The sequence below is a fragment of the Toxorhynchites rutilus genome, chromosome 1 (genome assembly GCF_029784135.1).
Source record: "Toxorhynchites rutilus septentrionalis strain SRP chromosome 1, ASM2978413v1, whole genome shotgun sequence".
In the NCBI taxonomy this organism is placed as follows: domain Eukaryota; kingdom Metazoa; phylum Arthropoda; class Insecta; order Diptera; family Culicidae; genus Toxorhynchites; species Toxorhynchites rutilus.
In genome coordinates, this window is record NC_073744.1 from 163,708,882 (window position 1) to 163,776,332 (window position 67,451).

The window sequence follows — 67,451 nt, forward strand, 5'->3', positions numbered from 1 at the left end:
GGCGAATCCCGGTGAGCTGTCGGAATCCAAGATATTTATAGGATTCGCCACGAACCATGTCTCTTATGAACTCGCCGTCATAGACCTCGTAACCTCCGGATTCGGTAAGCTGCCCTTTCAGCATATGGACACAGCGGCACTTGTCAATGCCGAACTCCATGCAGATGTCCCTGCTTATGTCTTCGGCAACCCGGATAGCTACACCTAGACGCTGACGTGAATCAGCGTAGACCTTGAGATCATCCATGTAGAAGGTATGGGTTACTTCTTCGTGGGCGCCGTCGCCATACCTTATTTTATAGCCATGACCGTTTCTATTGAGCGTCCTACTGAGGGGGTTCAGTGCCAGACAAAACCAAAGCGGGCTGAAAGAGTCGCCTTGGAATATCCCCCTCTTTATCTGCAGCGTTCTAGACTGCAACACATTTTCCCCATCACTGAGGTGCAGAGACGTACTCCACTGCCTCATCGCATGCTGCAGGAACCTAACGACGACGGGATCAATTTTGTAGAGCTCCAATACCCGGACGAGAAACGAGTGAGGTATGGAGTCATAAGCATTCCTGTAATCGATGTAGGCCATACTTAGGTTCCGCTGGTTATATACCGCCTGGCCGACTATGGCTGCGTCGATGATGGCCTGGTCTTTGCAGCCATGCGTATTTTTCCTGCATCCTTTCTGCTCTTCTGCGATGATGTGATGCTGTTCGCAGTGAGCAGAAACTTTGGCGGTAATTATGCTGCTCAGTATTTTGTACAGACTCGATAGGCACGTTATCGGTCTGTACTTTGATGGGTTCAATGTGTTGCTGTCTTTCGGGAGGAGGAAGGTGACGCCACGGGTGGCGAATTCAGGAAGGTTGTGTGGGTCACGTAGCACCTTGTTGAAGCACTCAGCTATCTTTGGATGTGCGACGGTCAGCTTCTTGTGCCAAAAGTTCTGGACACCATCGGGGCCCGGTGCTGCCCAGTTCCTCAGGTACCGCGAGGCTTCGCGGACATCGTTCTCTCCGACGATGATAGCTGGCATCTCTCCAATTTCACCACAACTCTCCTCCTCCCGTCTTAACCACATTTGCCCGTCGCGATGTTCTACTGGGGTCTCCCAAATACCAGCCCAGAAGTTCGTCACATCGCTAATATCTGGCAAACCTTCGCGGTAGTCGGGCTTCTCGTCGCTAATGTGGTCGTAGAACGCTTTCTCGTTATCTCTGAACATCCGATTTTGTTCCTGGCGCTTTGCAGAGTCAGAGTAACGTTTCAGCCGTTTTGTAAGGACGCTCAATTGCTGTACCAGTGTGTCGAGTTTTTCCGTCAGCTGGTGAGCTCCCAGCTGGCGAAGTTCAGTAGGCCGCACGATCACAGCAACTTGGCGACATAATTTCACCGATCTGCTGCCTCTTTTGTACGCCATCAGTCTTCCAATTGCGGCGCGCTTGTTTAGGATCCGTTGCTCCAATCTCCTTCGCCATGGAGGCTCACGCCTTTCACGGAGATGTTGGAGCAGTCCGCCTCTTGGCCTAATACGGTATCCTAAACTTTTGGCGGTCGCCACAGCAGCACAGTAAACTTTCAGTTGCAGCTCCTCCATGTTCTCAGCATCAACCAAGTGCAGCGGAAGAACGTGCTCGTTCATGAGCTTTACTGCACTTGTCAGCCTGCGGGAATGCTGCAACTTCGGGATCCTGGGGCGCGACAAAGGGTCCGTGTCGCGGAACTGTGAGATCGCCTCGTCGTAATGGAAGACCAGATCGCGTAGTAGTTGTTGATCTGGTTGTGGATCTTCCGGCTCAGAGGGTTGTTGTACTGTGGCCTCCACTGGTGCTGATTCGCGTGCCCCACTCGCGAATGAATTGCTCAGCCGTACTGAACTTCGTCTCGACACATCGCTTGCTCTGTTGTTCCTGGAGCTTAGTTCTCTCTGCACCTGCTGCTTGATCTCGTCGACTTGCGTTTGGGAGAGCATATTGTTGCGTACAATCGCTCTACGCCTCGCGTTCATCGCGTTTTGGTCAAGCCTCCCGACGAACTCTGGATACGCTTCCTCGAACATTGCGAGTATTCGAGGGCGACCGCTCATGTCCGTCTCCAAAGCAGTGCAGATGTAATAGGCGCGGATCACGAATTCGTTCATTTCGTGTGTCCACATGATCCGTCGCCTAGTAGTACCCACAAGTGTGGACGACTGTCGTCTGACAGTCGCAACACGCCTCGTAGGCGCAGCGTTTCGTTGGTGATGTCGATGGCTGCTGTTTCCGTGTGGCGGTAGCTCTTCGGGTTGAACCCGGTTGGTGGCCCGCTCTTGCACCTCGCCCTCCAGCCGCTGGCCGCTCGCTCTTACGCCCGTTCCAGGACCAGCTCCAGTTCGGGGACCCTCCTCGGGTGATCGCATTCGTAGTATTCGTCTTGACCTTAGCTCCATTGTCTGGGTGTATCTCCTTTGCCCGGGAGACAGCGGGTTGGCAAGGCCTCCATGACCCGGGAGGCCTTCCCCGGGAGAGATATAGCGCTCTGACTCGCTCGCACCCCCTCACTTAGCCACTTTCGACACCCGTTCTCGGAGCCAAGACCAGGTGTGTGTTTCCAGTTCACGCCCGATCTAAAAATGTCGTCATATGATCTTCGTGGAGGCGTGAGATAGGAACATTTGAGACCAACAGGTAGGCTCCTACCCTAGTGTTGATCCCCATTTGGATTGTTTGTTTTTTTTTTTAATTTTTTGTTTTGTTGTTTTTTTTAATTTTTTGTTTTATTTTAGATGTTTGTTCTAATTTCTTTACCCTTTGCTTGTTTACAATTTCCTTTTTATTATTTTCGACTCCCTTTTTTTCGATTTCCTATTTTGCGATGTTTTTCCTTCTCTCTTCCGATTTTGTTTTTTGATTTTCTTGTTTTAGTTTTCTCGTCGATTTTCTTTTTTTCGATTTTTATTCTATCATTTTATTTAGGGTTTTTTTGGTTTCCTTTCCTTATGTCTTTGTTCTGGCTTTTTTTGGATTTCAGTTCCTTTTGATTTACGTTATTTCGATTTAATTTTGTCTTTCTTGGATTTTTGAATTTTTTTTATTTTTTCAAATTTCCAAAATTTTGATTTTGTTTCTTTTTAATTCTCTTGTTTTGGTTTTTTTCCTCGATTTTTTTTTCCGATTTTCTTCTATTTTTTTTTAATTTTCGATTTTCATATTATTTTATTTTGGTTTCGATTTTTCAATTTTTTTATTTTTTTTTCTCTTAATTTTCGATTTTCTTTATTTAGATTCATTTATTGATTTATTTTTTTCTCGGTTTACGCTATTTTTGTTCATCAGTTTTTTGGTATTTCGATACTTTGACCTCTAAATTTTTTGATTTTTTTTATTTCTCTTGTTTAGTTATCATACATCCAATTTTTTCTTTGGGTTTTTTTCCCATTAGTTTTTTTTTCAATTTTACTATTTCCGATTTTCTATTTATCAATCTTTTTTTCGGTTTTCTACTAATCGATTTTTTTTGGTTTTTTCTTCCGATTTTTTTTCAGCTTTTTTCCAATTTTTGTAGTTTTATCTCTTTTTTATTTTCTGGAATTTCTTTCTTTTATTTATTCTGTTTTTCCGATTTCCTGTCTTATTTTTCGATATTTTTTGTTTTATTCAGTGTTCTTATTTTTAATTTTTTGTTTTATTTTTGATGTTTGTTCTAATTTTTTTACCCTTTGCTTGTTTACAATTTTCTTTTTATTATTTTCGATTCCCTTTTTTCGATTTTATATTTTCCGATGTTTTTTCTTCTCTTTTCCGATTTTGTTTTTGTATTTTCTTGTTTTAGTTTTCTCGTCGTCTTTTCTCCGATTTTTATTCTATTACTTTATTTGGGTTTTTTTTCGGTTTCGGTTTAGTTCCTTTTGATTTACGTTAGTTGGATTTAATTTTTTGGATTTTTTAATTTTGTCTTTCTTGGATTTTTGAATTTTTTTACTTTTCGATTTGTTTTTTGTAATAGATTTTAGATTTTTCAATTTTAAGGTTGTTTTGATTTTTTTTTATATACGATTTTTCGATTTTTTTTTGTTTTAATTTCTCAATATTCTTTGGTTATCTTTTTTCCGATTTCCTTCTTTTTTTTCGATATACATATTAATAGTTCCTGATTTTTTGCATAGTTTTCACTAGCTACATGATGAGTTTCTCTGTTTTTCTCGTCGTGAGTTCCCCATCGCTAATGGTTACATACGGTCTCTTATCCATCGTGTGTTTTAGTTTCTTCAAAACTTCAAAATAATAATCTATGTAGAAATGAGAGGTAAAATTACCCGAAATGGTTCTGGCATGAAGACTCGAATCCTTTGTCAGAATATGTTAATCATATTTCATTGCTACCCATAATTAGCCTATACCTGAAACCCTTCTACAAGAACCTGATGTAATGGGGATATGAAATTTAGGTAGAGAAAATCACCACCCAAATAACATACCCTTACTTTGCATCATCTTTTCCTACCCAAACATAAGTTTAAATGGAATCAACAACTGCATCTCCGCCGTTATTGATGAATATGCAGTCAACTAAAAGTTTCTGCACTGATCAGAAAAAAAATAAACTATGTCTGTATTGATATATAATTACCATGGTCAGCATCCGGAACTGGAGGTTCTCCGCCGTATGGTGGCCAATGGGGAATCGTACGAGGCAATGATAGGTCATCGTGATAGTTTTCGAAGCGGTCCCTGGGAACGTTTTCTCAGTCTACTCCGGTACATCAACCACCGATGTCCCATTGTACAACTAAGGATTAACGGAGACTACTTCAAAGACGCGTATCATGCCCGATATCAGGAGATCGCTTTCTCCCTGCATGCTACAAACATGTTCAGTGACTTGCGTCACGTGAATTTCGACTCGGGTTCGATCAATGTCCCTCGGTGGATACTAGTTTTTGCCCATCTACCTAATCTGGAGACGCTGGAAATGCAAAACGGAACCGATAGTGCACTGCGAAGCGCTCAGCGCTGCTGTAAACGACTGAAGCGACTGATCGTAACGGATTTGGAGCTGTACTCGTACCCGCTGGATGTGTTGATACGTTTTCCCTACCTGGAAGAACTTGTTCTGAACAACATTCACATCAACTATGTTTCGCCACTGCCGGCACGATTGGAGTTCGAGCGATTGCGGGCGTTAACCATACGCGATGGGAACAGCCCTCGTGATCCGCGTGTTCGGAATATGCAACTTACCATCATCGCATTCGAGCTGCTCCAGGAAAATATCCAGCTGTCCGAGGGGCTGCGTGCGGTCGTTCAAATCGATAACGGGGTCTTCGAGTACGCGATGGATGACCCGACGAGACCGGAGGAGTAATGGTTGGATACATCTAAGAGAAAGGAAACAAAAAACTGTATAAAATGTATAATCAATAAATCGAATAACTTGAGCACAAACTTTTAATCAACTTCATCAACTGATTTTATGAAGTCGCATATGCACATTGCAAAATTTGGTGGATCTCAGAGTACTTTTGGTAATTTTTTTAACCAATGAGGTGAACTTGAAGACATGTATCATCAGGTCTTTGAGTTGTTCATGGTTAATCTATCAGTATTATCAACGTAGTTTCAACGCCCATCCGCGAACCAATGAAAACGGCCTAAGACTCATTGACCTTGCTGCCCCCCAACAAACTTCGATCCCGTACCAAGTGTACCATGTACGAATCCTCAATTCGACCGGTTGTTCTCTATGGGCACGAAGCGTGGAAGATGCTTGTAGAGGAATCACAAGCACTTGGTGTTTGCGAGCGCCGAGTGCTCAGAACAATATACGGTGGTATACAGGATAACAGAGTATGGAGAAGAAGAATGAACCACGAACTGGTGCAACTCTACGGCGAACCCTGCATCCAGAACGTCGCCAAAGGTGGACGAGTGCGATGGGCAGGGTATGTTGCAAGATTGCCGGACAGCAGCCCTGCAAAGATAGTGTTCGCATCGAATCCGGTAGGAACAAGAAGGAGAGGAGCCCAGCGAGCGAGGTAGTTGGGTCATATGGAGCAGGACTTGGGAAGAATAGGTGCGATCGGGAGCCATGGATCGGATTTATTGGCGAAACATTGTGAAGAAGAACTAATCTCTCAACGGGATGTAGTATCATTGTAAATGAATAACCAAGCTTAGACTGACCAAATATTTCAGGAATAAAAATGAAACACGTAAGCGAAAAAAATTTACAAAGCGCATATTTAAAAAAAAAAGAATGAGTGAATAAAACCGGGAATAAAGCCAAACAATTAAAAAGGTTATTCGATCTCTGTTCATTCAGGAATGGGCTCCAATACAACCCATTTATACTGTAGTGTTTCTCCTAGGCTAGCTTTCCACTTTTCAATGTAGTCCAACCCAATATCTTATAAATTTTTCAAAGGTTTTAAGAAATTTAGCCTCCTGTATTTAGTTTGAATTAACAGAAAATTCAGTGAAAAATGTATGAAAGACCACTGGTAAAGAGCAACCATAATTTGAAGCATGGGGTTTCAAATTAATCGCGCAGGAAATTTCTCCTTTGAATGAAAATAGGAGCTGAATCCGTCAAAAATACTCCTCTCGATGAAAGATCCAAGGAAAAGAAATCACTTGTTACCATGCCCAAGCAATTTAGCATACTACATTACATTGCATTACATGAAATTGTTAAGTTATGTATTATATCTTTATGTAGCATTTTCGAATATTAATATTTAATTTAAGAATCTTCTAAATACACATTTATCACTGCTGCTCAAGTCATGAGTATAGCTATGACACTTGATAGCAATACTTTACACATTTTTTCATATTACTCGTTAAATTTAGAAAAAAAACAAGAAATACATATTTTATCTTTATACTCAAAAAAGGGTCGAAAAAAACGGTACGTTTGGTCAGCCTAATCAAGCTTTTATTTGACAGATCCACGAAATACATTCGTGTGTCGATGTGTTTGGATCGTCTGGAAAAACGATCGACCGAAACAAAATCTTAACAGCAGGCATTGTCCTCAAACACGGTAGTAGGGCCGTTTGCTCCTCCTCAAAGTCTTCCAGCAACGGGGGTCTCCGTAGCCACATTGGTTGCACGTTCGCTTAGTAAGCGATCGATCGTGAGTTCAAAACTCAGGGCCCTCATTGACCATCTTTGTGTTGTTACAGAATAACTACGTCCACGCAACAATCATTAGCGATGGAGATCGATCGACGGTCGAAATAAGATCGATTCATCCATACAACTGCTCTGCTCTGTAAGACACATCTGGCTGCTGTTCTATAAATAACTCAACAATGATCAACCAACTGTCTCCGCTGTCCGGTCTAACTGGATAATGGAAGAACAGAAAGAAAACACTTACGCCTAAATGGCTACTGTGTAAATGTGTACCATATCATATGCAATGATATAGAAGATAATACTCTAAACGCCGAAAAATGACAACTGTGTAATGTGCCAATCATAGATATGATAAACATGTGACATGTACACAATTAAAATTCGGCTCTGTTACAGCTAAAATGCTAATGAGCCTAATATAAACAAAAGGGATATAAAAAAAGATTATCTATAATACAAATACACACATACACACACACACACACCTAACACACAAATCTGTTGTCGGACGAAAAAGCCATAAAAGTCGTAGATTGAGCAATAGGCGGTTTAATAAGCGACATCCGAAAAAGGCCAAGGCCAAGTGTTAAGGTGAAGGTGGAAGCTAGCCACAAATGGCTGCCACAATGGCGCTCATTTCTTCCATCTCCCTCCCTCAACCCTCGCCCGATAATCAATAATTTTGCGAAACAGTGTGAAAAATTGATCGTTTTCTCACACTTCCCATCAAGTAATATCAACCAAACTCTAATCGATTACTCACAAGATATTAAATTTTCATCTGCTGTCGCACTGTATAGTGAAAAACGTCGGAAAACTCGAGCTAGTGCTCTGAAAGTTAAATTTTCATTTTTCAATCTTCGGCAAAGGTTTTGTTTGTAGCATCGTTATTTTTTCGACACTGATGCCAGACAACATCATCGAAACAGCTATAAAAACCACTCAATAAAATGTTATTCCTGAGTCATGTCATGAAAATCAATAGAATAAAATTGTGTTGATATCAATACAATTATTATTTTTACGTTTAATGGGTCTATAATGTAAGTTTTAGCAACTTTAAAATTGGGTAAGAAAATTGTATTGCAGAGCTCGGAGCACTGCCACGGCTGCCTATGCTTTCAAAAACAGTAAACGGAAAAGTATTAAATTCAATCTAAATGCCTCGGCCAACGAAGAGAAGGGTTAAGGCTTTCCAACGTGAATATGTGAAAACAATACGATCAACGAAGGAAAATATTAAGGAATTATCAACATCGAGTTACTATGCGGAAGAACTTGTGAATACCAAAAGAGCCCCAATTCGCATGTGTTATAAATTTGCTCATGTTACGCTCGCGTATAATCAGAATTTTACTTCATATGCAAATACACCTTCTATATATATTTATATTCGCAATTTTTCATCGGAACATATCGTTCATACATTTTACTTTAGTATTGAATTGTTATGTTTTTTTCCAAAGACTCGTGTCAATGAAGCGCCACACAGTCTGATAAGTGAATTGATACGATATGTTCCGATGAACAATTGCAAACATAAATATATATAGAGGGTCTCCGTAGCCACATTGGTTGCGCGTTCGCTTAGTAAGCGATCGATCGTGAGTTCAAAACTCAGGGCCCTCATTGACCATCTTTGTGTTGTTACAGAATAGCTACGTCCACGCAACAATCATCAGCGATGGAGATCGATCCACGGTCGAATAAAGATCGATTCGTCCATACAACTGCTCTGCTCTGCAAGAAACATCGGGATGCTGTTCTATAAATAACTCAACAATGATCAATCCAACTGTCTCCGCTGTCCGGTCTAACTGGATAATGGAAGAACAGATAGAAAACTCTTACGCCTAAATGGCTACTGTGTAAATGTGTACCATATGCAATGGTATAGTAGGGAATAGTCTAACGCCGAAAAATGGCAACTGTGTAATGTGCTAATTATAGATATGATAACCATGTGACATGTACACGATTAAAATTCGGCTCTGTTACAGCTAAAATGCTAATGAGCCTAAAATAAACAAAAGGGATAAAAAAATAAAATAAATATATATAAATAGAAGGTACATTTGCATATGAAGTAAAATTCTGATTATACGCGAGCGTAACATGAGCAAATTTATAACACATGCGAATTGGGGCTCTTTTGATATTAACAAGTTCTTCCGCACAGTAACTCGATGCTGATCATTTCTTAATATTTTCCTTCGTTGGTCGTATTGTTTTCACATATTCACGTTGGAGAGCCTTAAACCTTCTCTTCGTTGGCCGAGACATTTTGATTGAATGTAATACTTTTCCGTTTATTGTTGACGTAGGACTACGTCTAACCGGAAGATATAGGGGGTGAAATGGATATCTAGGCACTGAACAAGTAGGAAAAAATGCAAGATTTGGAACGCTTATAACTTGAGCATTTCTCAATAGATCGCAAAGGTTTTTGCATCAATTGATAGGAAATATATCTACGCATCTATCATAATGAATAACATTTCATTTTTCTTGAGATAAATAATTGAATAATTGTGAAATATCAAGCATTGTCAAAATGCACTATGTGCCCATTTTTGATTGGTCCATTTTGTGCTCCTCAAATCGTACTGACCAAAACGGGCAACCAGAGCAGCAGCGAAATAGAATGAAGCACGATTGGAAAGGAAAAAGAAAAAAAATGAACGAAACATTGGTCGCAGTCTCACACATGCGTAATTCTCGAGCCAGCCAGTCAGCTTAAAAATCCCCGCTCCGCTGCCTTAACGATCATTCTTTGTGTGGACACCGACTGGACAACATCGTTGCTGGGCGAGCTGGACGGCGAGGGATCGAGTGCCTTTCTCATGGCAAGAGGGCAGGGGTGGTAGCGCTGGAGTAGAGTAATAGAGTAGAGTAGAGTTTTCAAAGGGCCTTTCTCAAGGCTAGAGACGAATGAACTGCAAAAGTTTAAAGTCTCTATAATACAAGACCTTCCTTCCTTCCGTAACGATCATTCTCATTCGAACCGTACACCACATCGGTTTGCATCACAACATAAACCAACCCAAGCAGCCATGTCTGGACATGGTAAAGGAGGAAAAGTGAAGGGAAAGGCAAAATCCCGCTCGAACCGTGTTGATCTGGAGTTCCCCGCAAGGGTAGCTAGGCCGAGCGCGTTAGTACCAGTGCACCAGTCCACCTAGCCGGCGTTATATAGTTTCGGCCGCCGAAGTGATCGAGTTAGCTGGCAAAGCTGCTCGCGACGATAAGAAAACCCGCATTTGGAACAGAACACATTCGGTTCGGTGGACATCAAGACAACAGGCAGTTGCAGCGAGTGGCGAGTGGCAAACGCAATCGCAAAACGGCATCAGGTACCAGAAGAAAAAAGTTTGTTCTTTATACAAACTGCTTTGGTGGCAAATCCAGAACAAGGCGGCATCGAGGGCGTTCGAAATGGTTTTTTTTCAAAACCACGAGTACTAAGTTTTCTAAATTGGAACCATTCCATAAAACAAGGAGCTTTTCAGGGCCATTAAACCTTCCAAAAAAGAGTTTAGGAAATACAGTACAATGCTTTCTAAAACAATATCCAAAATAATAATAAAACACAAATTGATTTTTTCATAATTTGTTTGCCAGAATATGATGAGTATGTGAATTTGGAAGTTGTTCTGAGCTTATTGATTTTCACCAATTCTTAAATTGCTTCTAGATTGAAAGTACAGTAATTTACACTTATCTCGACATTTAGCTAATTGGACGGATCTGTAATGCGACATATTTAGTTGGACATTTTTGTAAACATAGAGTTCGGGGTCCAAATTATGACCCCACATTGAAAGTTGACACTGTACCACTGTCATCGCAAATGTTCAAATACAGGTTAAAATTACCTCCAATCCGATACTGAGTGGTGGTAATGCGACGTGCCATTGAATGTAATTTACTGTAAAATATGTCACAAGCTGGATGGGAAGAAATTTTCCAACTGTGAAAGCTGTGGCGAGTGGCAAACGCAATAGCTAAACAGGAAGGTTTAACCGAACAAGATGGGAATATCGAGTGATAACAAAAACACAACACCAAAGGTTCTTTTCAGAACCATCAACATATTCATAAAGAGTAAATAGTAAACTAATCCATTTTTCAGGTAGATAGGTAGGTATTCACGTAGGAGAAGAAAATAAAACAATATATTTAAAATATATATTTAACAAAAGCTGTCCCCTTTGTATAGTCCTACGTCACTCCGGTTATGTCCCCGACATTACCCACCCGTCTTTTTTTGTTCGTTCCAATAAGAATCTTTCGATGGATTAATTGAAGAATGATATTTCAATGAACTGAATAAAACCTATGTGTGATAGAATATAAATAAACTTTAAATTTGGAACTTTTATGTTGGTTGCTTCGTGAAATTTCATATCAATGACCGATATTATTGTCCAATTGAAATTCGCATTGAGGCATGTAGCATCGTGTTCCGTTGGGTTTAAAGCGAAAATACCATTTCCATTTCAAATATATTTTCTCTATAATAAAACAACACTTTTTTTCTGGTAAGAAAACTTGATAATTGTGTTCGATAGTGATGATTATCTTATATTACATTTATGAGTTTTTCTTTATTTCATCCATACATAACACAGGAGCCATCTCATCCAGGGCCACAGAGCGCGGCTTTCATCATATCTCATTCCACTTAGGCATCTCCTATCGTGATACGCACCATCAAATGACTAATCACCATCTTTCTATCATTATCACTCGGTTATGGACATTGGTGGAGTGAACCAAGAATACCTGACAACCAGACAAACCGGCCCTTTTCAGGGCCACCAAGAGATTAACAATGTAATTCTTCAAACATATCCAAAATCAGCATGTAACAGATAACCGAACGGAATCCTACGTCAACTATGCTGTCGTGTCTCGGACACAACCCTCCTGTGACTTTTGACGTGGGACTACGTCTAACCGGAATATATGGGGGGTAAAATGAAAACATAAACACTGAACATGCAGAAAAAAATGCAAGATTTCGAATGCTTATAACTCGAACATTTTCTACTGAATCGGAAAGATGTTTGCATCAATTGATAGGGAATATTTCTACGCATCTATCGCAATTAGTAAAGTGTTATTTTCCATTAGGTAAATAATTGAATAACTGTAAAATGTTAAGCGTTATCTAAACGCCCTTACTGCCTCGTTTTGATTGGCCCGCTCTACGGTTTCCCCAACACAGACTTCAAAACCAAGCAGCCTTGGGGAAATCGGCATTGCAAATACATGAAAATAGGGGGAGCTTTTGTTCCCACCGAAATGTGTTTCCCTAACACAGACTTCAAATCCAAGGAGCTTGGGAAAATTTGCATTGCGAATTCATGCATTCGGGGGCATTTTTGTTCCGACTGAAATGTGTTTCCCTAACACAGACTTCAAATCCATGAAGCGAGGGGAAATTGGCATTGCAAATACATGCAAGTCGAGGGCATTTTTGTTCCGACTAAAATATGTTTCCTCAACACAGGCTTCAAAACCAAGGTGTCTAGGAAAATTGGGATTGCAAATTCATGCAGGTCGGGAGTATTTTTGTTCCGACTGAAATCTGATTACCTATAAAGACTTCTGAACCAAGGTGTCTGGGGAAATCGGCATTGAAAATACATGCAAACTGCGAGTACTTTTGTACTCGCTTACCTTTGTACAGACTAGAATGCGTTTCCCTAACACGGTCTTCTAAACTTAGGTACCTGGTAAGATCGTGTAGACACTAGAGACATTGCATTTATTCAAATTTTTTCTCACAACGCGAATATATTGAATTCAATTGAATTCGGAAATTGTTTTATTCAATCAAAAATTTAATCAATACAAACAAATGATTACTAAGCTAAGGTAGTCCCACGTCAACCTTGCGGTAATATCATAGATATAACCCACCCATTTTTTTTTTTTTGACGTGGGACTACGTCTAACCGGAGTATATAGAGGGTAAAATGAAAACCTAAACACAGAACATGCAGGAAAAAATGAAAGATTCCAAATGCTTATAACTCGTACATTTCTTACTGGATCGGAAAGATGTTTACATCAACTGATAGGGAATATTTCTACGCTTCTATCGCAATTAATAAAATGTTATTTTTCATTAGATAAACAATTGAATAACTGTAAAATGTTAAGCGTTATCCAAACGCCCCAACTGCCTCGTTTTGATTGGTCCGATTTACGGTTTCCCCAACACAGTCATCATAACCAAGCAGCGTTGGGGAAATCGGCATCGCAAATACATGAAAGTATGGGGATTTTTGTTCTCACCGAAATGTGTTCCCCTACACAGACTTCAAAACCAAGCAGCGTTGGAGAAATCGGCATTGCAAATACATGGAAGTCGGGGGTATTTTTGTTCCGACTGAAATGTGTTTCTCTAACACAGACTTCAAATTCATGGAGTGTAGGGAAATTGGCATTGCAGATACATGTAACTCGGGGGCATTTTTGTTCCAACTGAAATGTGTTTCCTTAATACATACTTTAAATACATGGAGCGTGGGGAAATATGCATTGCAAATACATGCAAATCGGGGGTATTTTTGTTCCGACTGAAATGTATTTCCCTAACACAGACTTCAAATCCATGGAGCGTGGGGAAATTACAAATTCATGCAATTCGAGGGGCATTTTTGTTTCGACTGAAATATATTTCCCTAACACAGACTTCAAATCCATGGAGCGTGGGGGAATTGGCATTGCAAATACATGCAAGTCGGGGGCATTTTTGTTCCGACTGAAATGTGTTTACCTAGTACAGACTTCTAAACCAAGGTGTCATCATATCAAACGTAAAAGGACTGCCATTAAATTTACTTGTAACGAAGAACATAATCCTGAAACATGTACTGTAGAAATAATATTTAACTGGAGAAAACATTGTATCATTAATGTATAAGTATGTAGCCTACATTTGTTTGACGAAAATGAATGAATAAATCTATCACAATTCATGAATTGACCTTACATGGCATTATACAATCTTTTTACTCACAAAGCAAATATATTGGATTCAATTGAATTCGGAAATTGTTTCATTCAATCAAAAATTTAATCAATACAAACAAATAATTGCTAAGCTAAGGTAGTCCCACGTCAGCCTTGCGGTTATATCATAAATATAACCCACCCAATTTTTTCATAAAAGGGACTATAAACGCTCAATACTTATGTGGAAGAATACTTGAAGAAGAGATTGCTTCCACTTTATGGAAAGCACGAGGTTCCTCCTCTATTCTGGCCGGATATGGCATCGGCGCATTATGCCAAATCCACTCTACAATGGTTTTCGGAAAATAACATCATGTTCGTTGAAAATTGATTTGATTTTTGATTTTGATTTGAGATTCTTTAAGAAAATTCACTTTTAAAAACACTTTCTGAACGTTTTCAGTTTTATTTTAATGTTTGAAAGTTTAGGACTACTTTTCGATACACTCCTTATGCCAACCGAATTCCTGGCACCCGTTGATAACAGAAAGTAGTAGTGTGTCGTCTTCTCATGTTCCTTCGCCGAAGCGTTCCCATTTGTCCACGGGAATAGTAACACTTATTGATTTCTGTTACAAATAAAGAATGGCTAACTATTATTATGAATCTTATGACCTTTTGAATAAAAATACAAATCAGCACAATAAACGTTTTCAAATTAAAACACTACAGTTCAACGTAAGAGGAATGAATTGCTTAGACAAATTCGATAGAATTAAGGAAGTTTTGTCGTTATGTCGTGTAAACATCGATGTAATAGTTATCGGAGAAACATGGGTGAAAGATGATCGCAGTGGGCTTTATGGAATCGACGGATATAGAAGTATTTTCTCATGTAGACTTCACTCCCAAGGTGGTGGCCTGGCCATGTACGTCAGAAGTGCAATTCACTTTGATGTGCTCGCCAACGAGGAACATAATGGATTTCATCATATGTATGTTAAATTGAATATCGGAGAATCCCCTTTTCATCTGCATGCCGTGTACAGACCCCCATCGTATGATCTCTCGACGTTTTTCAAGAAGATTGATTCGATGTGTGCTTTCAATCGAGGATCGCATTGTGCTATTATTGGAGATGTGAACATTCCGGTCAATAATTCAACAAGTATTGTTGTCAATGAAAAAACATACTGAATTGCTATAATTTTACTGTGACTAATACGATGATAACGAGACCTGCAAGCCAGAATGTGTTAGATCATACAATCTGCTCTGAATCTTTATCTGCGTCGGTGGTCAACGAGACAATTTTCCCTGATATAAGTGACCACTGTATTGTACTCTCTACTTTTAACTTCCAAAGGCCCATTAAACATCTGGTGCTTGAGAAAACAATCGTTTGCAATATGGAACTGAATGATTTGTTTCGAGCTGCGTTGAATGACATTGCGGAGGGAAGCGCAGAGAATAAACTTTAATATATTTTAACAACATACGAGCGTTTAAAAGAAAGTTGTTCCAGAAAGGTATGCGTACAGGCCAAAGTTAAAGGAGTTTGCCCTTGGATGACTTACGATCTTTGGAAGTTAATCAAGATCAAAGAGAACATACTTAAAAATCATAAGCGACGACCCTCAGATGAACGAACAAAAGATATGCTAAAACATATTTCTAAAAAGCTGCAGGAGGTGAAGGATCAGACAAAGGAGGACTATTATAACAAATTATTTTCAAATACGAACCAGAAGAATATGTGGAAGAACATTAACAGTGTCATCGGACGGAGTCAAGTTGGAGATAGTACCATTAAGCTGATTCTGGACGGGCAGGAGACTAGCCATGGACCAACGATTGCTGACACATTCAACAATTACTTCAGTTCTATTGGACCCCAGCTCGCCTCTTCCATAAATAGTAGTCGTAGAATCGGCAGATTCGGTACGATGCAGCCGTTGTCAAATTCAGTTTTTCTACAACCTACGTCAGAGCAAGAAGTAATCTTGAGGATTAATGACCTAAAAAATGGGAAAAGCTGTGGTTTTGATGGAATCTCCTCAGAATTTGTCAAAAAAAACCATTCTTTCTTTGCTTGCTTGCTGCGGGACATCTTCAACGAGGGAATCTCAACTGGTCGATTTCCTGGCTGTTTGAAAATTGCACGAGTTATTCCGGTTCATAAATCGGGGAGCAGATCTGATGTCAACAACTATCGCCCAATATCAGTCTTGTCAGTTTTGAGCAAAATTTTTGAACAGTTACTTGCGACCAGACTCATCCAGTTTCTCAAACAACATGACGTACTATATAGCCGCCAATACGGATTCAGAAGCGGCGCAAGTACCTGGACAGCAGCTTGTGAATTAGTCAATGAGATATATGATGCGATGGATACAAGGAAAATTGAAGGTGTGTTGTTCCTGGATTTGAAAAAAGCCTTCAACACAATCGATCATGAAATTATTTTACTCAAAATGGAAATTTTCGGAGTGAGAGGAGTAGCAAACGATCTAATAAGGAGCTATCTGACAGGCCGAACGCAATTCGTTTATGTTAACGGTGCGATGAGTTCCGTTCGTCACACTACGGTAGGAGTGCCACAAGGTAGTAACTTGGGGCCCTTATTTTTTTTGTTATACATCAACGATCTGGCCAAACTAAGTCTTCATGGAAATCCACATACATCTCTCTCATACCAAGACCCGAACCCCGACCAGATTATTCGCCATATGGAAGAGGACATGGCTACGCTGCAACAGTTTTTCAATGAAAACTTACTGTCACTCAATCTTGCAAAAACCAAATATATGCTCTTCCATTCATCTCGTCTTCAAGTGGATCGCCATGCTGGGCTCGTAGTCAACGGTACGACGTTAGAGCAAGTAGATAATTTCAAGTATCTTGGTTTGATATTTGACTCCCGGCTACTTTGGAATGAGCATATCAATTCGCTTCAACGTGATTTAAGTGTAATTTGTGGAATCTTGTGGAAAGTGTCTAAATTCCTGCCGACCAAACCATTGATTGATATGTACTATGCGTTTGTACAATCTAAGCTACAGTATCTGGTGTCAATTTGGGGAGCTGCTAGCAAAACAAAACTGCAAACCCTACAGTCAACGCAGAACCGATGTTTGAAAGCTGTCTACAAAAGGCCTTCGTTGTATTCGACCGTCGGGCTGTATAAAGAAGCTGCACCTGCGGTTCTTCCGATATTAGCACTCCGTGATCTTCAGTCTCTAGTACAAATGCACAACATGCTCACTAACTCTGCTGCTTTACACAACCAATCTCTGCAAAGAACTTCCCATCGATATCGGTTGAGGAACCAAGCCATCTTAACAATTAGACGTCCAAATACCGAAGCCACAAAAAAATCTTTCACCTACCATGGAAAACGCCTGTATAATTCACTTCCAATAGAGTTGAAAAGTGAACGAAATATGCAATTATTCAAGCTGAAAATCGAAAACTACCTTTGATAAAATAGAACGAGAAATGTTGAATCCTCGATCTAGCGCAGTGAAGTGAACAAACACCTTCTTCAAAGAGAGTAATCTCACTGAGGGTGGAATCGAAAACCGTATCCCGATAACCCATTGATTAATGAATTATTAAAATGAATTGTAATTATAATATTATGTCATAATAAATGTTTATGATTATCGTTAAAAAAAAAGTAGTGTTTAATTATACAGGCTTTGAACTTTGCAGTTCATTTGCCTCTAATTGATTACAGATATAACGCCCGATCGATTGGTTCTCAGAAAATTTCCCACTAATCCAACGAACAGCGTGAGAACGGAAACGCCCTGTGCTGCGATTATTATCGCTGTCCACAGCACAGTTCCTCGCCACAATGTTTGCTAATCTCATGATCAATATTCGGCAGGCGATCAAAACATAACGGATTGGTGCCGTGGCGATAATTAAGACATCCATCGGGCTTGAAGCGGCCCCTTAACGACAGGTACAAAATTATACATTTCTGTGCGATTAATCAGCAGCCTATGGATGGATTAATCAAATCTTTTAATTCCCATCCTGGCGGTAGCACTTGACCTTAAATCTCGCGCGCCGTATGCGCCTTAACGGGATAGTTCAATTGATCAATTGAAAGCATTTCAGGTTTCCCCCCGGAGTTGGCTTAATGAACTTTGCCATAAAAAAAACGGCAAGCATCGGCGCTCCGCGCTGATCGATCCCCCCGCAAGGGCGGCCAGTCTGCTCTAACCCCCCCAAAGCTAACCGAACGAACGAAAATTCCACAAAACTGGTGGTAAACATTCCCACATCAAAGAAACGCCATTAAACGCCAAAACAAGGCGCATAGTTAAAAAGCAATAAAACATTGTGCAACAGGTTCCCCTTTGGTGCGGCTAGCTTCTTTCTTCCCGCGGAGCCGCGCGGCCGGTTATTAGTGGCCACTTGAGGAGGTGAAGCGCGCAAAAATTAAACACAAACAACAGCAGCTTAGGAGGTTACACAATAGGCCAAGCACTGGGGCTATTTTTCATCGCACTTGTTTCGTGCCTGGAAGGGGAGGCAAAAGAACCTTTTGACGTAGGACTACGTCTTTCATTTCTATACCGGGGTGTAAAATCAAAGTTTCGAAAACGAAAGCGTTACGCCGGAGACCGAGATTTTGAGCGTTAATAGCTCCTAAACAACTGAACGAAATGGTATGATAAACACTTCATTTGAAAGATAAAATGTCTACGCGTTCTATACTTGTTACTTTCTGATCCTAAAACTTGTTTCAATAGTCTTAAAATTGCTTTCAAAACAGGCTATTGAAATCACCAATCGGTATATAAGCGAGCGCCGCTCGGAAATCCACTCAGTTCAAGTTGAACAGCGATTGGTGCATGTTGTCGCTGTTGTGGTGAAGCTCTTCATTTATCATGAAAGCGCGGATGAACGGTGTCACCAAGAGCCTGTTTGTGCACCTTAGGCCAGAAGGGAATCCATCAGGAGGAGAGTGATGCCACAAACGGTTCCCCGGGAAGATCTCGAAGCAGCCGCTACACACACACACACATACACGCGCGGAATTCTTTCCGTTTGGATGCCATTCAACATCGAGAAAGATCTGGAAAATAATCTGCCAGTTCCTCTGGGAATTTAAAAATACATTCATGTGAAAGAGTTTATTTGAATGTTTTCTATCCATGTAACACTGTGACCAAATACATTAGGTTTTGTGATTTTTCAAGCAATCGCAATTAACAGGATAGCTTCTGAAGATTATTCTTCCCCATCAGTAGGATATTTCCGTATCCAATATTGTATTCGCCCGCAATCGATTATTGCTCAGTCGCCGAAAGTTCCGAGCTCAGAGAGTTCATTCCCCTCTAGTTTGCCTTCCAAATTGCCATCGTAAACCACGCCTTCTCTCGATTCAATCACACACAAAAAGCATACTTAAGCGATATTCTGGTGGTGAGATGCATTCATTTTTCGTGAGGACATCGACAAGACAACATCGTTGCTGAGGGTGCTCGACGGCGAAGGATCGAGATCTGCCCTGAAACGCAATCAGTTTGTTTGAAACAGTGAGGGAGCACAGAGAAGCCGATCCTTCAGGAGAAGAGAAGGTGACCATCGAAGTAGCCGCTACACACATACACGCACGGAATTCTTTCCGTTTGGATGCCATTCAGCATCGAGAAAGATCCGGAAAATAATCTGCCAGTTCCTCTAGGAATTTAAAAATACATTCATGTGAAAGAGTTCATTTGAATGTTTTCTATCCATGTAACACTGTGACCAAATATGTTTCAATCAAGTGCTATTAACAGATGGTTATCGAGTTAGCATTAACCACTGGTGGGCTTCTAGTATCGAGGAAAATGTGGAAATATCTAATCGTTACTGAAAATAATCTGCCAGTTCATCTGGGAATTTAAAATTACATTCATGTGAAAAAGTTTATTTGAATGTTTTCAATCCATGTAACACTGTGACCAAATACATTTGGTTTTGTGATTTTCAATCAATCGCAATTAACAGGATAGCTTCTGAAGATTATTCTTCCCCATCAGTAGGATATTTCCGTATCCAATATTGGATGCATAAAACCTTGTGCCTCCAACGTAACGCTCTCGTTTTCGAAGTCCCCCTAATATTCATTCATTCAGAATGAATTTAGATTCAACTTCAAACAAATGATCTCTAAATCAACGATAGTCCTACGTCACCCTTGCGGTTATACCATAGATATAACCCACTTCCTGTTTTTGTCCGCCAGGTTCAGACCCAAATTGAGGAAAAATTTTCCCCGTCATACCCGAATTGGAATCGTCCGAAATGGGCAGAACCATGTTGACATTTTTATGAACCGCGTGCTTTTATTGTTCGAGCGAGCCTCGAAAACATCTCAGCAGTCCTTCGACTTGATTTGGATCCCAGTCGACATGGAAACAACGTCGCCGCCGCCGCCGCGTCCCGCGGGTGAGCTGAACGAGCGCTGAAGCAACAAACCCTCCCCCCAAGGCATGGCTGCCTGAAGGTGAGTGAGTGAGCGAGTGCGCAACACCAGAGAACATCGATTCCAGCATTTTTTCTTCCTTTCTTCCCTCCACGCGGGATTCGGGCCAGGTTTATGTTCTCTTTTCTGTGTTATTTTTTTTTTGTTCGTTGTTCTCCTGTTCGCTCAGTGTGTTGTTGCTCTGTAGATTACATTACAATGCAGCCAGTTTCTCGGCCAAGTGCATTGACTTTTAGGAATTTCTGCTTCCATCATCATCACCAACCATCATCGTAGTCGTGTCATCGTCATCGGTCTGCTGCCGCGAGGCATTCTGTAGAGATGCTTCCCGGGGCACACACACACACACAGCTTGCCATCGACTCGAGTCGATGAATATGTATGAAAGTGGTTTGGAGTCGCTGATAGGAAACCACTTCTTCTATGCTCTGTATGTTGCGGAGAGAATGATAATGGTGGTAATGGTTCTGATATAGATTTGGATTTGGATTTAGATATTCTAGCCAGTGATTGCCATCCACAAAAGATGGGTGCGATACTGACTGGTATGTGTGTGTGTCTCGACGTTTCGGGAGAACACACAGGTTCGAAAAGCACTTATCGACGAATGGATGGTGGATAGTGGTCCTGCTTGAATGTCGGCCCGGTTTCGCAGCATATATCTTAATTGGTGCTCCATTAGTGAATATTATAATGATTCAATCCCGCTGAGGTTGGTCTGTCAGATTCTCGGTTTCGTGATTATGTTCTAATGGGAACTCCCAAGGCGACGAGATCCAATATCAGAAACGGAAACCCCTTGAAATCTCAATAATTCTAGGAGGCTAATGAATTTATCGAGTGAAATTTAGGTACAGGTCGGACTCGATTATCCGGAGTATTGATTTTTTTTTTCATTCCGGATAATCGAATCCTCCGGATAATCGAGTCAAAACAATTTTTTCTTTATTTGTTTTTTTGCATGTATTTTTCGTTTTTTGAAAAAAAAACAGGATTTTGATTCTTGATTCATCCCTTTAAATTCAGAAAACATATTTCTCAAATGAAAAAAAAATTATCCAGATTCTCTCAGGAGGTGATAGACGATCCTATTTGATGAAAAAACAGGAAGTGGGTTATATCTATGGTATAACCGCAAGGGTGACGTAGGACTATCATTGATTTAGAGATCATTTGTTCGAAGTTGAATCTAAATCCATTCTGAATGAATGAATAAATGAATATTTGGGGGACTTCGAAAACGAGAGCGTTACGTTGGAGGTACAAGGTTTTATGCATCCAATATAGGATACGAAAAACCTTGTTCTGAAGAATAATCTTCAGAAGCTAACCTGCTAACTGTACTTGATTGACAAATCACAAACCCAAATGTAATATATGGATATTTTATGGATAGAAAACATTAAAATAAACTATTTCGCTTGAATGTAATTTTCAATTCCAAGGGGAACTGGCAGATTATTTTCCAGCAACGATTAGATATTTCCACATTTTCCTCGATACTGGAAGCCCACCAGTGGTTAATACTAACTCGATAACCACCTGTTAATAGTACTTGATTGAACAATATTTGGTCACAGTGTTACATGGATAGAAAACATTCAAATAAACTCTTTCACATGAATGTATTTTTAAATTCCCAGAGGAACTGGCAGATTATTTTCCAGCAATGATTAGATCTTTCCGGAACTTTCTCGATGCTGAATGGCATCCAAACGGAAAGAGTTCTGCGCGTGTATCTGTCGATCCTTCGCCGTCCACCTCCTCCAGCACGTTAGGCAACGATGTTGTCTTGTCGATGTCCTCACGAAAAATGAATGTGTCTCACCACCAGAATATCGCTTAAGTAGGCTTTTTGTGTGTGATTGAATCGAGAGAAGGTATGGTTTACGATGGCAATTTGGAAGGCAAACTAAAGGGGAATGAACTCTCTGAGCTCGGAACTTTCGGCGACTGAGCAATAATCGATTGCGGGCGCATACAATATTGGATACGGAAATATCCTACTGATGGGGAAGAATAATCTTCTGAAGCTATCCTGTTAATTGCGATTGATTGAAAAACCACAAAACCAAATGTATTTGGTCACAGTGTTACATGCACCCCTATTCTGTATTTCGATCGATTCGAAATATTTCGAACGACTTGATAAAATTCCATTCTGTATTTCGTTCGAGTTGTTTTTGCATTCCGTTCGATCTGTTTCTCTTCGAACATTAAATGGACAAAACGTTCGAAATAGGGAATGCGAAATTATAACTCGAACGAAATAACGGTTTCGAACGAAATGGAAATCCGTCGGAATACAGAATAGGGCTGATGGATAGAAAACATTCAATTAAACTCTTTCACATGAATATATTTTGAAAATTCCCAAAGGAACTGGCAGATTATTTTCAGTAACGATTAGATATTTCCACATTTTCCTCGATACTGGAAGCCCACCAGTGGTTAATGCCAACTCGATAACCACCTGTTAATAGTACTTGATTGAACAATATTTGGTCACAGTGTTACATGGATAGAAAACATTCAAATAAACTCTTTCACATGAATGTATTTTTAAATTCCCAGAGGAACTGGCAGATTATTTTCCAGCAATGATTAGATCTTTCCGGAACTTTCTCGATGCTGAATGGCATCCAAACGGAAAGAGTTCTGCGCGTGTATCTGTCGATCCTTCGCCGTCCACCTCCTCCAGCACGTTAGGCAACGATGTTGTCTTGTCGATGTCCTCACGAAAAATGAATGTGTCTCACCACCAGAATATCGCTTAAGTATGCTTTTTGTGTGTGATTGAATCGAGAGAAGGTGTGGTTTACGATGGCAATTTGGAAGGCAAACTAGAGGGGAATGAACTCTCTGAGCTCGGAACTTTCGGCGACTGAGCAATAATCGATTGCGGGCGCATACAATATTGGATACGGAAATATCCTACTGATGGGGAAGAATAATCTTCTGAAGCTATCCTGTTAATTGCGATTGATTGAAAAACCACAAAACCAAATGTATTTGGTCACAGTGTTACATGGATAGAAAACATTCAATTAAACTCTTTCACATGAATATATTTTGAAAATTCCCAAAGGAACTGGCAGATTATTTTCAGTAACGATTAGATATTTCCACATTTTCCTCGATACTGGAAGCCCACCAGTGGTTAATGCCAACTCGATAACCACCTGTTAATAGCCGCGCGTGTATGTGTGTGTAGCGATGTCTTCCCAGGGAACCGTTTGTGGCATCACTCTCCTCCTGATAGATTCCCTTCTGGCCTAGGGTGCACAAACAGGCTCTTGGTGACACCGTTCATCCGCGCTTTCATGATAAATAAAGAGCTTCACCGCAACAGCGACAACATGCTCCAATCGCTGTTCAATTAGAACTGAGTGGATTTCCGAGCGCCGCTCGCTTATATACCGATTGGTGATTTCAATAGCCTGTTTTGAAAGCAATTTTAAGACTATTGAAACAAGTTTTTGGATCAAAAAGTAACAAGTATATAACGCGTAGACATTTTATCTTTCGAATAAAGTGTTTATCATACCATTTCGTTCAGTTGTTTAGGAGCTATTAACGCTCAAAATCTCGGTCTCCGGCGTAACGCTTTCGTTTTCGAAACTTTGATTTTACACCCCGGTATAGAAATGAAAGACGTAGCCCTACGTCAAAAAATCCTCCTACGCATATGTTCGAATTTCAACAATGACAGAGTTACAGAACTTTTTTTTTTGTTTTGGACTCTGTTGCTTCAAACTGTCTCTACATTAAAAAGTACGCTACGGAAGACGATTCTGATGCTTTCATTTGAAAGATGAGAAAATTTAGTACAGGATATAGTGGTGGAACAACTAAATTAATTAATTTTAATAACATTTTGGAAGTGAAACACTTAAAAGTTAATGATTTTTAATGTGTTATTATTAATTTTATCCTAAAAATTTATACAAAACTAGATTCTTTCTATCAATTAAAATGAAATTCTTTAACCGCTCCACAATTTGTTCTTTGACGCACAACTTCTATCTATCTTAGTTTGGCTGCAATATCGATATAAGCCATTCTTGGTGAAAATTCAAGGAAAATCTTCAAAAATCACGATTTTTACCTCACTGTACATGTAATAGCCACTTAAACTTCACCTCAACTTTGAAAGGTTACATTTCTTCATGAAATAAGTCATATTTGAAATATAAAAAAAAAGACGGGTGGGTAATGTCGGGGACATAACTGGAGTGACGTAGGACTATACAAAGGGAAGGAAGGTATTGTATTATAGAGACTTTAAACTTTTGCAGTTCATTCGTCTCTAGCCTTGAGAAAGGCCCTTTGAAAATTCTACTCTACTTTACTCCAGCGCTACCACCTCCGCCCTCTTGCCTTGAGAAAGGCACTCGATCCCTCGCCGTCCAGCCCGTCCAGCAACGATGTTGTCCAGTCGGTGTCCACACAAAGAATGGCGATACAAAGGGGACAGCTTTTGCTAAATATATATTTAAAATATATTGTTTTATTTCCTTCTCCTACGTGAATACCGACCTATCTACCTGAAAAATGGAATAGTTTACTGTTTACTCTTTATGAACATGTTGGCGGTTCTGAAAAGAACCTTTTGTGTTGTGTTTTTGTTTTTTTTTACCAACTTTCTCAATTTTTTCTCACTATCTCATAGTTGATTCTTGATTTTTTTCTGAAGGCTTTGTACTTATTAAATGTTCAACGCCGGGCTTCTTTTGGCGTATGCACATATCGTACAATCAAAATGATGGCTGTGATAGGGAATGCATAGGTGGTCATCAGCTCATTCACTATCATATATTTCGCTATTCAGCACATTACCGTACCTTAAACTGTGGTTTCGTAGACGAATGAATTGTAAGATTTGTATCTCCGCAAACAAAGTAAATTATATTTACATTTCGGGAATAGGAACAAAAACAAATAGTTAAGCTGCGAATATATTTTTATTGTTTTTTAAAGTACTCTCCACGATGATCGATACACTTTTGCATGCGCTTAAACCAATCTTATCTTCTTTGTTTTTAAGAGGCTTTAAACTTTGCAGTTCATTCGCCTCTAAGATTAAACCAATTTTCAAAGCATTTATTCCAATCGACACGACCTTTTTTTTTTTAGCGATTGTCAAATTATGTGGGATCCAACGTGAACATAATTTTCGCACAACTAAGTGTTCATGTAAAATCGCATATATGCTGGTGGAACTAATGCTTAGGGATGCCTCAATCTCACAATAGGTTACATGACGATCTTCCTTAATCATTTCGTGCACAGCATCGATGTTTTCTGGCAGTACAGTCGATTTTGGACGACCTTCACGAAACTCGTCGGACAGCGAACTACGACCACGATTGAATTCACTATACCAGCGATACACAGTGGTTTTTGATGGAGCTTCATCGCCAAAAGTCAAATTAAGTTGATTGACGCACTCTTGTTGTGATAATCCACGTCGAAAGTCGTAAAAAATCATCGCACAAAAATGTTCACGATTCAGTTCCATTTTTTTGCCGAGACCAAACTTTCAACTAAATATAAAATGAACAAATAGCGTCCGTATGACAAAATGTTCTGAGTACGTATATCGTCAAAAATGTCAAACTTTACGATGGAACCGTCAGATGGACTCACATGACATCAGTGTTGCCAATTCCCGAAATATAAAAAGTGACCCTCGTAGAAATGAAAAAGTCACAGGAGGGTTGTGTCCGAGACACGACCGCATAGTTGACGTAGGATTCCGTTAGGTTATCTGTTACATGCTGATTTTGGATATGTTTGAAGAATTACATTGTTAATCTCTTGGTGGCCCTGAAAAGGACCGGTTTGTCTGGTTGTCAGGTATTCTTGGTTCACTCCTCCAATGTCCATAACCGAGTGATAATGATAGAAAGATGGTGATTAGTCATTTGATGGTGCATATCACGATAGGAGATGCCTAAGTGGAATGAGATATGATGAAAGCCGCGCTCTGTGGCCCTGGATGAGATGGCTCCTGTGTTATGTATGGATGAAATAAAGAAAAAACTCATCGATGTAATATAAGATAATCATCACTATCGAACACAATTATCAAGTTTTCTTACCAGAAAAAAAGTGTTGTTTTATTATAGAGAAAATATATTTGAAATGGAAATGGCATTTTCGCTTTAAACCCAACGGAACACGATGCTACATGCCTCAATGCGAATTTCAATTGGACAATAATATCGGTCATTGATATGAAATTTCACGAAGCAACCAACATAAAAGTTCCAAATTTAAAGTTTATTTATATTCTATCACACATAGGTTTTATTCAGTTCATTGAAATATCATTCTTCAATTAATCCATCGAAAGATTCTTATTTGAACGAACAAAAAAAAACACTCATTCATCGCTCTCTACTAATTCGCCAGCAAGTATGCAATCAGCAATGCCCACGCTAGTTACAATAAGCACTATCCATTTGTGCGCGTCGTTAGTTAATCTATCGACCACATGCTGATTTCCATGCTGATTTCCCCCAGACACCTTGGATTTCAAATCTTTGTTAGGGAAAACATGCCGGTGGAAACAAAAGCCCCCCTACTTTCATGTATTTGCAATGCCGATTTCCCCCAGGCAGCTTGGTTTTGATGTCTCTGTTAGGGAATACACTTCGGTGGGAACAAAAGTTCCCTCTACTTTGATGTAACGATTTCTCCGTGTATTCAATTTCGACCAATCGGAACGAGGTATTTCCGTTTGGAAATTTTTTGATTGTTTGCTAGTTAGTTTCATATGATATATTATTTTATCAATTGTGATGGATTGTTATGGAGTGCTCAGATCGATTGATGCAATTATCTCGTAAATCCATCAGGAAATAACTGACCAATAACCGTAAGAACATGAGCCACCGCATGTGTCGTCAATTTCGACCAATCAGAAGTGTGTATTTCCGTTAGGATAGGGGTTGAGATTTTCTAATTATTCGTTAGTTAGTTCCATGACATATATTATTCGATTCAATGTAAAAAATTGTTATGGAGTGCCGAAATTGATTAACGCAAAAATCTCATCAATCCATCATGAAATGACTGAGCAATAAGCGTTTGAAATTGGACAATTTTCACGATGTGCTCGATTTTCGATTTTCAATTTGTGCCCCAATATGTTCCCGAAAGACGTAATCCTACGTCAAAAGAACTGAGGTTTTGGAAACGAACTCTACGATCTGTCGAGAATTAAACGAGCTATAAGCGTTCTGAAAAACCAACAGTAAATTAACACAGGATTAAAGTCCTTTAAAATAAGAACAGAGCAGCAGGAAATACATAGCTCATCATGTTGCTCCTTAGTTATGTTTCTATACAATGCAGATGTAACGTCAGTCAATTTTCAACATCAGTTATCAACCAAAGAAAGCAGTTGTTGCTACCGAGAAAATTCGTCAATGCCATCCTGCATACAATGTGTTGTAATTTGAAGCCACTTTTAATTCGGAAACCATGCATGGGTTTGTGAAAACTGAATAATCAATCAGTTTATATTATATGTCATATTATGTCACTTTAGAATGCTTTGGTATTGTGAAAACTTTTAATAAGTCTTCTTTGAAAGGTTTAATGGCCCTGAAAAGCGCCGTGTTTTACGGTGGCTGGTTTTGCCACCAAAGCAGTCTGTATAAACAATTTTTTTCCTTCTCCTACCTGCTGCCGTTTTGCGATTGCGTTTGCCACTCGCTGAAACTAGTTGTTGCCACCGAACCGAATGTGCTCTGTTCTGTAGACGGGTTTTCTTATTGTCGTGAGCAGCTTTGCAAGCCAACTCGAGCACTCCGGCGGCCGAAATTCTATAACCGCTATTAGGTATATTGTGATGTGAAACGATGCCATACAACCACACTGATTTACGTTTTTAAATAGAATGATATATTTTTCAGCGGATCCGCGCGTTTTGTACTTTAATCTAAAGAGTTTATTGTTCTGTTATTATTCGATATCCCCATCTTGTTCGGCTAAACCTTCCTGTTTGCGATTGCGTTTACCACTCGCCACATATTTCACAGTTGGAAAATTTCTTCCCATCCAGCTTGTGACATGTTGTACAGTAAATTACATTTAATGCGACGTGCCGAAGCACCGCTCAGTGTCGCATTGGTGGCGATTTTAACCTGTAATTGAATTTTGCATTTGCGATGACAGGGGTACAGTGTCGACTTTCAATGTGGGGTCATAATTTGGACCCCGAACTCTATGTTTACAAAAATGTCCAACTAAATATGTCGCATTACATGACCGTCCAATTAGCTAAATGTCGAATAAGTTTTCAATCTGGAAACAATTTAAGAATTGGTGAAAATTGAATAATCGGAAAAGTCCCCAACCATCAATAAGCTCAGAACAACTGCCAAATTCTCATACTCATCATATCCTGAAAAAGAGGATTATGAAAAAATCAATTTGTGTTTTATTATTATTGTGGATATTGTTTTAGAAAGCATTGAACTGTATTTCGTAAACTCTTTTTTGAAAGGTTTAATGGCCCTGATAAGCGCCGTGTTTTATGGAATGGTTCCAATTTAGAAAACTTAATACTCGTGGTTTTGAAAAAAAAGACGGATGGGTAATGTCGGGGACATAACCGGAGTGACGTAGGACTATACAAAGGGGACAGCTTTTATTAAATATATATTTTAAATATATTGTTTTATTTTCTTCTCCTACGTGAATACCTACCTATCTGCCTGAAAAATGGATTAGTTTACTGTTTACTCTTTATGAATATGTTGATGGTTCTGAAAAGAACCTTTGGTGTTGTGTTTTTGTTATCACTCGATATTCCCATCTTGTTCGGTTAAACCTTCCTGTTTAGCTATTGCGTTTGCCACTCGCCACAGCTTTCACAGTTGGAAAATTTCTTCCCATCCAGCTTTGTGACATATTGTACAGTAAATTACATTCAATGCGACGTGCCGAAGCGCCACTCAGTGTCGCATTGGAGGCGATTTAAATCTGTAATTGAACATATGCGATGACAGTGGTACAGTGACGCCTTTAAATGTGGGGTTATAATTTGGATCTCTATGTTTACAAAAATGTTCAACTAAATAAGTCGCATTACATGTCCGTCCAATTAGCTAAATGTCGAACTAATTGTAAATTACTGTACTTTCAATCTGGAAACAATTTAAGAATTGGTGAAAATTGAATAATCAGGAAAGTCCCCAACTATCAATAAGCTCAGAACAACTGCCAAATTCTCATACTCATCAGATCCTGGCAAACAAATTATGAAAAAATCAATTTGTGTTTTATTATTATTTTGGATAATGTTTTAGAAAGCATTGAACTGTATTTCCTAAACTCTTTTTTGGAAGGTTTAATGGCCCTGAAAAGCGCCTTGTTTTATGGAATGGTTCCAATTTAGAAAACTTAGTACTCGTGGTTTTGAAAAAAAAACCATTTCGAACGCCCTCGATGCCGCCTTGTTCTGGATTTGCCACCAAAGCAGTTTGTATAAACAACAAACTTTTTTCTTCTGCTACCTGATGCCGTTTTGCGATTGCGTTTGCCACTCGCTGCAACTGCCTGTTGTCTTAATGTCCACCGAACCGAATGTGTTCTGTTCCGAATGCGGGTTTTCTTATCGTCGCAAGCAGCTTTGCCAGCTAACTCGATCACTTCGGCGGCCGAAACTATATAACGCCGGCTAAGTGGACTGGTACACTGGTACTAACGCGCTCGGCCTAGCTACCCTTGCGGGGAACTCCAGACCAACGCGGTTCGAGCGGGATTTTGCCTTTCCTTTCACTTTCCCTCTTTTGCCATGTCCAGACATGGCTGCTTGGGTTGGTTTGTTGATGTGTTGTGATGCGAACTGATGTGGTGTACGGTTTGAATGAGAATGATCGTTACGGCAGCGGAGCGGGGATTTTTAAGCTGACTGGCTGGCTCGAGAATTACGCATGTGTGAGACTGCGACCAATGTTTCGTTTTTTTTCTTTTTCCTTTCCAATCGTGCTTCATTCTATTTCGCTGCTGCAATGGTTGCCCGTTTTGGTCGGTACGATTTGAGGAGCACAAAATGGACCAATCAAAAATGGGCACATAGTGCATTTTGACAATGCTTGATATTTCACAATTATTCAATTATTTATCTCAAGAAAAATGAAATGTAATTCGTTATGATAGATGCGTAGATATATTTCCTATCAATTGATGCAAAAACCTTTGCGATCTATTGAGAAATGCTCGAGTTATAAGCGTTCCAAATCTTTTTCCTACTTGTTCATTTTTCCTACTTGTTCAGTGCCTAGATTTCCATTTCACCCCCTATATCTTCCGGTTAGACGTAGTCCTACGTCAAAAGCCATTTCGAACACCCTCGATGCCGCCTTGTTCTGGATTTGCCACCAAAGCAGTTTGTATAAACAACAAACTTTTTTTCTTCTGCGTCTGCCTGTTGACGTCTTGATGTCCACCGAACCAAATGCGGTCTGTTCTGAATGCGGGTTTTCTTATCGTCGCGAGCAGCTTTGCCAGCCAACTCGATCACTTCGGCAGCCGAAACTCTATAACGGCTGCTAGGTGGACTGGTGCACTGATACTAACGCGCTCGGCCTAGCTACCCTTGCGGAGCAATTGGCGAATACACCTACGGGAAACTGCAGTCCAACACGGTTCGAGCGGGATTTTGCCTTTCCTTTCACTTTTCCTCCTTTGCCATGTCCAGACATGGCTGCTTGTGTTAGTTTGATGATGTGATGTGATGCGAAACGATGTGGTGTACGGTTTGAATGAGAATTATCGTTACGGAAGGAAGGAAGGAAGGTATTGTATTATAGAGACTTTAAACTTTTGCAGTTCATTCGTCTTTAGCCTTGAGAAAGGCCCTTTGAAAACTCTACTCTACTCTATTACTCTACTCCAGCGCTACTACCTCCGCCCTCTTGCCTTGAGAAAGGCACTCGAACCCTCGCCGTCCAGCTCGTCCAGCAACTGTTGTCCAGTCGGTGTCCACACAAAGAATGATCGTTACGGCAGCGGAGCGGGGATTTTTAAGCTGACTGGCTGGCTCGAGAATTACGCATGTGTGAGACTGCGACCAATGTTTCGTTCATTTTTTCTTTTTCCTTTCCAATCGTGCTTAATTCTATTTCGCTGCTGCTCTGGTTGCCCGTTTTGGTCGGTACGATTTGAGGAGCACAAAATGGACCAATCAAAAATGGGCACATAGTGCATTAGGACAATGCTTGATATTTCACAATTATTCAATTATTTATCTCAAGAAAAATGAAATGTTATTCGTTATGATAGATGCGTAGATATATTTCCTATCAAATGATGAAAAAACCTTTGCGATCTATTGAGAAATGCTCGAGTTATAAGCGTTCCAAATCTTGCATTTTTTCCTACTTGTTCAGTGCCTAGATTTCCATTTCACCCCCTATATCTTCCGGTTAGACGTAGTCCTACGTCAAAATTCCAAACTGAATATAATCGAGTCCAAAATTGTATATAATCGAATCACATATAATCGAGTCTGTATATAATCGAGCCCGACCTGTACTGTATTCTTTTAGTCAAATCATTTCATTTGATACCGATAATGAGAGGATTGCAAAAAATACATAGTCGACCCTTTTGTGGCGGCGACCTTTTCGAATTTATGTTGTTCATAGTGTAGTGTATTCTCCAAATCAAGCCATTCAGCCATTTTTTAGCGGCGGCCAAATTGAATTTTTCAAGATCATGGAATACGCAATTTTATAATGACAGTAGAACCAAATGTATGTTCAAAATTTCAGATCATTCATTTAACAGGAACGGGGTAAATTTTCTATCAACGTGGGACAACCCAATGAATGTTTATTCCAACATACATAGAAACAGGTCAAGCTGAACAAAACTATTCAAAAAGTAATTAGTTGTTTGGGGACTGCGGCCATCATGAAATTGGATTTTTCATTATCTGCTATGTTCTACTAGTCGAGAACTTTTTTTGATACATTTTTGGGCATTTTTCATAAATAACTTTGTTCTACTAGTCAAGCCTTTTCATTTGATACCCATATTGATGGGGTTCTGAGGAAATATGAAATCCGTCCTTTTGTAGTGGCCGCCAACTTGGATTTGCATTTTTCATAAATAACTGCTTTCTACTAGTCAAGCCCTTTCTTTTGATACCCATATTAGCTATTCAATATAGAATTATTATACAAATTATTCAAAATTTTTCGAAAATCAAAAATAAAATACTCCGGATAATCGAGTCTAAAATTCCGGATAATCGAATCCCGGATAATCGAGTCCGACCTCTATTATTTATTTCACATTTTGAGAGCGAAATGGATGGAAAAGATTGTCAACAGTACTGAAAGCTCCGTATAGAAAAATGAAGTATAAAGTACAGTCATTGATTCTTAGGCAAGGCAGTTTGTTTCAGTATCTTTTTTTTTTTATTAATTCGTTTATTTTTACAGGCTCAGTCACTTAATATTAAAGGAGCCGAATTCTTAAATAGAATTTTAAAATATATATATATATATATATATATATATATATATATATATATATATATATATATATATATATATATATATATACTAGCTGACCAGGCAAACGTTGTTCTGCCAAATAAATTATTTCTAGTGAATATTTTGAGTGTTGAATAAAACACACTAATGTATTGTAAGTGTGTTTGAATATTTTAACGATCTTTAAAATAAATCGAGTGTGACCGATAAAAAAAACGAATTAAATGATTTGAACGAAAGGTTATATGATGTTTCTTGTTGTATTTCATTAACGTAACTGACATGTTTGATCTCTTAAAAGTTAAACTTCAACTGAAAAAAGGAATATAAGTTTGTCGTTAAGTATAAAAAATGAAATATAGAAAATCTATATTTATTGCTGTCTCCTTGTTAGAAAATACGTGCATGTGATTTTCAACATGGCTTAGTTTATAACAACTTGGTCTCGTTCATAAATTGGAAAACAGCGATACGTCAGATAACTTCAATGGAGCTGATTAATCGGCCTGTTTGGAATCGCGTTATTTTATCGTTGTCTTTCAATCGAGGAGTATTCACATCGGCAATCTAAGTTTGAAACACAGCCATATTGCTTCCTTTATTCATGGATGTTTTTATTACTCTTCACCGATTTGCAGAACTCAATATTCATATATGCATATGAGTGATCGGATTTTACAATTCGATCGAAATCGACTTTTACACTCTTAAATTCGTTCGCCTTGTCGCGAAACAATGGTGAAAATAAGTCATCCGTATTTGTGGTTCAATTTACTCTCTACCTGATCGGCATAATTCCGGAAATAATTCTAAATTGTTGAAATTTGAATGAAAATTATTATTCAATTTCGTTTGGATGCTAAATTTGTTTTGAATGTGTTTGAATGCTAAATTTTGCGTGTTTATTCCACCCGAAAAACCATTACTATTTTTGCTTCATAGAAATGGAACATGGAGACCAATGTTGTTTACGTCGAATTGCGTGGCAAGGTTGTCACATTTGCTCAACTCGATTGGACTTGAGCTTGAACAGAATGCAAAATTGCGCTTTTTCCATTCAACAGAATACAACCAACAATATGTAGGGACGAATACGATCGAACTTCATTTTGTGTTTGAACACACGCGCAATGTCATGACAATGCATTGCACTTTGGCCTGGCTATAACTAAAGCTGTGTCGGCGTTGCTCATGATAGTGTCTCGCAAGTGAATGTATTATTCCTCGCACCGCTTTTGTTGATTGTGTAGTAAGAATTGCAGTCGTTCACTCTCTACCTTCGCGTATATGTCGACCATAAATTGTTGGCACAGCTTACGATATCTTGAATTGGCGTTTCTTGACCATGTCAAATCACCATATGATAAACCTAAAAATCCTTCGAGCGCGCCCTCTGTTTGTTTCGTCGCATGTTCTAAATATTGAATCAAAATGAGAAATGATGTTCATAATGAATTAAGTATCTGTGACGGGGTCTCGTTGGTCTAATGTTTATGCAAGAGATTTTTCGTTAAAGAAACCCTTCTGACTTGCACTGTAGTCACGCGTATTCTAGAGCTTGCCACTCCAGAATACATTCATGGCGTATTGTTCGTCATAGAAATCTCAACTATTTACTAATAAAAATGACGCAAGTAGTACTACGTTGAGAAGGCAAACCTTGGGAACGTTAGTGCCATTGAAGAAGAACATAGCGAGGGTCGTATGAACGGTGTGTGTCAATGATGAATTCCAGATTATTGTTTTTTCTTCGCATTAAATTTCTCGTGTCACCGTGCTATCATGATTCCAGCAGCGCTTGTGCTTTGGATCTACACGTGCTCTCCAGCTGATGTTTTATCAGGGTTGATGGCAATAGCGTGATTGTCATTTTGTGAGCCGAGCAAATGTGATTTGAAGAATTTCGATAACTCATTGTGCTCATTCAAAAAGGCTTCCAGTTCGTCGGAGATGCTCCCTGCTTTAGATGAATTGATGTTACTTGTGTATTTGTAGATGGATGTTCAATGAAGCGGGCGTTACGCCATCAGTCATCGAACAACTTAAATAAATTCGTTCTGTTGAAAAAACGAACAACGGTTAAATTATTAGAATATGTTTGACACAAAAATAATAAAATCGCAATTAAAAATAGGGTATTGGGGTCAAAATTTAAGGGTATATGTATGGTATGAAGTCAAATTTTTGAAAAAAAATATCCAGATCTTTTCTTCTGCATAGAGCCACCCTATTCGGTATTAAATGTATGGTTATCGGTATCCTACCGGTATCATGTATAGTTTACAACCTATTCTCATACCTACCAAGTATTTTGAGTATAATTTCATCAAAATCGGTCGAGCCGTTTCGGAGGAGTTCTGTAACAAACACCGTGAACGCGAGATTTATATATATATATATAAACAATTTTTTACATCTATGGTTAGTAAGGTGGAAAACAAATTACTCGCGATGTTCTCGAGTTTAGAAGAGTGACATATTTTTAGGACGGAATATAAGGAAATTGTAACAATGTTAATGAACACTCAATTCTTACATCTATTCGTATGTCTATAGTGAATTTACGTTTCAAATTATTCTGCTATTTATAACAAGGGGACGAATTACCCGCAAAGGAAGGAAAGGAGGGTATAAGGATGTAGGGACAATCACACACGAAGATCGATAGCTTTAAGGAAAACATATATATAGGACATGTTATCAAGGTCTAACCGAGCCAACACATCTCTCACCGGCACATTGGGCTGCCTTCCTCGGGAGTTTTCTAAATTCGATCTGGCGACCAGATACACCTCGCACGACCAAACAACGTGCTCGATGTCGCGATAACCTTGGCCACAAACGCAGAGATTGCTGCCGGCCAGATTGAAACGGAAGAGTAGTGCATCTCACGAACAGTGATTGGACATGAGTCGGGAGAATGTGCGAATAAAGTCCCGACTCAAGTCCAGACTTTCGAACCACGGTTTGAGGCTAACCTTAGGGATAATCGAGTGAAACCACCGGCCCAATTCATCTTCATTCCACTTGCGTTGCCAGTTAGCAATGGTATTTTTACGGACTAAAGAATAAAATTCATTGAAGGCGATTTGACGCTGATAAATGTCGCCTTCAATTGCACCAACCTTTGCTAATGAGTCAGCCCTCTCATTACCGGGAATTGAGCAATGTGAAGGGACCCAGACAAAGTTGATGACATAACAGCGTCTGGATAAAGCACTCAAAATTTCTCGTATTCTGTCAAGGAAGTGCGGCGAGTGCTTTTTCGGCCTCACCGAACGTGTAGCGTCGACAGAGCTAGGACTATCCGTTACAATGTAATAGTGTTCACCAGGTCGTGAGGCGACGCTGTCTAGCGCCCAGCATTTCGCTGATAGTTCAGCAATATATACTGAGCAAGGATACTGAAGACTGTGTGAGGTGCTGAAAAATACGTTGAACACTCCAAATCCTGTGGACTCATTCATAGATGACCCATCAGTAAAGTACATATTATCACAATTGATACGCCCATACTTTGCATTGAAGATCGCAGGAACGATCCCCGACAGAAGATAATCTGGAATTTCATGGATTTTCTCCTTCGTGAACAGATCAAAATACACACAGAGGTACAGAGGAGTTGATGTAGTCAGGAAAACAAACATGGTTGGGAATATACGAAGAAATGAATTCATGATATGGACTCATGAATCCAGAGTGAAAATTTAGCTCGATCAGTTGCTCAAAATTTCCTATCCGAACCGAAGAGATAGTAAATTGAAGCGTTCTTTTAGTGGGAGTACGCCTGCCAAAACCTCGAAACACATGGTATGCGTTGAGGGCTCATGAGACTCATGGTATGTGTTACATCCCAATGCGAGTTTAATGAGGTGTGTTTTGGCAGCAGATTGAAAACAGAAACTGCCATACTCCATCACTGAGAGAAGAGTTGTTCGATACAACATTATAAGATCTTCGGGACGAGCTCCCCACCAGGTGCCGGTAATTGTACGGAGAAAGTTTATTCTTTGTTGGCATTTTTTACTCAGATACCTAATATGGGCCGCTCAAGTACATTTGGAGTCGAACCAGACCCCAAGATACTTGAATGACATAGCATGAGTGATCGGTTTACCCAAAAGTTGAAGCTTTGGTTTTGCTGGTCTATGCTTCCTAGAAAAAAGTACCATCTCTGTTTTCTCTGTGGAGAATTCGATCCCTAGCCCAAAGGCCCAGGTTGAAAAATTGTTCAAAGTACCTCGTGAAGAATCTTGCAGGTCGGATTCGTTTGATCCTACGACAGACACCACTCCATCATCTGCAAGTTGTCTTAGGCTGCAATTTTGCGTAACGCAATTATCGATGTCGCTTACATAGAAGTTTTACAAAAGGGGGCTTAAACATGTGCCCTGGGGGAGGCCCATGTAAGAGAACCGACTTACTGCCGAATCTCCGTGAGAAAAGTTCAAATGATTTTCTTATTGGCCTTCTTCAAGACTAGAGGCCAGAGAACTTTTTAGTTTTAAGAACAAATCGTTCGATTAATTTTTGCAGTTCTAAAATTTCACGACGTTCTCGTGGTGTAATTGCGTAGGACCCGTGGAAGAAGAGAAGAAACATAATAGAGGCGAATGAACTTCCAAGTTTAAAGCCTCTTAAAAACAAAGAAAGAAAGAAAAGAAACAAAAAACATGAAAAGAGTTCTCTGAATTGCACTTTGAGACCGTTTTTTCTTAAAATATGAAAGATGTCACTGACTCAAACTCAAACCAAATAGACCTAGACCAAATATTCACAACACTTGAATCTCATACTCCTGCTGCTAACAGAGCAGATTGATCATACTGGTGGACTTTTGAATCATTCTTATTTACAGTTCAAAGAACCCACAGCTTTCGCCTGCGGAAGCAAGCAGAAATGCGATAACCACCAATCAAGATTATCATCGGCAAATGCGCTGTGGCCATCACCGGCATTTTTCCGCGAAACAGAAATCTCGTTTCTGTGTCCCCATTTCCTGTTTGCCACTAATAAAGAGCCCTCCGCAACAACCACAACAACAAAAAAGCGCGACGAAGAAAATAAAAAGTAAACAAACACAAAAATCGATTTCCTGTCCGACTAATTAGCGAAAAAGGTTCTGCGCAGAATGACACCACAATTTGAGCCGCCGCGGCGAAAACGAAACGCCGCACATCGCTACTTTCGCCGCCTGTCACAGCCATTCCCTCGCCTCCTTCGATCACATGCACACACATACACGTTCAGTTGCACACATCTTTCTCTCCCACTCGCACTCTGGGTGACTTCAATTCATTGAAGACGCGAACCCTCCGCCGAATAAAAAAAAAAACTACAAAGAAACAAATCCCGCTATTGATGAAAATGAAAATATTCTTCGCGAGGTGTCCCCCCTCTGCTGTTGTGCCATCGCTGCAGCGACCTCGTGAGCTTTGTTGCCACATACAATAGGTCTCGCCCCGTCCAGGCCAGTTTGTAACAGTATTTCATTTCATTTTTATTCTGGGGAGAAACCGACGAGTTAAAGCGATAAACAACAACGAACGACAAAAAAAAAAGGAACGACGTTCTTCCCGCGCAGCGTGTCTAATTTATGCAAAGCGCAACCTATTTTTTTGCGGGGTGACCATTGTGATCAGAACCTAACCGCCGTTAAAGAGCCAGACAAACATAAAAAAAAAACACCGGATGAACTTTCATGTTGCGAAACAACCCCTAAAACTTCTGAGCGATAGAACACTTCAATGTCCTCCTCGTGTTTAAACTTTATTGTGCTCCACTCCAACCTCAATTTCAGTGAAAACCGTAAAAAAAACTCGTTTGCCAACTTGTTTGCGAGCTTTCGCACACTCGCGAAGCGTCATTGCCAGCGACACTCTCCAGAACTGGAAAGTTCTTCTAACCCAGAAACGGCGATATGAAATCCAAGAGTGTCGGCGATGTGTGCTCAAGCCTGTTGTTGTCCCCCGGACCCCCGATCCTGGCCAACAGGCAGTACAGCAGACGAAAGTAGCGCGGAAATCTACGCATTTTCTGCTGGTTCTTGATTTCAGCATAAAAACACACAGGCACACATGCGCGCACATACACGATTTCCCTAGGTGGAACGCTCGATGGCCATAAAACCACGATTGTTGTCGCTTCAAGTGCTTCTCGGTATCGTGCAGTGAGGGTATGGATGGTATAGTTCCAAGCAACATTGGCCACTGTGGCAACTGGGGTCGTGAGATGAATGGCTAATTGGTTGGAGCAGCAAAAAAAAACTGGGCAGCTTTATGCTGCCCACGAAAGAAGCCTTTGCTATCATCGCAATCGAACATCGAACAGTTCTATCTCTTCGCGATAGCGGCGGCGGTGGCGGCGCAAACGGTGTGAAGGTGTGGGGCTTCATTTGAATAATTTTTATGGGGTATTTCTATTTTCAGAATTTTGTCGTGTCCAAACGAAACGAGCGAAAGTAGGACACCATCATCGGTGTCGATGGCGATGGTGGCTATTCTTGGACAGAATATTTTTTTCTTTCATTTCTATTGACACCGACGAAGTGAAGACTTTCTCGAACCTCCCCCGCTGTGTGTGTTGTGTCTGTGTCCGAATAATACTGCGGGTGTGTCAAGAAAAGATTCTGAAAGTAAGATTATCACCTCGAATGAGGTCATAACTTCCGACGTGTGTATGTGTCACGTGTTCTATGCAAGATCACTGATGAAAGTTGGGTTGTGGCGAAGACTTCCTGCAAAAATAGATGTCGTAAGGGGCTGTCCACATACCACGTGGACAGAAAAAGCACGATTTTAGACTCCCCCCTCCCCCTCCGTGGACAAGCGTGGACATTTTCATACCCCTACCCCCCTTTGTCCACGTGGACATTTTTCTTTTTCTAATTAAAATAACTAAGGAAATAACTGAATTGCGCTTAAATTCCATTCAAGTTTATTTTATTTCAAGTTTTACTAGCTGTACCCTGCTGTACCAGCTCATTGTTGTTTTGCGGTAGAGAAATGAGTAGCAAAACAAAGCACATGTTTCATTTAATTTTAAAATACTTGTGAGTAAACTTTTTTTTTTTGTTGTTCCATTGGCGATCTAACGTACAAATCTACACCTAGGCGGCGCTGTGGTGAATGTGATGATGGTTTTAAATTTTGCAATGTGGGTTTATGGAAGGTTTGTTGTTCTTTCCATAAATCACAATGATGTAGTCATAAAAGTTTATTTGATTGCGATGAGTGTAGAAGAAATTTATTTCTGCGCAATTTTATATATAACTAGCTGTACCATGTCACGCTTTGCTGTGGCACATAGTGGATGCATGGTTGAGTTAAATTTTTCATTTTTTATGTTGTACCAACAATCCTAGATGTGTTTGGTTGTTTTGTATATTGTATCATAGTTTGAACTCAATCGGTTCCCTACTTTTCGAGTTTTTAACGCGCATACAAACGAACAGAAAATTTTTATGTATATAGAGATAGACGAGGGAAATCTATAAATTTTAAATCCCTTCGAAACACAATTTCGGTTCATGATTTTATCAAACACGTGGAAAAAAAGATGTTTCCTTCACATAGAACACATATTCATTACTGAATAGTCGATTTTCATTGGAGATTAGAATTTCAGAAACGCACTCTGGTCATCTATAAAAACATTTTTCTTCCAATTTCTCTATTTTTTATGCCGTAACAACACTTCTTGAAGTGGGTTGTATGTTGTGTCCAGCTTTCAGCTCAATCGGTTCCGCACTTTTCGAGTTTTTGACGCGTACACAAACGAACAGAACATTTTTATATATATAGAGATAGAGATAGATGAGGGAAATCGATAAATTTTAAATCACTTCGAAACATAATTACAGATCATAATTTTGTCAAAACACGTGAAAAAAGATGTTTCCATCACATAGAACACATATTCATTGCTGAATAGTCAATTTTCATTAGAAGCTCAATTTTAGAAACGCACTCTGGTCATATATAAAAACATTTTTCTTCCAATTTTCCAAGTTTTTATGCCGTAACAACACTCCTTGAAGTGGGTTGTATATTGTGTCCAGCTTTGAGCTCAATCGGTTCCGCACTTTTTTTTCTATATATATATATATATATATATATATATATATATATATATATATATATATATATATATATATATATATATATATATATATATATATATATATATATATATATATATATATATATATATATATATATATATATATATATATATATATATATATATATATATATATATATATATGTTCTGATATATATATATATATATAAAAATGGAGTAATGTCTGTTTGTCTGTCTGATTCTTATAGACTCGGAAACTACTGAACCGATCGACATGAAAATTGGTATGTAGGGGTTTTTGGGGCCGGGGAAGGTTTTCGTGATATTTTGAGACCCCTCCCCCCACTCTAAGGGGGGGCTGCCATACAAATGAAACACAAATTTCTGCATTACTCGGAAATTAACCAAGCAAACGAAACCAAAGTTGGCATGTGAAAGTTTTAGGGTGCAATAAATGTTTCTATGATGGTTAGACAGTCCTTCCCCCACTCAAAGGGGGGGCTGCCACACAAATGAAACACAAATTTCTGCATTACTCGAGAATTAATCAAGCAAATTAAACCAAATTAGGCATATGGAAACTTTAGGGTGCAATGAATGTTTCTATGGTGGTTAGATACCCCTCCCCCCTCTCTTAGGGGTGGCTGCCATACAAATAAAACACAAATTTCTGCATTACTCGAGAATTAATCAAGTAAATGGGCGGGACGAAGTTTGCCGGGTTAGCTAGTATATATATATATATATATATATATATATATATATATATATATATATATATATATATATATATATATATATATATATATATATATAGAGAGAGAGAGAGAGAGATATGTTATTTTCTTACCTCTTTCAGTAGTGTTAATTTTATAAATGTTGACAATGGTTGAATCAATAAAGGTAATTCGAGAGCACAATCAAAAACAAGTTGAAAAATGGAAAGTCCGGGAGTAAAATATACGTGATTTGTTTTTGAGTTTTAGGTTACCTTATCATCATTTTTTTAGTTCAAAAACAAAATCCAGATGTCTCACCGATCGTTTACGTTTTGCGTTAGATCGCCAATTATCAGTGACGATATGCAGGCTGTCTAGTTTTCCAACACGGAAACTCGTAATGTACAGTTGACCAGGTGAGGAACAGTCCGTATCTGAATATAAACTACACAACTTCAAAGATTGATCTTGAGCTTTACTATTTGTGATTGCAAACGCCAATCGAATAAAAATAAATGGATTTAAAATTATTTTCAAATACAATTTTAGTTCAGGATTTTTCCAACAATTGTAATAAAATGTGTTGATATCACATAGAATACATAGATACAATAATGTTAATTTAAGTTCACAGCTTTGTTTCAGAAGTGTACTTATTCCATCTGGAAATCCACTAACATCTTCGCCAGTAATAATCCAATTAACGCAATTGATTCGCTTTCATTCGATTGAAGTGAAATTCCAGTAGAATTTGCTTCACAGAAATATTCTCGATCTAATGAAAAATCATCCTTTCATTTTGGATTATGGATATTTAATGACATAACGAACGCGCAGCAAATCGATGACAGTTTTGAAATGTTCTATACAAGACCCAGTTATTGCTTTGACAAATGCATCGTTTTATGACAGTTACAGCGTTCCAAAACCCACTCAAAATTTTCGATGTTGAATTCTGGTCATTTTTTTTTGTTGAGTGCAGATCGTTGCCTACTCCGGAATATGATCGATCACAGGAAATGCCGATTCATCTTCACTCTGAATTTCTGATTCACTGATGTAGTCTGTAGCGCAATACGAAACCTTTTCCGCCATTGTTCGTAAAATTTTCAGAGGGTATTGAAAGCGTATCAAAATATTGAAAAACTATTTATACTGAAAAACTATTTATTGAAACTATTGAAAAAACTATTTATTCTTCGTATTCACGTGAAACACGTGAAAAACTATTTATTCTTCGTATCCACGTGGATATAGTCTAAACCCCCTCCCCCCTCTCCGTGGACAAGCGTGGACATTTTGATACCCCCTACCCCCCCTAAAGTTGTCCACGTGGTATGTGGACAGCCCCTAATGACATGCCCACATTGAATTACAGCACTGATAGCCATATTATTTCTCGTACAATAACGTATTGTTGTTAGAACAGGTGCACAGAAGAGTTGTTTAACACACGAAGAGCAGTAAAAGCTGGTACCATGGAATGGGGTGAAATTGATCACTTGCGACCACTAAAACGAATCCTTTTTTATAGCGTTATTTGAGGCACTCAGCGCCTATAATGTTGCGAAATATATTAGAAGATTTTATTTAAGTAACAATAAGCTTGGTGCTTTTTGTTAAAAAGTTTATTTATACAAATTTCTGAATCCTTAAATTTTCGAAGCATTCAATTACCTGAGAACCTTCCACTGGCAACGCGAACAAAAATGTTGAAGGAAATTGAAATGTTACTGTCGTTATTCTACATACATTTGTCCATACATTGACTGGTAAGGAGTATGAAAATTTGGAGTAGAAGTTAGAGATAATAACTATTCAAAAAAAAAAATCACACTTTTTCAATCGATATTAGGGACAACATTAACCGCTGGAAACAAACCGTGTCTTGCCTCCAAAGCTTGGCAGTCGTATTTCTGGAAGTTTGACACGTGATTGCACACACGATTGATCCGACGGTTGTATCTTCGAAGAGGTGGATGATGACGTTTGTAAATCGGACTGTAGACTCTGTAGGGTTGATTTCATCTCACAGTATGAATCTTCAGCCTGTCGAGATAGTTGGGCACTTTCTTCTTCTCGCTTCTCAGCAAGCGATTCCATCCTTGTAACACGATCTTCAGAACTCTCTTTGGTGTCGATTGATTCTTTCTCATCCGCTTCTTCCGAAAGTATCTCCAATTTCCTTCTCACGGCGTAGAATTTCTTCATGGCTGACTCCAACATTTCCAGTCTAACTTGGATTTGCAACTGATGCTTCTTTGGTTTAAACTTCCGTATAAACTGCTGCACAGCGTCGAATGTGTTCTGGACCTGTCGTTGCTGCTTCTTCAAATCTTTCATCTCATTGCTCATTTTCGTACTTTGGAATAATTCACACAATATTCGAAAGATAATCGGAATAAATGATAGTATTTTTATGTCGTATGATTCAGTAGTTATTTTTTTATGTTTCTCGAGAATTGGAATATCAACGATATTGAAAATATGTAGAATCGATTCGAGCGGACTTCAACGAGGGGAACCGACCAAGCGAACAAACAAGCCGAAAAATGCCAGCAGAAACCAAGACCAACCGTCAATATGCGTGAAATCAAGGACCAACAGTTTCCCAAAAAACAATTCGCATGCAATGGAAATTTCTTTGAAGGTTTTATTTAAACTTCATTTCATTTCACTCGAGAAAAAGTATACGCCACATGCAAGACGACACCACAGACCAACCATGCACATGCAAAACTACTTCCCTCTGCCAATTCTCCAAAACTGCGTGTCCAGGTCCTCAGGATCTTCTGCTGCTTCGTATCCGGTGATTCGCTGCGACTATCGAACCCTGCTCACTCTTTCCTGCTATCGTTGCACTATCCGATAAACTTTTATCGGGATGAAAACCACTATTCTTCACTATTGGCTTCTTTAGTTCACTAGTGTTTTCTATTGATCACTATTGTTAGATATGAAGTAGAATTTTCCAGAAATGTAGAAATCTAGTAACCTAGCAGTTTAACAATCTAGCAACCTAACATATTGTAGCTGCTATAGCAAGGCTTTTTCATCCAGTTTGTTACTTTGTATCGAACCTTCAAGAATGGAAGACGTATTAAAGGGACTGAAGTTTTGTTAAAAAACTCCACGAGTTTTTTTTTTATGAATATCCCGAAATAGTTCAACGAGTCGTTCGTTGTTCAACACTACTGCTGTAACAGAAGTGTTCCCCGAGTGTCCCCCGAGTGTTCCCCGAGTGTTCCCCGTCGAAACCATCTGCGGTCCATCTAGCGATCGAGATTGGAGTCCCCCATTTGCACGAAGAAATCCCAGCGATTAACCCGTTGTGTTCAACCCCATCATTTTGGTGCCGTGACCAGAATAAAGGTCACACAATTCGCCCCGCAAACAAGAAGACGTACGGTCACATAACCTGAAAACCGACACTACCCAGAGCATCCGGTATCCGCACGATATCAAGAATATTAACAGAGATAAACCCCGTTGCCCGAACTTCTAACGAAATTGGAAAAATTCGTTAATGCTGCCACCCACATTACCCGTGTATAACTGCCCATTGTCCAGTTATCTCAACCTGTTATTTCCCGTTAGTTGCTGATAGAATTAATCATACAAGCCTCTTTGGAAGAGGTACAAGGTGAGTACCGTTCCAATAAGATTTACTCAATTTTTCGGTACTGCTGGGTCTTTTTCGACCGTTTTAGCTGTCCATTTGTATTCGGAGCTACCGTCAAGATGTCGAACCAGAACGAGAAAAGGATGAAAGCTAAGGAGCTGAAGCGGAAGAACATTATTGACTCGATTACCCGTTTGGAGATATTTTTACGGAATTTTGATCCTGATGAACATGGCCACGAAGTTCCACTACGTTTGCAGCGTATCGATAAGTTGATGGAGTCTTTCGAAACAGTACAATCACAGTACGAAGAGCTGGACGATGATGAAAACTTTGCACTAGAAAATGTCGAAATGCGAGCCAATATCGAGGAAAAATATTTTCAAGTGAAAGCTGGTGTGTTGGCGAAGCGCCCCACTCATGAATCGCCTGTGGCATCAACCTCTACTCAAGCTATGCCCCCTCGATTACCATTTCCCACCCCGCTGTCGAACGTTAAACTGCCGACGATCACGCTGCCTGAGTTCGATGGTGATTTTAATGGTTGGCTCCATGACACTTTCCTTTCCATGATACACTCGTCCACGGAGATATCAAGTGTGCAGAAGTTTCACTATCTCCGTGCTGCTCTAAAGGGAGAAGCAGCGAATCTCATTCAATCAATCACCATCACGGCTGCGAACTACTCTGTTGCTTGGGACACGCTTGTCAAGCGTTATTCCAATAAGCGTCTATTACGGAAGAAGCACATACGAGCGCTCCTGAAATACCCAAAAATCTCGAATAATTCAGTGGAGGCGCTCCACCGCATTCTTGATGATTTTCAACGGCACACCAAGGTACTGCAGCAATTAGGAGAACCTGTCGAACAATTTAGTTCCATTCTGATAGAGCTGCTGGTAGACAAATTAGATGACGCCTCCCACAGCGCATGGGAGGAATCAATCGCATCAGATGAAAATCCGGCCTACGAAAAAATGGTTGAGTTCCTGCAGAAAAGGACTCGAGTACTGGAGACGATTATGATCAACCGCCCCAATCCATCTCAATCAAAAACCGAGAATCCGAATTCTGGAATCAAAAAGAAAAATGTTACCCGTGTCAGTTCCAATGCTATGAGTGAAACTGACAGCAAAGTCTATCCGATGTGCCCTGCCTGTGAGAAGCAGAGGCATTTGCTAATGAAATGTCCCATATTCAACGAAATGAATGTTCAAGATCGTCTAAGGGTCGTAAACGACAAAAAGTTATGTGGTAATTGTTTTCGTAGCGCCCATTTTGCTCGTGCTTGTCGCTCAAAGTTTGTGTGCAAACATTGTACTAAGCGGCACCACTCGATGATACACCCCGGCTATATCGAAACTCAATCCCATCCGGAACCTAAGTCAGAGACAATCTTGTTGGGAAACAAGCCCATGCCTGGTCCCTCCCGCATAGTAACTGCCATTGCCACCACCGAGACTCTGGCTGCCGACAATAATACTCAAATAGTAACATCCAACGCAGCTGTAGAAGGGAACAAAATAAGTGTACTTCTTTCTACCGTGGTTCTAATAATCGTAGATACACTTGGCTCGAGCTTTGTTGGACACAGGTTCGCAGCCAAATGCCATCAGTGAACGGTTGTGTCAGTAGTTGCATCTTACTCGCACAACAGTCAACGTCCCCATCTCGGGTGTAGATGGCACCCTCACGAGCGCTAAGCACCAGGTGACTACTGAGCTTCGATCCAGAGTGAACGATTTCAAGCAGCAAATGGATTTTCTCGTCCTACGAAAAGTCACCAGTCATACCCCAGCAGTTTCATATTCTGCTGTCCATTGGAAAATCCCGAAATCAATTTTGTTAGCCGATCCTGAATTTAATATTTCCCGAAGAATCGACCTCATAATTGGCGCAGGTCATTTTTACACTCTTTTGCGTGATGGACGAATCCATTTGACCCATAATCTTCCCATGCTGGTAGAAACCGTCTTTGGCTGGATCGTAACTGGTCGAATGGAGCACGGCGATTCAAGAGAAACAGTAGCTTGTCATGTTGCTCAAATCCCGTCGATCGAAGATCTGTTAGAACGTTTTTGGAAACTTGAAGAGGTAAGCGGAACGAACTATTCGGCAGATGAGCAGAATTGTGAGAATTTTTATCGTGAAACCGTTTCTCGGGAAAAGTCTGGTAGATATATCGTACGAATGCCCAGACATCCTCAATTCAAACAAATGTTTGGAAGCTCAAAATTGACAGCACTTCAACGATTCCATTGGTTAGAACGAATGCTAGAGAAAAAGCCAGATCTCAAACCGCAGTATCATGATTTCATCAAGGAATATATAGCTCTTAAGCACATGAAGGAAGTACCTAATGAAGATGTAGATCGCCCAGATGCTTGCTATCTTCCCCACTCCGCCTGCCTGCCTATCTATCTTCTAACTCCGCCTGCGAATGACGGATCTCAATAATAGCATGTCCGAATAAGAACCTGAAATTATTGAGAAACCAGAGCAGTGGGTCCAAAGCCCCAGAAAAGGAGGATGGTTGTAATAGCTGTTATCCATGGTTGTTATGGAAAGGAAGTAATGGATAAACCCCTAAACCAAGGTGTGAAGCGACCCGTGCCGAGGGATGAATGGTAGGGGGGGTTTTAAACCTTGCCGTTAACGGAGCCTGTGGAGCATCAGGGCTCCCTCCACAGTATCGTCTGCCCTTGCTGCATTAAGCCGGTCACTGATGCAGTGGACCTTTTTTTTACCGAGAGACTCGTGGGACTTCTATGAATAATCCACATCCAAATGAACAAAACGAGCGGTCGAAAATAACGCAGAACACTAAGGTTCTGCAAATAAATCTCCATCACGCTAAAGCAGCATCTAGCGTGCTGTCTAGGAGGTTTATTGAAGACGCTATGGATTTAGCTTTAATTCAAGAGCCTTGGGTCCACAAAGGAAGAATACTTGGTATTCATACTGGTTCATGCAAGTTATTCTACGACGATAAGCATGACTCCCCAAGAACTGCTGTTCTAGTAAAAGCAAATATTAAATGCTTTCCTATAACAGAGTTCATTCAAAGGGACATCGTCGCGATCAGAGTTGAGATACCAACCGCCAAGGGAAGATCCGACATAATAATTGCGTCGGCTTATTTCCCTGGTGACGTACCTGAGGCACCTCCCCAAGAGGTTGCGGCGTTCGTAAATTATTGCAGAGAAATCAAAAAAGACTTCATCATCGGCTGTGATGCCAATGCTCATCACACTTTGTGGGGTAGTACTGACATAAACAGTCGATGTGACTGTCTTTTAGAATTTCTCTCTTCAAACAACATTGACATTGCCAATATAGGCAATGAACCAACGTTTATAAACGCTATCAGACAAGAAGTCCTGGACCTAACACTGTGCAGTCCGGTAATTTCTTCGAAAATACACAACTGGCACGTTTCGGAAGAGGCGTCTTTGTCTGATCACAGACACATTATCTTCGAATGGGATGGTGGCTTGACAGTACAGAGAGAATATCGTGATCCAAGAAAAACCAACTGGGAACGATATTCACTTGAACTCGAGTCAGAAACTCTTAACACAAGAATAAGGTCGATTCAACAGCTCGAATCAACTTCAAAAGAATTAAATGATACGATAGTTTCTGTCTACAACAGTAATTGTCCACTTAAGATAGTTTCTTCGACAAGAAACGTTCCATGGTGGAACAAAAGGCTCGAGCGGCTACGTAAAACAGCGCGGAAGCTGTTCAACAGAGCTAAAATTAATTCGGATTGGTCTCAATATAGGAGCGCCCTAACCGAATATAATAGAGAACTAAGACGATCTAAACGAAAATCTTGGGTAAATAACTGCGAAAGCATTGAAAGTACCCCAATCGTTGCAAGACTAAGTAAGACTCTTGCAAAAGACCACTCGAACGGGCTAGGTTCCCTCAAAAAGGACGACGGTTCGTTCACAAAAACTCCCTCCGAAGTATTAGACTTACTGATGAAAACTCACTTCCCGGGATCTACATCGGTTCATTCTGATACCAGTCCTAACTACAACCGCGACATGAAATGCTCTCGAAGGAATTTTCAAAGTGCAAAGGATGTCGCAAAGATAGTTGCTGGAATGGTTTTCACGAGGGCCAGAGTAGAAAGCGCGGTGAGATCCTTTCAACCGTAAAAATCCGCAGGTGCAGATGGAATTTTTCCAGCCCTGATTCAAAAAGGAGAATCTAAGCTGATTCCATCTCTAATCGAGATTTTTAAGGCAAGTCTGATACTAGAGCACATTCCTTCCACATGGAGACTCCTTAAAGTGGTCTTCATTCCAAAAGCTGGGAAACGTGATAAATCACTCCCAAAATCATTCAGACCAATTAGTTTATCATCAATACTGCTGAAAACTATGGAAAAAGTATTATATGAATACATAAAGTCTGTATTCATGTCCAAATGCCCTTTATCTAAATACCAGTTTGCCTATCAATCAGGCAAATCCACAGTCACAGCGTTACACACGCTTGTGACTAAAATTGAAAAATCTCTTTCGTCAAAAGAAACTGCATTATGTGCGTTTCTTGATATCGAAGGGGCTTTCGACAATGCTTCCTATGTATCAATGGCACAGGCTATGAGAAGAAGACATTTCGATGACTGCATAGTCGAATGGATCAAAGGCATGCTCACAAATAGACAAATCACCTCGGAGCTGGGTGGGTCATCGACATCTGTGATTGCAACGAAAGGTTGCCCACAAGGAGGGGTTCTATCACCTCTACTTTGGTCACTGGTGGTTGACGACCTTCTGATTAGTTTGGAGGCGAATGGTTTCGAAACCGTGGGTTTTGCTGATGATTTAGTCATAATGGTACGTGGCAAATTCGACGATGTGATATCGAGTAGGATGCAGATGGCCTTAAACCTTACACAATCATGGTGTATCAAAGAAGGTCTGAGCATAAATCCCTCAAAAACAACAATTGTTCCTTTCACCAAAAAGAAGAAACTGCATTTGCAGACTCTAAATCTTGGAGGAGAGGAAATAAAATTCAGCGCTTCAGTGAAATATCTAGGCGTAATCCTAGATGCTAAACTAAACTGGAACGCACACTTAGATGCAATTATCAGTAAGGCCAACATTGCCCTATGGGCATGTTCTAAAATGATAGGTAGAACATGGGGCCTGAAACCTGTGATGATAGGTAGAACATGGGGCCTGGTTATGTGGGTTTATACAGCAATTGTGCGGCCTAGGATAACCTATGCCTCATTAGTATGGTGGCCAAAGACTAAGGAGACTGTAGCTACAAAAAAGCTAACAAACTCCAACGACTGGCATGCGTTGCTGTAACAGGAGCAATGCGAAGCACACCCTCAAAGGCATTGGAGGCTATCCTTCACTTGTTACCTTTGGGTCAACATGTTCAGCTGGAGGCTAATAGAAGCGCTCTAAAGCTAAAAAGATATAAAAAAATATTAGACGGGGACAAAACTGGTCATTTGAGCATCTTGAATCTCTTACCCGTTGGACCAACCTCAGAGATGAACAGCGATTGGATGGAGCCAAGGACCAATTATGACATTCCATACACAGTGATCGAACTTTCTCGTTCAGTATGGGATGAGGGTGGTCCCGATGTTCGTAATGGTTCAATCCTGTTCTATACCGATGGGTCGAAAATGGGTAACAGAACAGGTGCTGGAGTGTATGGTCCCAGAATAAAAATTTCTGTAGCTATGGGGAACTGGCCAACAGTTTTCCAGGCAGAAGTAGCTGCAATAATAGAATGTATAAATGTCTGCCTTAAAAGAAACTATAGACATGCTAACATTTGTATCTTCTCAGACAGTCAAGCAGCACTTAAAGCCCTCAATGCTTTCAAGTGCTATTCAAAAATTTTCTGGGAATGCATTTGCCTTTTACGACAACTGTGTCAGAGAAGTTCGGTACAACTGTACTGGATTCCTGGCCATTGCGGTATAGAGGGAAATGAACAAGCAGATGAACTCGCAAGACGCGGCTCAAGCTCACCCTTCACTGGTTCAGAACCATTCTGTGGAATTTCTGAATGTGTGTTGAAGAGTGAGCTGAAGAAATGGGAAGACCGGGAAGTAATGGCCAACTGGATGGCTGTACAACTCAACCAGTCAAAAAAATTTATCACGCCGAGTATTAAAATTACTCAACAATTGCTGAGTCTTAATAAGAAAGACTTCAGCACATTCACTGGTCTTATAACAGGACACTGTCCGAGTAAATACCATCTCAAAAACATAGGTTTAGTGCAAGATGATATTTGTCGCTTTTGTAACGCCGAAAGCGAAACCTCGGAACATTTGCTCTGCAAATGCGGATCACTAACAAGACGCAGACTTCAACACCTTGATAAGGCTATTCTGGAGCCCAAGGAAGTTTGGTCTGTGTCGCCGATCAGGACTATAAATTTTATCAAACAGATTATTCCTGATTGGCACCTATCTCGCTATAGCTTTCAGTCTACTTCTTCATCAATAAGCAGTAGATAAGCTTGAAGCGTAGTACAAAAAATGGGGCATACCACAATAGTTCAAACTAATGGACGCAGTGGTTCACACCCAACAAGGGAAAAAAATCTTCCCCGCCATCCAGTCGTAAAAGAGGACAGTTCGACGACAAAAGTTCGTGTCGTATTTGACGGCTCAGCGAAAATGAGTTCCGGATTTTCCCGAGGCCAGCCGAGTAGTGAGAAAAGACGTGTACGTGGACGATTTAATTTCCGGCGAAAGCACTGTGGAACGAGCTATTCAACTGCAAAATGATTTGATGAAACTACTGAAGCGAGGTGGATTTCGTTTGCGAAAATGGGTTAGCAATTCCCTCGAAGTGTTATCAGAAATTCCTGAAGAACTCCAAGGCACCCGATCTCCCATGAAGTTCGATCCCGAGGAAACAGTTAAAACTCTCGGTATCTGCTAGGAACCAGAGACCGACAAACTGCGTTTTAATATTGCCGTCAACGTAATAAATCCGGTACCAACTAAACGGGAAGTGTTGTCAACGATTGCCCAGCTGTACGATCCACTTGGGCTCGTGTCCCCCGTTATCGTTCAAGCAAAGATCCTAATGCAACAACTCTGGCTTCTGTCCTTAGGATGGGATGATGAAATTACTCCAGATCTTTTACCGTAAGTGGAAAATATTCTGCCAACAACTTCCCACTCTTTCAAAATTTCGGATTGATCGAAATGCATTCATTCGGAATTATCAAGTCGCCGAATACCACACATTTGCAGATGCATCAAAAGCTGCATATGGAGCATGTATTTACATCCGATCCGAAGACGCCCATGGCAACGTCAAAGTGAGTTTGCTGGCTTCCAAATCGAAGGTAGCCCCATTGAAACCAATCAGCATTCCCCGGCTCGAGTTGTGCGCAGCTCTCCTCGCTACCCGTTTGTTTGAAAAAGTAGTTGCTGCTTTGGATCAGATTTCTTCTAGGAAGTACTTCTGGTCAGACTCAACAGTGGTCCTGCAGTGGATGAAGGCTCCACCGCGGACCTGGAAAACTTTTGTTGCCAACCGTATTTCCGAAATACAAGCGACAACCCATGGATTCCCTTGGCTGCACGTTGCAGGGATCGAAAATCCTGCTGATTTGTTGTCCCGCGGTTTTCCTGCTTACGAACTAGTCACCTGTGATAAATGGCTTCACGGACCAAGCTGGCTACACGGACCCAAGGAAGTGTGGCCCACTCAAAATCTCCCGCGCACCGAGCTCCCAGTGGAAGAATTGGAACAACGTACTGCAGCTGTGCTGACTCTCCAAACTTCTGCTCCCCACGAATTGTTCCTGCGATTCTCATCATACAATATGTTGCTGAATGTGGTGGGATGGGCATTCCGATTCATCCACAATACACGCTCAAAGAATATTCGAATCCCGGACCGAGTGCTTCTCGTCAAGGAACTACACGTTACTAAGTTGTATCTGACGAAACTAGTGCAATCAGAATCATTCCCAGATGAGTTAATGGGCCCCTCTATCTTAAGCCCTCGCACCGACGAGCAGCATCGCAAAAAGTGTACGTATGTGTATTTGTGTGCTTTAGCACAAAAGCGGTCCATCTTGAGTTGGCAGGCGACATGAGCACTAACACGTTTCTAATGGCTTTGGATCGATTCATGTATAGGAGAAACAAACCGTATCATATATATTCCGATAACGGAACAAATTTTATCGGAGCCAAGAATGTACTGCATGAGCTGTATTCTAGGCTTCAGTCAGGACCGGAAAATGAGAAAATCAGTAATCAGTTAGCCCAAGACGGAATTCAATGGCATCTAATTCCACCGCGATCCCCAAACTTCGGCGGCCTCTGGGAGGCCGCGGTTAAAGTGGCCAAAAAGCAACTCGTCAGGCAACTAGGCGATTCCTTGCTCTCGTACGAAGAACTCCTTACCATTCTCATCCGCATTGAGGGATGCATGAACTCGCGTCCCCTTATGCCTATGTCCGATGATCCCAACGATTTGACTGTGCTTACTCCGGCTCATTTCCTGGTCAGGAATATGATTAGGTCACTCCCCGAACCAGATATCCGCCATCTACCGATAAATCGACTAAACTACTACCAACGGATTCAAGCCCACAGCCAACAGTTTTGGCACCGATGGAGGTCAGAGTACCTAAAGGAACTGCAGATGCAATACAAAACAAACCCGAAACTATGCAGCCTCGAAGTTGGGAGTGTTGTAATTCTGAAGGACGACAGTCTTCCACCGACGCGCTGGCCCCTCGCGCGTGTCCTAGAAGTCCATCCCGGACCTGATGGCATCGTCCGCGTGGTGACTATTCAAACTTCGGGAGGTGTACTGAAGCGATCTGTATCGAAGATTTGTCCTTTACCCAAAGCAGGAGAATTTTGAATTTGCACGTAGATTTACGTTGTTATTGAAAATTGAATTTTCAAGGTGGCCGGTTAATGTTAGATATGAAGTAGAATTTTCCAGAAATGTAGAAATCTAGTAACCTAGCAGTTTAACAATCTAGCAACCTAACATATTGTAGCTGCTATAGCAACGCTTTTTCATCCAGTTTGTTACTTTGTATCGAACCTTCAAGAATGGAAGACGTATTAAAGGGACTGAATTTTTGTTAAAAAACTCAGGGTGCTACTGACACTCGACCGCAACGGTTATGTTTTTAGCACCATTCTAAAAGAGAATAATAACTATAGAAGTTTTCTCCTACAACCGGATGCAAAGCTTTTTTCAAAGCTAATTTCGGTCCTAAATATAGCGTTTTTTCAGCAACAGTTGTCCGGATACCAGGAAAGGAGGAAGCAGCCGAGAAGCCCCCAACGGCCATTCAGGAAGTTGGTTCGGTCGGATTGGCCACTTTGACCGGCAGTTTTCACTGCCCCTTGCGTGTCCCGCTGTTTGCGCCCGTCTCATCAGCAACGTTTTCCTGCCAGTGACGCGCGATTTTGGCGCAATTTCTACTCATCAATCATCAGCAGCTCAGGAGGTGTAAGGTGTGAAAGGAGGTTATTTTCACTTCGTCGTTTCGAACCGCTGCGGCTGTTGCCCTGCCGTCGGCGGTATCCGGTCCCTTCCCCGCTACCCCACTACCACTAGGTGGTGATCTTCGAGGAGGTCCTTCAACACGATCGGTGAGTGACCAAACTTTTCATAATACCAGGAGTTAGTGAGAGATAGGACGCCCAAAGGGTATAGGTTAGGAATTTTTTACTACATATCCCAAATTAATTTCAATTTAACAGACATTTAAAAGTGATTTTTCCAAGTGTTTTTAAAACAGTGCTTTTCTGCCAGTGAACTTTTCCTCTAGTGATTTCGGTGTTTGTTCTCGTAACTGCGTTGGCATTGTCCCCCGCCGTTACTGTCCTCCGCCGTTTTCGTCCCCCGTCGCACGTCGTATAGTCTACTTTGGTTCGTGAATATTTTTCCGCGCCTGGCTGTATTTCGATATAGCCAGGCCCCGATCATGGCTTCCAGCAGCTCCGGCGCCGGAAGGCCAACCAATATTTACAGCGGTGTTACCACCACTCGTACCTTGCCCAGATGGGCTGACCCTTTTGGTGGCAACTTGCAAATATTACTGTTGAGAGCCACTGAAGGTAATATTCTTCCATCGAATCCTTTCACCGTTTCCAAATCGATCCAAGGAGTGATCGGTAAGGAATTTAAAGACGCGAAACCTCAACGCGACGATAAAAATCGCCTTCAATATGCGCTACATCTACGAGATGAAAAACTCGTTCAATTGCTTCTGGGTACAAAGTCGCTGATCGACGAAACACCCATTGAAATTATATACCATCCCACCTTGAACCAACGCAAATGCGTTGTGTCCTGTCGTGACGTCATGTTTCTAAATGAAGATGTCCTCCTATCTGAACTAGCCGACCAAAATGTGATCGGTGCTAAGAAAATTTTAAGATTTGACCCAGTCTTGAAGGAAAGAGTTCCTACTTCAACAATGATCCTCACCATTAACGGAACAGTTATCCCTGAGGCAATTAACTTCGGATTCCTCCGTGCTTCAACCAGAAACTTCTACCCAAACCCGATGCAATGCTTCGGATGCTTCGCTTTCGGCCACACTTCCAAAAAGTGCGCCAAAAAAATCCAACTTTGTCGTAACTGCGGTGTAGCCCACCCTGAACTTAACACAAATAGTAACGATAAAGACAAAATTAAAAATTTTATCTGCAATGCACCTGTTTCTTGTGTGAACTGCAAGGGAAATCACGCCTCAACCAGTAGGAAGTGCCCAGCGTGGATCGCAGAGGATAGCATTACCAGAGTCCGAATTGACCAAGGTGTGTCATATAAGGAAGCTAAATCCATTTTTGAGAACAAAAATGGTCCTTCCTTTGCTAGTAAGCTTCAAGAAAGACTAATCAAAATCCAGAATACTGGTTGTTCTCAATGCAAATGCAACTGCAATCAGGCTAAGCAAACTTCTTCAGAAAAAGCAGTTCCAATCCAGTCCAGTAATCCACAGGAATCGGAACTCAGCACCTCCTCGTCAGATTCAGAATCCGACCCAGATATTTCAATGGAAATTGAAACTACCCCCTCCAACAAGAGGAAAAATACAAACAAAAGGTCAACCTCAGATGAATTCAAATCATCAGAAGAAGAAATTTTTCGAGGAAAAGACTCCAATAGGAAGAAATCCAAGAACCAAAAATACAACTCAAACCAACCATCCAACGAACCCAAACCATCCACTTCCCTCCAACCATCCACTTCCCCCCAACCATCCACTTCATTCCAACCAAACACCGCATCCAAAACTAAAACCTCCAACCAATCCAACCATTCAAACAAACCCACCCCACTTGGCAACAAACCAATTGCCAACGTTTCCAAAAATGATCCTAGACTGAAGAACAAATCCGGCAAATCTACCCATTCCTAATCTCATACCCTTCTCCCATCTTCGAACCCCTATTTACTTACCTCAGCCCACTTACCTTTTTCTCTTTTTTTAAAATTCACTCCTATAGCTAGTAACAGCAACCCTTCGTCCTGTAACCAAACACCCAACCGAAAACTTGCTATTCAATGGAACTTGCGTGGGCTATCCACTTCCATGAACGAAATTAAGCTAATGTTAGCTGAGGAACAACATCTCCCACTAGCACTGGCTTTTCAAGAAGCTAAAAAAATCAATGTATCGCTCTTAGAGCGGGCATTTAGCGGCAAATTTTCATGGTATTTTAAGGAAGGGCCATCCTCGGGGCTTTTTGGAGCCTGCCTCGCTGTCCTGAGTGACCTTCCTCATACCGTCATCCCCATAACATCATCATTACAAATATGTGCGATACAACTGAAGGGACCTCTACAGGTAACCCTTGCTTCCATTTATATTCCCCCATTGCACAGTAATGACATTGAAACTCAACTTACGGATGCCATCAAACAGTTACCGCACCCATTCGTCCTGATGAGTGACTTTAACGCCTCCCACTCTTCATGGGGAGGAAACAAATGTGACAAAAGAGGTAAAACAATTTTGGGAATCGTCCAAAAACTAAACCTCATCATACTTAACGATCACCGTCATACCAGGATAGATATCCATCACGGATCATCATCGGTCATTGACATCACGATTGCTTCCTGGGACCTCGCCCCCAGGTTGAGCTGGACAGTTGATAGTGACCTCAGAGGTAGTGATCATTTCCCCATCCACATCCGAACCCTGTCAAGAAACCCAAACATTCGTTTGCGCAGGAAGTGGATATACCAGTCGGCAGACTGGGAAGGCTTCGAATCCACAATCAACAGCTTACTTTCTGAACATGAAAGCTGCTCCGTGGAAGAATTTACCCACGCCATCGTTTTGGCGGCTGAACAAAATATCCACCGTACCAGTGGGAAACCCGGCCGAAAGGCTGTCCCATGGTGGAACGATGCAGTTGCACAGGCCATCAAAAGGAGAAGAAAATCCCTCCGTATCCTACGACGCCTTCCTGATGGAAGCGCTTGCAAAATGATTGCCCTAACCAACTTCCAAACGGCTAGAGCTCTAGCCAGGAAGGTAATAACCGAAGCCAAGCAAAACAGTTGGATGGAATTTCTTGATTGCATCAACCCTAATACTTCGACATCTGAACTTTGGAACAAGGTCAACTTACTTAGTGGCAAGAAAGCTTCAAATTGCTATTCCATCGAGATTAATGGCACCTTCACCGAAGATCCTGGCATCATAGCCGACCACCTAGCCGAACACTTTGCCACTATTTCAGCCACCTCCAACTACACCAACGAATTCAAGGCTATTAAGGCGAAGGCGGAACTTAAAGTTTTTCCTCCTGCTTCGGAACAGGTCCACAAATACAACGATAAGTTCTCTTTGGACGAGTTGTTATGGGCAATAAAAATATCCAAAAGCAAATCAGCTGGCCCAGATGGAATCGAATATCCGATGATCAAGCATCTACCTCTTCATGCAAAAATTCTACTCCTTCAGATATACAACGAATGTTGGGCTAACAGCTATTTCCCAGATACATGGAAAACGGGCTTGGTAATACCTATCCCAAAGGTGAAGGAGAGTAAACGGACCGCGAACAACTTCCGTCCCATAACCCTCCTCAACTGCTTAGGGAAAGTCTTCGAAAGAATGATCAATCGAAGACTTAGGACGGCCCTTGAAGAATGCCAACTATTAGACCCAAGACAGCATGGCTTCCGCCGAGGTAAAGGTACGGGCACCTACTTCAGTCAACTCGACCATTTCCTTCAAGAAACTATCGAAAAGGGCCAACATAGCGAAATCGCTTCACTCGATCTAGCCAAAGCCTACGATACCACATGGCGTCATAACATTATCGATCAACTCCACCGATGGGGTTTTGAAGGCTCCCTCTTCAACATTCTTCGCTGTTTCCTCACCAATCGAGGCTTTCAAGTTTACTTCGGAAGAGTACTTTCGGATCACCGTTGCCTAGAAAACGTAGTACCACAAGGTTCGGTTCTATCAGTTTCCCTCTTCCTCGTTGCTATGCAGTCGGTTCTAGAGGTTATCCCTAAAAACACCGAGGTACTGGCCTATGCAGACGATCTACTGCTGATGGCAAGAAATGCTTTCCCAGAAATGGCCCGCAGAAGACTGCAGGAAGGAATCTCGGCGGTTAGTAACTGGGCAAATTTCATTGGGTTTAAGTTTTCGGCAGAAAAGTCTAATATAATGCACTGCTGCAAATGGCAGGCCTATTAAGAGAGTCAGCTCTGTCCGAATTCTCGGAGTGCTAGTTGACAGTAAACTATCTTTCGGACAACACCTCAGAAATGCTAAAGCTAGTATGAAGTGCCGCCTGCGGCTGGTGAAAGCTCTAGGTGGCCGATGCCGCTTGAGTTCTCGTAAAACCATCGGCAACATAGGCAAAAGCATTATCTTCTCTAAAATTCGTTCCGGCATCAAACTTTTCAGCCGTGCCTCTTGGGATCACTTGAATTACTTAAAGCCTGTCTACCATAATGTGATTAGATATGCATCAGGAGCCCTTCAGACCAGCCCAATAAACGCTCTGCTTGTGGAGGCTGGCGTAGTTCCTTTCGAACACTTCCTCACAAATATCCTAGCCACTAAAGCCATCCGGACGTCCGAGAAATACCCGGATCTTCTATCCATTTACTCCAGAGCCAACATTTGGCTGCAAAATATTAGCCAAGTCACCCTCCCGACTATTGCCCCATTAAGCAGAGTGGGTCAACGCCCATGGCATGCACATCCGCCAAAGATAGACTGGTCAATCAAAAATGCTGTCAGGGCTGGGGAAGCCAGCAGCATTGTTACGGCTTGTTTTAATAACCACCTTCATAACAAGTATCACACCCACCACAAAATCTTCACAGATGGGTCTTTTGATGGAAACCTAACAGGGTTTGGAGTTTTTGCCAATAACACGGAGCTAAAATTCCAACTGCCTTCCATATGTTCGGTATACTCCGCCGAAATTGCCGCTCTCCTTGTCGCGACATCACTCTGTGATAACGACAGTAAAGTGGTGATCTTCTCGGATTCCTATAGTGCATTACGGGCGCTACAAAGCGACGATAGTAAACACCCTTGGATACAAAGCATTGAGGAAAAAATTACAGGGAAGGACATCACTTTCTGCTGGGTCCCAGGGCACTGCGGAATCCAGGGTAATGAACAGGCTGATCGTCTCGCCAAGGAGGGTAGGCTCTCCGAACTATGGACCACCTCCTCCCCAGCAACAGACACCATCAGATGGGTCAGTCAATCCCTCAGATTGAGCTGGGAGAACAGTTGGTATTTTTCCCGTGACCTCTTCTTAAGAAGGATCAAGAATACTACCCTTCCCTGGAAGGATAGTATTCTCCGATCTACTCAAGTATGTCTGACACGTTTACGTATCGGGCATACATTTTTAACACACAAATTCATCATGCGTAGATTGGAACCAACACTATGTGAGTCGTGCAATGTAAGACTCACGGTGGAACACATATTAATCACATGCCCTAAATTTAATGCTTCAAGAATAAAGTTTCAGGTTGCAGACACCATAAGGACAGCACTATCGGACGACGCCGTCGAGCAAAAAAGGACCATCGATTTCCTAAAGGATACAGGTTTATTCGATCAGATCTAATGTCAAATTACTAAATCTACCTATACTGATAAAATTACGTTTGTTTTCTCTTCTAATTTCAGCAAAAGATGAGCAGGTTTTTTACGCCCTTTTTAGAAGCGAGCTCCTCTAGCACACTAAAAGGGGCTTTTTCCCTGCTCCATTTGTTTGGTTGTGTTTTTGGCCCCAGAGCCGTGTAGGGTGCGGCGATACGACATACATCCATAGCGGTTACTAGGACTGAGTCGAGCGAGAATAACGAATTTTGCAATAGTTTTTCTTAGTTTTCCTTCAGTTAAATTTCCCGCCCTCAAGGGCAAGAGACGAATGAACTCTCTGAGTTTAAAGTCTCTTTAATTCAATACCGTTACCGTTAAAAAACTCCGCGAGTTTTTTTTTTATGAATAACCCGAAATAGTTCAACGAGTCGTTCGTTGTTCAACACTACTGCTGTAACAGAAGTGTTCCCCGAGTGTTCCCCGAGTGTTCCCCGTCGAAACCATCTGCGGTCCATCTAGCGATCGAGATTGGAGTCCCCCATTTGCACGAAGAAATCCCAGCGATTAACCCGTTGTAGAAATCCCGCCCCATTAGTGTTCAACCCCATCAACTATTGTTCTACCACAATGATCCTTTTCAGGATATCACAATGGTGATGAAAGTCACTATGACAAATGACAAATGGTTTGCTTAGTAATAGTAATAGTAATAGTAATAGTAATAGTAATAGTAATAGTAATAGTAATAGTAATAGTAATAGTAATAGTAATAGTAATAGTAATAGTAATAGTAATAGTAATAGTAATAGTAATAGTAATAGTAATAGTAATAGTAATAGTAATAGTAATAGTAATAGTAATAGTAATAGTAATAGTAATAGTAATAGTAATAGTAATAGTAATAGTAATAGTAATAGTAATAGTAATAGTAATAGTAATAGTAATAGTAATAGTAATAGTAATAGTAATAGTAATAGTAATAGTAATAGTAATAGTAATAGTAATAGTAATAGTAATAGTAATAGTAATAGTAATAGTAATAGTAATAGTAATAGTAATAGTAATAGTAATAGTAATAGTAATAGTAATAGTAATAGTAATAGTAATAGTAATAGTAATAGTAATAGTAATAGTAATAGTAATAGTAATAGTAATAGTAATAGTAATAGTAATAGTAATAGTAATAGTGATAGTAATAGTAATAGTAATAGTAATAGTAATAGTAATAGTAATAGTAATAGTAATAGTAATAGTAATAGTAATAGTAATAGTAATAGTAATAGTAACAATCATAGTAGATTTATATAAGTATTAAGTACCGCTAAATAATTAGTAATAACAAGCTACGCCAGTAACGCCGGCTGAGTGTATCCTATGGCTTACCTTTCCTACTAACACATTCCTAAATTCCCGAGACATTTATGAGAGGTCGTAGAGTTCTCTGCATCTCTCTTAGGTAAATGTCGAACTAACATTCCTTCCCTTTCCTTACCAGTTTTAAGGACGTGGCCAGGACAATTCTAAACTGTTGGAGAAAGCATGCCTTCATCTAAGAGATTTTACCAATCATCAGCAACGGATGGAGGCTAGTTTTTATCGTATCAGTTCTGAATTCGTACCACCTACGATATTGTACAACTTGCTCAATGCTAATGCTAATGCTAATGCTAACATTAACCGCTGGAAACAAACCACACGCCAAGAGAGCTACAGTCAAACTTTGCTATACACGGAACTTGGAATCTTCATTTCAATATCGGAAAGCTTCCTGTTGAAAAAAGTGAGCACATAAAAAACCTAAGTTGTACATATGCACACGTACAATATATATCAACACATTGATGCTAAAATCTTTGTTGTGCGTTCACCATTTCGTTTATTACATCATGGAACAAATTTACCGTTCTAACAGAGGTCTGACTGTTCTACGTATCGCTTTGACTGTTGTCAATTTGTGTTTGTTTTGATTTCGGTCTGTGACGATGGGATTTTGTGCGTGGACTGCGAAGTATTCTAAATTTGTGTAATTATTTCGACAAAAGTGCCGCGGAAGCCCGAACAAAACCCCCGGAGAAAGGACGTACCGCAACTATGCACCGGAAAATGTGGAAAAAGCCGCCGAAGCTGTGAGAACCGGACAACTTTCCATACGTCAAGCGTCGAAAAAGTTTGGAGTTGCCTACGGAACCATTTTCAACAAGAAAAATGGATTGCACACATCGAAGAACGGTGGCCAGACTACGCTTAGTGAAGCCGTTGAAAAGGATCTTACAGAGATCACATTCTAATTGCCGGAGAATGGGGCCTTCCTTTAACTAAGGACGACATCCAGTTGCTTGTGCGTGACTACATGGAGATCCACGACATCACCAAAAGCTCGCCGAACTCACCCGGTAAGGATTGGTGCTACGCATACTTGCAACGGAACAAGGATATATTGACACTACGGCAATCGCAAAACATAAAAAGGAGCCGAGCTAAAGTTCGTCCGAAAACGATTAACACTTTAAACGCTCCGTCACCCAGATCTGGGTGACACTTTTCTCGTTCAATTTGAATAAGATTTTTAAACGAAATTTGATAGAATAGGCTCTTAAATGTAAATATTTTTTATGTATAGAATAATAAAAAATCGTAAACATAAAAGTATAGTTTTTGACGTAGGACTACGTCTAACCGGAAGATATAGGGGGTGAAATGGAAATCTAGGCACTGAACAAGTAGGAAAAAATGCAAGATTTGGAACGCTTATAACTCGAGCATTTCTCAATAGATCGCAAAGGTTTTTGCATCAATTGATAGGAAATATATCTACGCATCTATCATAACGAATAACATTTCATTTTTCTTGAGATAAATAATTGAATAATTGTGAAATATCAAGCATTGTCCAAATGCACTATGTGCCCATTTTTGATTGGTCCATTTTGTGCTCCTCAAATCGTACCGACCAAAACGGGCAACCAGAGCAGCAGCGAAATAGAATGAAGCACGATTGGAAAGGAAAAAGAAAAAAATGAGGGAAACATTGGTCGCAGTCTCACACATGCGTAATTCTCGAGCCAGCCAGTCAGCTTAAAAATCCCCTCTCCGCTGCCGTAACGATCATTCTCATCCGAACCGTACACCACATCGTTTCGCATCACCTCACATCAACAAACCAACACAAGCAGCCATGGTTGGATATGGCAAAGGAGGAAAAGTGAAGGGAAAGGCAAAATCCCGCTCGAACCGTGGTGGTCTGCAATTTCCTGTAGGTGTATCCGCCAATTGCACCGGAAAAGGTAGCTAGGTCGAGCGCGTTAGTACCTGTGCACCAGTCCACCTAGCCGGCGTTATATAGTTTCGGCCGCCGGAGTGATCGAGTTAGCTGGCAAAGCTGCTCGCGACGATAAGAAAACCTGCATTCGGAACAGAACACATTCGGTTCGGCGGACATCAAGACAGCAGGCAGTTGCAGCGAATGGCGAGTGGCAAACGCAATCGCAAAACGGCATCAGGTAGCAGAAGAAAAAAGTTTGTTCTTTATACAAACTGCTTTGGCGGCAAATCCAGAACAAGGCGGCATCGAGGGCGTTCGAAATGGTTTTTTTCAAAACCACGAGTACTAAGTTTTCTAAATTGGAACCATTCCATAAAACAAGGCGCTTTTCAGGGCCATTAAACCTTCCAAAAAAGAGTTTAGGAAATAAAGTTCAATGCTTTCTAAAACATTATCCAAAATAATAATAAAACACAAATTGATGTTTTCATAATTTGTTTGCCAGGATTTGATGAGTATGTGAATTTGGCAGTTGTTCTGAGCTTATTGATAGTTGGGGACTTTCCTGATTATTCAATTGTCACCAATTCTTAAATTGTTTCCAGATTGAAAGTACAGTAATCTACAATTAGTTCGACATTTAGGTAATTGGACGGACATGTAATGCGACTTATTTAGTTGGACATTTTTGTAAACATAGAGATCCAAATTATGACCCCACATTGAAAGTCGACACTGTACCACTGTCATCGCAAATGTTCAATTACAGGTTAAAATTACCTCCAATCCGGCACTGAGTGGTGGTAATGCGACGTGCCATTGAATGTAATTTACTGTAAAATATGCCACAAGCTGGATGGGAATAAATTTTCCAACTGTGAAAGCTGTGGCGAGTGACAACAAATCGCTAAACAGGAAGGTTTAGCCGAACAAGATGGGGATATCGAGTGATAACAAAACAATAAACTCTTTAGACTTTTTGTGATCCTGAAAAGGACCCTTTTTAGTTTGTATGTGAATCCAACGAGCGAACAAATCGTAATGAATGTATTTTCTTCTTCTTCTTCTTTGTTTTTTAAGAGGCTTTAAACTTTGCAGTTCATTCGCCTCTAGCCCAGTGAAGGGCCACAATAAAACCAGTCCAGAGGGGACTGGCGAAAGGGAAACCAAAAACAAAATAACATCCATCAGATCTGTCCGCTCGATTTTCGAGTCAAGAAGAAGGTAGGAAGGGATCCTATGCTTCATAAGATATTTAATATAAGCTGTAATGGAAAGTAAATATTTAATGATCCGAGGATCAAAGCGGTAACGAAGCACAAGTGACCCAGCGAAAGGCGTGCTCCAAAAACAAAAAAACAAAAAGGCCCTTCTCAGGAGGATGGGAAGGAAAGGAGTGGTAAGGATTTGGGAGGGATTAAAAGGAATGGATTAGGGAGGAGTGACATGGGTAGGAAAAGGGGAAGGAGTGGGATAAGTATGGCTTCTGAAATTGTAAATTAGTTAGTTGGCATTTGTTAGTAATTTATTCATTTTTTTACATGTATATATATTTTATTTTATTTAATTTAATTTTATATATGTATACACATACACATATTTATATGTATTTAAAAAGTATTGAGTGTCAGGAATCGCCATCAATCCCACTGAGTGAAATGGAGGACAACTCCCGGCCTTTAGAGAAAATATAATATTAGACTAGGAACCGCCACTCACCCTACCATCTCCAAAAATAAGGTGAGAGTCGGTTTCCGGTCCTACGATTATGAAAGTTATTTAAAGAAATAATCCGATTAAATATAATATGAATAAGTGAAAGCCTGGAGACCGCCCTCCGTCCCATCCCTCCTTAAATAAGGCGGAAGGTGGCTCCAGGTCTTTCGATTTATGAATTATTTTATGAAAAGTATGGTAAATAGTATCAAGAGATCGAGGGCTGGAGCCGCCGTCCATCCTACCTCCTTCAAAAATAAGGTAGACGGCAACTCCGGGCCGTTCGGTTTAACTAAAATAATATTGATTGATATAAAAATGCTGCAGATCAAAGGTTAAAATTATGTAATAGAAGGAATTATTTATTTGTTTTTATTATTACCCTATGGAGGGCTGGAAACTTTCCTGGTGTGTGTGTTATTTGTGTTAGTGTTATTTTTATTTGGAGTGGAGTGGTATAGAGTGTTAGCATGTGATTGTTGATTGTTGTTATGTGGGTGTTTATTGTTGGTGTGTGTGTGCGTGTTGTTTCTTTCATTTATTTGATTTGTTTGTTCGTTCCTTGTCCGTTTCCGTTGAACTTCTTTGGTTTGCTTGTTTTATACTATACTTTTAAACGGTTTTATTTAGCATTACCTACTGTAAATATGTTTGTATTAATCTGAAATTTGGAGCACGCCTTTATCTCTGCTGTCGTTATAAAACTGCGTATTCTATGATCTTGAAAATCCAAGATGGCGACCGCTACGAAATGGACTACATATTTTATCAAAACCCCATCAATATGTATCAAATGAAAGGGCTTGACTAGTAGAACACAGTTATTTATGAAAGATGTAAATCCAAAATGACCTCCATCACAAAATGGGACATTTTTCCAATTAATCAATATAGGTATCAAACGAAATGGCTTGACTTATTTGTGAAAAATCACATTTTAAATGTACTATTGAAAAATCAATATCTTCTCTAGCGTATAGATCCTCAATATCCTAATCGGAACTCGATGAGATTATACTCGAAACTTTTCTTCTAACGCTTCGCACTACTTCGTCGTTACTACTTTCCTCGCTTTCAGATTTACTATTACGCCGTCCGGTGAACATTTCAAGGATGAAAAAACACATGTGTGTCTAAAAAATATACATAACAGACATATTGTTTTTTGACGTAGAACTACGTCTTTCAGGAAGGGTGCCAAATCAGAAAACAAGTCACGTTTTTATGAAATAAAGTTAACGTTAATAACTATTTTCACTGTGAATGAATTCTCATGATTTGCATACCAATTGAATCGGAAATTCGTCAAGATTTGTTTGATATGCTATACATTACAATTCGCTAATCTCTAAACGGTAAACTGGAAGAACTTCCTTTTTTCCCATACATTTGTTCTGCCGATTTGTGTGCTAACCCTACCCGTATTTCCAATGCTTATGACTCGAACATTTCTTAATAGATCGGAAAGATGTTTGCATCAACCAGAGCTGCGATTTGTCGTGAGAATCAAGTGATTGTACTCACACAAAGATAATCAACAAATTTTGTACTACGATTATCTTTGGTGACCATCACAAAGTCAGTCCAATAGTGTGAGAAGAGTATTATCACAACACTAACGCATGGTGAACTTCTACTTGACAGTAGAAATCCGAGCTCCTTGCAGAGTGTCCTGTCGCTGAAATGTCAGAATAGTGCGACACTCAAAAGTCTAGCTGATGGATATCGCCAAACATATTCACAACATTCGCCTCTTTGTGTTCGTTATTTGTGACTAGGGATGCCAGATGTGAATATACAGTTTCATTTTAAATACAATTTGAAGAATATTGTGTTTTCAGGCATGTATT

The 67,451-nt window shown here is 40.4% G+C and overlaps 1 protein-coding gene across 1 annotated transcript; it reads left to right on the top strand.

The window, feature by feature from the left end:
- The first annotated feature begins 45,637 nt into the window (after positions 1 to 45,637).
- LOC129761564 (uncharacterized) lies at positions 45,638 to 53,633 on the top strand. The gene is made up of 2 exons (XM_055759301.1): positions 45,638 to 46,772; positions 52,780 to 53,633. Exons 1-2 carry the CDS (start codon positions 45,638 to 45,640, stop codon positions 53,631 to 53,633), a joined length of 1,989 nt encoding a protein of 662 aa, XP_055615276.1.
- Positions 53,634 to 67,451: the final 13,818 nt, after the last annotated feature.

Excerpts from the sequence above, each read along its gene's own strand:
- LOC129761564 (XM_055759301.1), top strand. The coding sequence starts at position 45,638 with ATGTCGAACCAGAACGAGAAAAGGATGAAAGCTAAGGAGCTGAAGCGG. Across the intron at positions 46,773-52,779 it reads AAACGACAAAAAGTTATGTG|ATGCATCAAAAGCTGCATAT; the intron begins GTAATTGTTTTC and ends ACACATTTGCAG.